Consider the following 50680-nt stretch of genomic DNA (forward strand, 5'->3'; position numbering starts at 1 on the left):
GATGGGCCACTGCATGACCCCTCTGGCAGTGCCAAACAGTTCATGGCAGGCACCTCATTACCGGGGTGGGTTTCCCAGTCAGAGCAACGGGCACCTCATTACCGGGGTGGGTTTCCTTCCCAGTCAGAGCGTCGGGCACCTCATTACCGGGGTGGGTTTCCTTCCCAGTCAGAGCGTCGGGCACCTCATTACCGGGGTGGGTTTCCTTCCCAGTCAGAGCAACGGGCACCTCATTACCGGGGTGGGTTTCCCAGTCAGAGCGTCGGGCACCTCATTACCGGGGTGGGTTTCCTTCCCAGTCAGAGCAAACGGGCACCTCATTACCGGGGTGGGTTTCCTTCCAGTCAGAGCGTCGGGCACCTCATTACGGGGTGGGTTTCCTTCCCAGTCAGAGCCGTCGGGCACCTCTTACCGGGGTGGGTTTCCTTCCCAGTCAGAGCGTCGGGCACCTCATTACCGGGGTGGGTTTCCTTCCCAGTCAGAGCGTCGGGCACCTCATTACCGGGGTGGGTTTCCCAGTCAGAGCGTCGGGCACCTCATTACCGGGGTGGGTTCCTTCCCAGTCAGAACGTTGGGCACCTCATTACTGGGGTGGGTTTCCCAGTCAGAGCGTCGGGCACCTCATTACCGGGGTGGGTTCCCAGTCAGAGCATCGGGGCACCTCATTACCGGGGTGGGTTTCCTTCCCAGTCAGAGCGTCGGGCACCTCATTACCGGGGTGGGTTTCCTTCCAAGTCAGAGCGTCGGGCACCTCATTACCGGGGTGGGTTTCCCAGTCAGAGCGTCGGGCACCTCATTACCGGGGTGGGTTTCCCAGTCAGAGCGTCGGGCACCTTCATTACCGGGGTGGGTTTCCTTCCCAGTAAGAGCGTCGGGCACCTCATTACCGGGGTGGGTTCCTTCCCAGTCAGAGCGTCGGGCACCTCATTACCGGGGTGGGTTTCCCAGTCAGAGCGTCGGGCACCTCATTACCGGGGTGGGTTCCTTCCAGTCAGAGCGTCGGGCACCTCATTACCGGGGTGGGTTCCTTCCCAGTCAAGTGTCGGCCCTCATTACCGGGTGGTTTCCTTCCAGTCAGAGCGTCGGGCACCTCATTACCGGGGTGGGTTTCCCAGTCAGAGCGTCGGGCACCTCATTACCGGGGTGGTTTCCTTCCCAGTCAGAGCGTCGGGCACCTCATTACGGGGTGGGTTTCCCAGTCAGAGCGTCGGGCACCTCATTACCGGGGTGGGTTTCCCAGTCAGAGCGTCGGGCAACCTCATTACTGGGGTGGGTTTTCCCAGTCAGAGCGTCGGGCACCTCATTACCGGGGTGGGTTTCCCAGTCAGAGCGTCGGGCACCTCATTACCGGGGTGGGTTTCCTTCCCAGTCAGAGCGCTGGGCACTATTACCGGGTGGGTTTCCCAGTCAGAGCGTCGGGCACCTCATTACCGGGGTGGGTTTTCCCAGTCAGAGCGTCGGGCACCTCATTACTGGGGTGGGTTTCCTTCCCAGTCAGAGCGTCGGGCACCTCATTACCAGGGTGGGTTTCCTTCCCAGTCAGAGCGTCGGGCACCTCATTACCGGGGTGGGTTTCCCAGTCAGAGCGTCGGGCACCTCATTACCGGGGTGGGTTTCCTTCCCAGTCAGAGCGTCGGGCACCTCATTACCGGGGTGGGTTTCCCAGTCAGAGTGTCGGGCACCTCATTACCGGGGTGGGTTTCCTTCCAAGTCAGAGCGTCGGGCACCTCATTACCGGGGTGGGTTTCCCAGTCAGAGCGTCGGGCACCTTCAATTACCGGGGTGGGTTTTCCATCCCAGTCAGAGCGTCGGGCACCTCATTACCGGGGTGGGTTTTCCCAGTCAGAGCATCGGGCACCTCATTACCGGGGTGGGTTTCCCAGTCAGAGCGTCGGGCACCTCATTACCGGGGTGGGTTTCCCAGTCAGAACGTCGGGCACCTCATTACCGGGGTGGGTTTCCAGTCAGAACGTCGGGCACCTCATTACTGGGGTGGGTTTCCCAGTCAGAACGTCGGGCACCTCATTACTGGGGTGGGTTTCCCAGTCAGAACGTCGGGCACCTCATTACTGGGGTGGGTTCCCAGTCAGAACGTCGGGCATCTCATTACCGGGGTGGGTTTCCGCAGTCAGAAACGTCGGGGCACCTCATTACCGGGGTGGGTTTCCTTCCCAGTCAGAGCGTCGGGCCACCTCATTACCGGGTGGGTTTCCCAGTCAGAGCATCGGGCACCTCATTACCGGGGTGGGTTTCCCAGTCAGAGCATCGGGCACCTCATTACCGGGGTGGGTTTCCCAGTCAGAGCGTCGGGCACCTCATTACCGGGGTGGGTTTCCCAGTCAGAGCGTCGGGCACCTCATTACCGGGGTGGGTTTCCCAGTCAGAGCGTCGGGCACCTCATTACCGGGGTGGGTTTCCCAGTCAGAGCATCGGGCACCTCATTACCGGGGTGGGTTTCCCAGTCAGAGCATCGGGCACCTCATTACCGGGGTGGGTTTCCCAGTCAGAGCATCGGGCACCTCATTACCGGGGTGGGTTTCCCAGTCAGAGCATCGGGCACCTCATTACCGGGGTGGGTTTCCCAGTCAGAGCGTCGGGCACCTCATTACCGGGGTGGGTTTCCCAGTCAGAGCGTCGGGCACCTCATTACCGGGGTGGGGTTTCCTTCCCAGTCAGAGCGTCGGGCACCTCATTACCGGGGTGGGTTTCCTTCCCAGTCAGAGTGTCGGGCACCTCATTACCGGGGTGGGTTTCCTTCCCAGTCAGAGCGTCGGGCACCCTCATTACCGGGGTGGGTTTCCCAGTCAGAGCGTCGGGCACCTCATTACCGGGGTGGGTTTCCTTCCAAGTCAGAGCGTCGGGCACCTCATTACCGGGGTGGGTTTCCCAGTCAGAGCGTCGGGCACCTCATTACCGGGGTGGGTTTCCTTCCCAGTCAGAGCGTCGGGCACCTCATTACCGGGGTGGGTTTCCCAGTCAGAGCGTCGGGCACCTCATTACCGGGGTGGGTTTCCTTCCCAGTCAGGAGCGTCGGGCACCTCATTACCGGGTGGGTTTCCCAGTCAGAGCGTCGGGCACCTCATTACTGGGGTGGGTTTCCCAGTCAGAGCGTCGGGCACCTCATTACTGGGGTGGGTTTCCCAGTCAGAGCGTCGGGCACCTCATTACCGGGGTGGGTTTCCTTCCCAGTCAGAGCGCTGGGCACCTCATTACCGGGGTGGGTTTCCCAGTCAGAGCGTCGGGCACCTCATTACCGGGGTGGGTTTCCCAGTCAGAGCGTCGGGCACCTCATTACTGGGGTGGGTTTCCTTCCCAGTCAGAGCGTCGGGCACCTCATTACCAGGGTGGGTTTCCTTCCCAGTCAGAGCGTCGGGCACCTCATTACCGGGGTGGGTTTCCCAGTCAGAGCGTCGGGCACCTCATTACCGGGTGGGTTTCCTTCCCAGTCAGAGCGTCGGGCACCTCATTACCGGGGTGGGTTTCCTTCCCAGTCAGAGCGTCGGGCACCTCATTACCAGGTGGGTTTCCTTCCCAGTCAGAGCGTCGGGCACCTCATTACCGGGGTGGGTTTCCCAGTCAGAGCGTCGGGGCACCTCATTACAGGGGTGGGTTTCCCAGTCAGAGCGTCGGGCACCTCATTACCGGGGTGGGTTTCCTTCCCAGTCAGAGCGTCGGGCACCTCATTACCGGGGTGGGTTTCCCAGTCAGAGTGTCGGGCACCCTCATTACGGGGTGGGTTTCCTTCCAAGTCAGAGCGTCGGGCACCTCATTACCGGGGTGGGTTTCCCAGTCAGAGCGTCGGGCACCTCATTACCGGGTGGGTTTCCTTCCCAGTCAGAGCGTCGGGCACCTCATTACCAGGGTGGGTTTCCTTCCCAGTCAGAGCGTCGGGCACCTCATTACCGGGGTGGGTTTCCCAGTCAGAGCATCGGGCACCTCATTACCGGGGTGGGTTTCCCAGTCAGAGCGTCGGGCAGATCATTACCGGGGTGGGTTTCCCAGTCAGAGCGTCGGGCACCTCATTACCGGGGTGGGTTTCCCAGTCAGAGCGTCGGGCACCTCATTACCGGGGTGGGTTTCCCAGTCAGAGCGTCGGGCACCTCATTACTGGGGTGGGTTTCCCAGTCAGAGCGTCGGGCACCTCATTACTGGGTGGGTTTCCAAGTCAGAGCGTCGGGCACCTCATTACCGGGGTGGGTTTCCTTCCCAGTCAGAGCGCTGGGCACCTCATTACCGGGGTGGGTTTCCCAGTCCAGAGCGTCGGGCACCTCATTACCGGGGTGGGTTTCCCAGTCAGAGCGTCGGGCACCTCATTACTGGGGTGGGTTTCCTTCCCAGTCAGAGCGTCGGGCACCTCATTACCAGGGTGGGTTTCCTTCCAGTCAGAGCGTCGGGCACCTCATTACCAGGGTGGGTTTCCTTCCCAGTCAGAGCGTCGGGCACCTCATTACCGGGTGGGTTTCCCAGTCAGAGCGTCGGGCACCTCATTACCGGGTGGGTTTCCCAGTCAGAGCGTCGGGCACCTCATTACCGGGGTGGGTTTCCCAGTCAGAGGGTCGGGCACCTCATTACCAGGGTGGGTTTCCCAGTCAGAGCGTCGGGCACCTCATTACCGGGGTGGGTTTCCCAGTCAGAGCGTCGGGCACCTCATTACCGGGGTGGGTTTCCTTCCCAGTCAGAGTGTCGGGCACCTCATTACCGGGGTGGGTTTCCTTCCCAGTCAGAGCGTCGGGCACCTCATTACCGGGGTGGGTTTCCCAGTCAGAGCGTCGGGCACCTCATTACCGGGGTGGGTTTCCCAGTCAGAGCGTCGGGCACCTCATTACCGGGGTGGGTTTCCCAGTCAGAGCGTCGGGCACCTCATTACTGGGGTGGGTTTCCCAGTCCAGAGCGTCGGGCACCTCATTACTGGGGTGGTTTCCCAGTCAGAGCGTCGGGCACCTCATTACCGGGGTGGGGTTTCCTTCCAGTCAGAGCTCTGGGCACCTCATTACCGGGGTGGGTTTCCCAGTCAGAGCGTCGGGCACCTCATTACTGGGGTGGGTTTCCTTCCCAGTCAGAGCGTCGGGCACCTCATTACCAGGGTGGGTTTCCTTCCCAGTCAGAGCGTCGGGCACCTCATTACCGGGGTGGGTTTCCCAGTCAGAGCGTCGGGCACCTCATTACCGGGGTGGGTTTTCCTTCCCAGTCAGAGCGTCGGGCACCTCATTACCGGGGTGGGTTTCCCAGTCAGAGTGTCGGGCACCTCATTACCGGGGTGGGTTTCCTTCCAAGTCAGAGCGTCGGGCACCTCATTACCGGGGTGGGGTTTCCCAGTCAGAGCGTCGGGCACCTCATTACCGGGGTGGGTTTCCTTCCCAGTCAGAGCGTCGGGCACCTCATTACCAGGGTGGGTTTCCTTCCCAGTCAGAGCGTCGGGCACCTCATTACCGGGGTGGGTTTCCCAGTCAGAGCGTCGGGCACCTCATTACCGGGGTGGGTTTCCCAGTCAGAGCGTCGGGCACCTCATTACCGGGGTGGGTTTCCCAGTCAGAGCGTCGGGCACCTCATTACTGGGGTGGGTTTCCCAGTCAGAGCGTCGGGCACCTCATTACTGGGGTGGGTTTCCAAGTCAGAGCGTCGGGCACCTCATTACCGGGGTGGGTTTCCTTCCCAGTCAGAGCGTCGGGCACCTCATTACCGGGGTGGGTTTCCCAGTCAGAGCGTCGGGCACCTCATTACCGGGGTGGGTTTCCCAGTCAGAGCGTCGGGCACCTCATTACCCGGGGTGGGTTTCCCAGTCAGAGCGTCGGGCACCTCATTACTGGGGTGGGTTTCCTTCCCAGTCAGAGCGTCGGGCACCTCATTACCGGGGTGGGTTTCCTTCCCAGTCAGAGCGCTGGGCAACCTCATTACCGGGGTGGGTTTCCCAGTCAGAGCGTCGGGCACCTCATTACCGGGGTGGGTTTCCCAGTCAGAGCGTCGGGCACCCTCATTACTGGGGTGGGTTTCCTTCCCCAGTCAGAGCGTCGGGCACCTCATTACCAGGGTGGGTTTCCTTCCCAGTCAGAGCGTCGGGCACCTCCATTACCGAGGGTGGGTTTCCTTCCCAGTCAGAGCGTCGGGCACCTTCATTACCGGGGTGGGGTTTCCTTCCAAGTCAGAGCGTCGGGCACCTCATTACCAGGGTGGGTTTCCTTCCCAGTCAGAGCGTCGGGCACCTCATTACCGGGGTGGGTTTCCTTCCCAGTCAGAGCGTCGGGCACCTCATTACCAGGGTGGGTTTCCTTCCCAGTCAGAGCGTCGGGCACCTCATTACCGGGGTGGGTTTCCAGTCAGAGCGTCGGGCACCTCATTACCAGGGTGGGTTCCCAGTCAGAGCGTCGGGCACCTCATTACCGGGGTGGGTTTCCCAGTCAGAGCGTCGGGCACCTCATTACCGAGGGTGGGTTTCCCAGTCAGAGCGTCGGGCACCTCATTACCGGGGTGGGTTTCCTTCCCGTCAGAGCGTCGGCACCTCATTACCGGGGTGGTTTCCTTCCCAGTCAGAGCGTCGGGCACTTCATTACCGGGGTGGGTTTCCTTCCAGTCAGTGCGTCGGGCACCTCATTACCGGGGTGGGTTTCCTTCCCAGTCAGAGCGTTGGGCACCTCATTACGGGGTGGGTTTCCCAGTCAGAGCATTGGGCACCTCATTACCGGGGTGGGTTTCCCAGTCAGAGCGTCGGGCACCTCATTACCGGGGTGGGTTTCCTTTCCCAGTCAGAGCGTCGGGCACCTCATTACCGGGGTGGGTTTCCTTCCCAGTCAGAGCGTCGGGCACCTCATTACCGGGGTGGGTTTCCTTCCAAGTCAGAGCGTCGGGCACCTCATTACCAGGGTGGGTTTCCTTCCCAGTCAGAGCGTCGGGCACCTCATTACTGGGGTGGGTTCCTTCCAAGTCAGAGCGTCGGGCACCTCATTACCGGGGTGGGTTTCCCAGTCAGAGCGTCGGGCACCTCATTACCAGGGTGGGTTTCCCAGTCAGAGCGTCGGGCACCTCATTACCAGGGTGGGGTTTCCCAGTCAGAGCGTCGGGCACCTCATTACCAGGGTGGGTTTCCCAGTCAGAGCGTCGGGCACCTCATTACCGGGGTGGGTTTCCTTCCCAGTCAGAGCGTCGGGCACCTCATTACCGGGGTGGGTTTCCTTCCCAGTCAGAGCGTCGGGCACCTCATTACCGGGGTGGGTTTCCTTCCCAGTCAGAGCGTCGGGCACCTCATTACCGGGGTGGGTTTCCCAGTCAGAGCGTCGGGCACCTCATTACCGGGGTGGGTTTCCTTCCCAGTCAGAGCGTCGGGCACCTCATTACCGGGGTGGGTTTCCTTCCAAGTCAGAGCGTCGGGCACCTCATTACCAGGGTGGGTTTCCTTCCCAGTCAGAGCGTCGGGCACCTCATTACCAGGGTGGGTTTCCTTCCCAGTCAGAGCGTCGGGCACCTCATTACCGGGGGTGGGTTTCCTTCCCAGTCAGAGCGTCGGGCACCTCATTACCGGGGTGGGTTTCCTTCCAAGTCAGAGCGTCGGGGCACCTCATTACCGGGGTGGGTTTCCTTCCCAGTCAGAGCGTCGGGCACCTCATTACTGGGGTGGGTTCCCAGTCAGAGCGTCGGGCACCTCATTACCGGGGTGGGTTTCCTTCCAAGTCAGAGCGTCGGGCACCTCATTACCGGGGTGGGTTTCCCAGTCAGAGCATCGGGCACCTCATCACCGGGGTGGGTTTCCCAGTCAGAGCGTCGGGCACCTCATTACTGGGGTTGGTTTCCCAGTCAGAGCGTCGGGCACCTCATTACCGGGGTGGGTTTCCCAGTCAGAGCGTCGGGCACCTCATTACCGGGGTGGGTTTCCTTCCCAGTCAGAGCGCTGGGCACCTCATTACCGGGGTGGGTTTCCCAGTCAGAGCGTCGGGCACCTCATTACCGGGGTGGGTTTCCCAGTCAGAGCGTCGGGCACCTCATTACTGGGGTGGGTTTCCTTCCCAGTCAGAGCGTCGGGCACCTCATTACCGGGGTGGGTTTCCTTCCCAGTCAGAGCGTCGGGCACCTCATTACCGGGGTGGGTTTCCTTCCCAGTCAGAGCGTCGGGCACCTCATTACCGGGGTGGGTTTCCCAGTCAGAGTGTCGGGCACCTCATTACCGGGGTGGGTTTCCTTCCAAGTCAGAGCGTCGGGCACCTCATTACCGGGGTGGGTTTCCCAGTCAGAGCGTCGGGCACCTCATTACCGGGGTGGGTTTCCTTCCCAGTCAGAGCGTCGGGCACCTCATTACTGGGGTGGGTTTCCTTCCCAGTCAGAGCGTCGGGCACCTCATTACTGGGGTGGGTTTCCTTCCCAGTCAGAGCGTCGGGCACCTCATTACCGGGGTGGGTTTCCCAGTCAGAGCGTCGGGCACCTCATTACCGGGGTGGGTTTAACAGTCAGAGCGTCGGGCACCTCATTACCGAGGTGGGTTTCCCAGTCAGAGCGTCGGGCACCTCATTACTGGGGTGGGTTTCCCAGTCAGAGCGTCGGGCACCTCATTACTGGGGTGGGTTTCCCAGTCAGAGCGTCGGGCACCTCATTACCGGGGTGGGTTTCCTTCCCAGTCAGAGCGCTGGGCACCTCATTACAAGGGTGGGTTTCCCAGTCAGAGCGTCGGGCACCTCATTACCGGGGTGGGTTTCCCAGTCAGAGCGTCGGGCACCTCATTACTGGGGTGGGTTTCCTTCCCAGTCAGAGCGTCGGGCACCTCATTACCAGGGTGGGTTTCCTTCCCAGTCAGAGCGTCGGGCACCTCATTACCGGGGTGGGTTTCCTTCCAGTCAGAGCGTCGGGCACCTCATTACCAGGGTGGGTTTCCTTCCCAGTCAGAGCGTCGGGCACCTCATTACCGGGGTGGGTTTCCTTCCCAGTCAGAGCGTCGGGCACCTCATTATCCGGGTGGGTTTCCTTCCAAGTCAGAGCGTCGGGCACCTCATTACCAGGGTGGGTTTCCTTCCCAGTCAGAGCGTCGGGCACCTCATTACCGGGGTGGGTTTCCTTCCCAGTCAGAGCGTCGGGCACCTCATTACCAGGGTGGGTTTCCTTCCAAGTCAGAGCGTCGGGCACCTCATTACCGGGGTGGGTTTCCTTCCCAGTCAGAGCGTCGGCACCTCATTACCGGGGTGGGTTTCCTTCCCAGTCAGAGCGTCGGGCACCTCATTACCAGGGTGGGTTTCCTTCCAGTCAGAGCGTCGGGCACCTCATTACTGGGGTGGGTTTCCTTCCAAGTCAGAGCGTCGGGCACCTCATTACCAGGGTGGGTTTCCTTCCCAGTCAGAGCGTCGGGCACCTCATTACCGGGGTGGGTTTCCTTCCCAGTCAGAGCGTCGGGCACCTCATTACCGGGGTGGGTTTCCTTCCAAGTCAGAGCGTCGGGCACCTCATTACCGGGGTGGGTTTCCTTCCCAGTCAGAGCGTCGGGCACCTCATTACCGGGGTGGGTTTCCTTCCCAGTCAGAGCGTCGGGCACCTCATTACCGGGGTGGGTTTCCTTCCCAGTCAGAGCGTCGGGCACCTCATTATCCGGGTGGGTTTCCTTCCAAGTCAGAGCGTCGGGCACCTCATTACCAGGGTGGGTTTCCTTCCCAGTCAGAGCGTCGGGCACCTCATTACCGGGGTGGGTTTCCTTCCCAGTCAGAGCGTCGGGGCACCTCATTACCAGGGTGGGTTTCCTTCCAAGTCAGAGCGTCGGGCACCTCATTACCGGGGTGGGTTTCCTTCCCAGTCAGAGCGTCGGGCACCTCATTACCGGGGTGGGTTTCCTTCCCAGTCAGAGCGTCGGGCACCTCATTACCAGGGTGGGTTTCCTTCCCAGTCAGAGCGTCGGGCACCTCATTACCGGGGTGGGTTTCCTTCCAAGTCAGAGCGTCGGGCACCTCATTACCAGGGTGGGTTTCCTTCCCAGTCAGAGCGTCGGGCACCTCATTACCGGGGTGGGTTTCCTTCCCAGTCAGAGCGTCGGGCACCTCATTACCGGGGTGGGTTTCCTTCCAAGTCAGAGCGTCGGGCACCTCATCACCGGGGTGGTTTCCTTCCCAGTCAGAGCGTCGGGCACCTCATTACTGGGTGGGTTTCCTTCCCAGTCAGAGCGTCGGGCACCTCATTACCGGGGTGGGTTTCCTTCCAAGTCAGAGCGTCGTGCACCTTATTACCGGGGTGGGTTTCCTTCCCAGTCAGAGCGTCGGGCACCTCATTACCGGGGTGGGTTTCCCAGTAAGAGCGTCGGGCACCTCATTACCGGGGTGGGTTTCCTTCCCAGTCAGAGCGTCGGGCACCTCATTACCGGGGTGGGTTTCCTTCCAAGTCAGAGCGTCGGGCACCTCATTACCGGGGTGGGTTTCCTTCCCAGTCAGAGCGTCGGGCACCTCATTACTGGGGTGGGTTTCCCAGTCAGAGCGTCGGGCACCTCATTACCGGGGTGGGTTTCCCAGTCAGAGCGTCGGGCACCTCATTACCGGGGTGGGTTTCCCAGTCAGAGCGTCGGGCACCTCATTACCGGGGTGGGTTTCCCAGTCAGAGCGTCGGGCACCTCATTACCGGGGTGGGTTTCCCAGTCAGAGCGTCGGGCACCTCATTACCGGGGTGGGTTTCCTTCCCAGTCAGAGCGTCGGGCACCTCATTACCGGGGTGGGTTTCCTTCCCAGTCAGAGCGTCGGGCACCTCATTACCGGGGTGGGTTTCCTTCCCAGTCAGAGGGTCGGGCACCTCATTACCGGGGTGGGTTTCCTTCCCAGTCAGAGGGTCGGGCACCTCATTACCGGGGTGGGTTTCCCAGTCAGAGCGTCGGGCACCTCATTACCGGGGTGGGTTTCCCAGTCAGAGCGTCGGGCACCTCATTACCGGGTGGGTTTCCCAGTCAGAGCGTCGGGCACCTCATTACCGGGGTGGGTTTCCTTCCCAGTCAGAGGGTCGGGCACCTCATTACCGGGGTGGGTTTCCCAGTCAGAGCGTCGGGCACCTCATTACCGGGGTGGGTTTCCCAGTCAGAGCGTCGGGCACCTCATTACCAGGGTGGGTTTCCTTCCCAGTCAGAGCGTCGGGCACCTCATTACCGGGGTGGGTTTCCTTCCCAGTCAGAGCGTCGGGCACCTCATTACCGGGTGGGTTTCCCAGTCAGAGCGTCGGGCACCTCATTACCGGGGTGGGTTTCCCAGTCAGAGCGTCGGGCACCTCATTACCGGGGTGGGTTTCCTTCCCAGTCAGAGCGTCGGGCACCTCATTACCGGGGTGGGTTTCCCAGTCAGAGCGTCGGGCACCTCATTACCGGGGTGGGTTTCCTTCCCAGTCAGAGCGTCGGGCACCTCATTACCGGGGTGGGTTTCCTTCCCAGTCAGAGCGTCGGGCACCTCATTACGCGGGGTGGGTTTCCTTCCCAGTCAGAGCGTCGGGCAACCTCATTACCGGGGTGGGTTTCCTTCCCAGCCAGAGCGTCGGGCACCTCATTACCGGGGTGGGTTTCCCAGTCAGAGCGTCGGGCACCTCATTACCGGGGTGGGTTTCCTTCCCAGTCAGAGCATCGGGCACCTCATTACCGGGGTGGGTTTCCCAGTCAGAGCGTCGGGCACCTCATTACCGGGGTGGGTTTCCTTCCCAGTCAGGAGCGTCGGGCACCTCATTACCGGGGTGGGTTTCCCAGTCAGAGCGTCGGGCACCTCATTACCGGGGTGGGTTTCCCAGTCAGAGCGTCGGGCACCTCATTACCGGGGTGGGTTTCCTTCCAGTCAGAGCGTCGGGCACCTCATTACCGGGGGTGGGTTTCCCAGTCAGAGCGTCGGGCACCTCATTACCGGGGTGGGTTTCCCAGTCAGAGCGTCGGGCACCTCATTACCGGGGTGGGTTTCCCAGTCAGAGCGTCGGGCACCTCATTACTGGGGTGGGTTTCCCAGTCAGAGCGTCGGGCACCTCATTACCGGGGTGGGTTTCCTTCCCAGTCAGAGCGTCGGGCACCTCATAACTGGGGTGGGTTTCCCAGTCAGAGCGTCGGGCACCTCATTACCGGGGTGGGTTTCCCAGTCAGAGCGTCGGGCACCTCATTACTGGGGTGGGTTTCCTTCCCAGTCAGAGCGTCGGGCACCTCATTACCGGGGTGGGTTTCCTTCCCAGTCAGAGCATCGGGCACCTCATTACCGGGGTGGGTTTCCTTCCCAGTCAGAGCGTCGGGCACCTCATTACCGGGGTGGGTTTCCCAGTCAGAGCGTCGGGCACCTCATTACCGGGGTGGGTTTCCCAGTCAGAGCGTCGGGCAGTTCATTACCGGGGTGGGTTTCCCAGTCAGAGCGTCGGGCACCTCATTACCGGGGTGGGTTTCCTTCCCAGTCAGAGCGTCGGGCAGTTCATTACCGGGTGGGTTCCAGTCAGAGCGTCGGGCACCTCATTACCGGGGTGGGTTTCCCAGTCAGAGCGTCGGGCACCTCATTACCGGGGTGGGTTTCCCAGTCAGAGCGTCGGGCACCTCATTACCGGGGTGGGTTTCCCAGTCAGAGCGTCGGGCACCTCATTACCGGGGTGGGTTTCCCAGTCAGAGCGTCGGGCACCTCATTACCGGGGTGGGTTTCCTTCCCAGTCAGAGCGTCGGGCACCTCATTACCGGGGTGGGTTTCCTTCCCAGTCAGAGCGTCGGGCACCTCATTACCGGGGTGGGTTTCCCAGTCAGAGCGTCGGGCACCTCATTACCGGGGTGGGTTTCCCAGTCAGAGCGTCGGGCAGTTCATTTCCGGAACAGGTTGTGGGGATTTATTGCCAGTTTACAGTAAGTGAATGTTTTTGTACCAAACAGCCTTTTAACCTTCACAACCTTTTCAGGTCTTTCTAGAAGTGAATGGGTTAATGTAGCTACACCCAGAACAGGTAGAGCGAGAGTCGGAGGGGAGGGAACAAAACCCGGGGTGGGGGAGAAACGGGCACTGAAATGGGACTAAAGGAAAAGGGACTTTCTGGAATAAAAAACATAAGGAATTGATGGAATAAGTGACGGGAGAGACCCCCCCCCCCAGATTCCAGGCAGTGATCCGAGCACCCCAAAACCTACAGAAGCGCAAAGTGGAAATGAACATGTGAGTCTTAATAACTTTATAGTTCTGATATTTATTGTTTTCCTGTCAGACTTGCCGGGCACAATCACCAGCTGCATTGGATCTTATAGTAGGGCACAATGGGCAGGGGAACAGGGGTTACAGTGGGGCGTTACTCACACATGCCGGGCACAATGGGCAGGGGAACAGGGGTTACAGGGGGGCGTTACTCACACATGCCGGGCACAATGGGCAGGGGAACAGGGGTTACAGTGGGGCGTTACTCACACATGCCGGGCACAATGGGCAGGGTAACAGGGGTTACAGGGGGGCGTTACTCACACATGCCGGGCACAATGGGCAGTGGAACAGGGGTTACAGGGGGGCGTTACTCACACATGCCGGGCACAATGGGCAGTGGAACAGGGGTTACAGTGGGGGTGTTACTCACACATGCCGGGCACAATGGGCAGTGGAACAGGGGTTACAGGGGGGCGTTACTCACACATGCCGGGCACAATGGGCAGGGGAACAGGGGTTACAGTGGGGGCGTTACTCACACATGCCGGGCACAATGGGCAGGGGAACAGGGGTTACAGGGGGGCGTTACTCACACATGCCGGGCACAATGGGCAGTGGAACAGGGGTTACAGGGGGGCGTTACTCACACATGCCGGGCACAATGGGCAGGGGAACAGGGGTTACAGTGGGGCGTTACTCACACATGCCGGGCACAATGGGCAGGGGAACAGGGGTTACAGGGGGGCGTTACTCACACATGCCGGGCACAATGGGCAGTGGAACAGGGGTTACAGTGGGGGTGTTACTCACAACATGCCGGGCACAATGGGCAGGGGAACAGGGGTTACAGTGGGGCGTTACTCACACATGCCGGGCACAATGGGCAGTGGAACAGGGGTTACAGGGGGGCGTTACTCACACATGCCGGGCACAATGGGCAGTGGAACAGGGGTTACAGCGGGGCGTTACTCACACATGCCGGGCACAATGGGCAGGGGAACAGGGGTTACAGTGGGGGTGTTACTCACACATGCCGGGCACAATGGGCAGGGGAACAGGGGTTACAGTGGGGGTGTTACTCACACATGCCGGGCACAATGGGCAGGGGAACAAGGGTTACAGTGGGGCGTTACTCACACATGCCGGGCACAATGGGCAGTGGAACAGGGGTTACAGGGGGGGCGTTACTCACACATGCCGGGCACAATGGGCAGTGGAACAGGGGTTACAGGGGGGCGTTACTCACACATGCCGGGCACAATGGGCAGGGGAACAGGGGTTACAGTGGGGGTGTTACTCACACATGCCGGGCACAATGGGCAGGGGAACAGGGGTTACAGTGGGGTGTTACTCACACATGCCGGGCACAATGGGCAGGGGAACAGGGGTTACAGGGGGGCGTTACTCACACATGCCGGGCACAATGGGCAGGGGAACAGGGGTTACAGTGGGGCGTTACTCACACATACCGGGCACAATGGGCAGGGGAACAGGGGTTACAGTGGGGGTGTTACTCACACATGCCAGGCACAATGGGCAGGGGAACAGGGGTTACAAGTGGGGGGTGTTACTCACACATGCCGGGCACAATGGGCAGTGGAACAGGGGTTACAGCGGGGGCGTTACTCACACATGCCGGGGCACAATGGGCAGTGGAACAGGGTTACAGGGGGGCGTTACTCACACATGCCTGGGCACAATGGGCAGTGGAACAGGGGTTACAGTGGGGCGTTACTCACACATGCCGGGCACAATGGGCAGTGGAACAGGGGTTACAGTGGGGGTGTTACTCACACATTGCCGGGCACAATGGGCAGTTGGAACAGGGGTTACAGTGGGGTGTTACGCACACATGCGGCGCACAATGGGCAGTGGAACAGGGGTTACAGCGAGGGCGTTACTCACACATGCCGGGCACAATGGCAGGGGAACAGGGGTTACAGTGGGGGTGTTACTCACACATGCCGGCACAATGGGCAGGGGATCAGGGGTTACAGTGGGGCGTTACTCACACATTGCCGGGCACAATGGGCAGTGAACAGGGGTTACAGTTGGGGGTGTTACTCACACATGCCGGGCACAATGGGCAGGGGAACAGGGGTTACAGTGGGGTGTTACTCACACATGCCGTGCACAAATGGGCAGGGGAACAGGGGTTACAGTGGGCGTTACTCACACCATGCCGGGCACAATGGGCAGTGGAAACAGGGTTACAGGGGGGCGTTACTCAACATGCCGGGCACAATGGGCAGTGGAACAGGGTTACAGTGGGGGTTGTTACTCACACATTGCCGGGCACAATGGGCAGGGGAAAAAGGGTTACAGTGGGGGTGTTACTCACACATGCCGGGCACAATGGGCAGTGGAACAGGGGTTACAGCGGGGCGTTACTCACACATGCCGGGCACAATGGGCAGGGGAACAGGGGTTACAGGTGGGGCGTTAGTCACACATGCCGGGCACAATGGGCAGGGGAAACAGGGGTTACAGCGGGGCGTTACTCACACATGCCGGGCACAATGGGGCAGTGGAAAACAGGGGTTACAGTGGGGGTGTTACTCACACATGCCGGGCACAATGGGCAGTGAACAGGGGTTTCAGTGGGGGTGTTACTCACACATGCCGGGCACAATGGGCAGCGGGAACAGGGGTTACAGTGGGGCGTTACTCACACATGCCGGGCACAATGGGCAGTGGAACAGGGGTTACAGCGGGGCGTTACTCACACATGCCGCGGCACAATGGGCAGGGGAACAGGGGTTACAGTGGGGCGTTACTCACACATGCCGGGCACAATGGGCAGGGGAACAGGGGTTACAGCGGGGCGTTACTCACACATGCCGGGCACAATGGGCAGTGGAACAGGGGTTACAGTGGGGGTGTTACTCACACATGCCGGGCACAATGGGCAGGGGAACAGGGGTTACAGCGGGGCGTTACTCACACATGCCGGGCACAATGGGCAGTGGAACAGGGGTTACAGCGGGGCGCTTACTCACACATGCCGGGCACAATGGGCAGGGGAACAGGGGTTACAGTGGGGCGTTACTCACACATACCGGGCACAATGGGCAGGGGAACAGGGGTTTCAGTGGGGGTGTTACTCACACATGCCGGGCACAATGGGCAGGGGAACAGGGGTTACAGTGGGGGTGTTACTCACACATACCGGGCACAATGGGCAGGGGAACAGGGGTTACAGTGGGGCGTTACTCACACATGCCGGGCACAATGGGCAGGGGAACAGGGGTTACAGTGGGGCGTTACTCACACATACCGGGCACAATGGGCAGGGGAACAGGGGTTACAGTGGGGGTGTTACTCACACATGCCGGGCACAATGGGCAGGGGAACAGGGGTTACAGTGGGGGTGTTACTCACACATGCCGGGCACAATGGGCAGTGGAACAGGGGTTACAGCGGGGGCGTTACTCACACATGCCGGGCACAATGGGCAGGGGAACAGGGGGTTACAGTGGGGCGTTACTCACACATGCCGGGCACAATGGGCAGGGGAACAGGGGTTACAGTGGGGCGTTACTCACACATACCGGGCACAATGGGCAGGGGAACAGGGGTTACAGTGGGGGTGTTACTCACACATGCCGGGCACAATGGGCAGGGGAACAGGGGTTACAGTGGGGCGTTACTCACACATACCGGGCACAATGGGCAGTGGAACAGGGGTTACAGCGGGGCGTTACTCACACATGCCGGGCACAATGGGCAGGGGAACAGGGGTTACAGGGGGCGTTACTCACACATGCCGGGCACAATGGGCAGTGGAACAGGGGTTACAGTGGGGCGTTACTCACACATGCCGGGCACAATGGGCAGGGGAACAGGGGTTACAGTGGGGCGTTACTCACACATGCCGGGCACAATGGGCAGGGGAACAGGGGTTACAGGGGGGCGTTACTCACACATGCCGGGCACAATGGGCAGTGGAACAGGGGTTACAGTGGGGGCGTTACTCACACATGCCGGGCACAATGGGCAGGGGAACAGGGGTTACAGTGGGGTGTTACTCACACGTGCCGGGCACAATGGGCAGGGGAACAGGGGTTACAGGGGGGCGTTACTCACACATGCCGGGCACAATGGGCAGGGGAACAGGGGTTACAGTGGGGCGTTACTCACACATGCCGGGCACAATGGGCAGGGGAACAGGGGTTACAGGGGGCGTTACTCACACATGCCGGGCACAATGGGCAGTGGAACAGGGGTTACAGTGGGGGTGTTACTCACACATGCCGGGCACAATGGGCAGGGGAACAGGGGTTACAGTGGGGCGTTACTCACACATGCCGGGCACAATGGGCAGTGGAACAGGGGTTACAGGGGGGCGTTACTCACACATGCCGGGCACAATGGGCAGTGGAACAGGGGTTTACAGCGGGGCGTTACTCACACATGCCGGGCACAATGGGCAGGGGAACAGGGGTTACAGTGGGGGTGTTACTCACACATGCCGGGCACAATGGGCAGGGGAACAGGGGTTACAGTGGGGGTGTTACTCACACATGCCGGGCACAATGGGCAGGGGAACAAGGGTTACAGTGGGGCGTTACTCACACATGCCGGGCACAATGGGCAGTGGAACAGGGGTTAACAGGGGGCGTTACTCACACATGCCGGGCACAATGGGCAGTGGAACAGGGGTTACAGGGGGGCGTTACTCACACATGCCGGGCACAATGGGCAGGGGAACAGGGGTTACAGTGGGGGGTGTTACTCACACATGCCGGGCACAATGGGCAGGGGAACAGGGGTTACAGTGGGGGTGTTACTCACACATGCCGGGCACAATGGGCAGGGGAACAGGGGTTACAGGGGGGCGTTACTCACACATGCCGGGCACAATGGGCAGGGGAACAGGGGTTACAGTGGGGCGTTACTCACAATACCGGGCACAATGGGCAGGGGGAACAGGGGTTACAGTGGGGTGTTACTCACACATGCCAGGCACAATGGGCAGGGGAACAGGGGTTACAGTGGGGGTGTTACTCACACATGCCGGGCACAATGGGCAGTGGAACAGGGGTTACAGCGGGGCGTTACTCACACATGCCGGGCACAATGGGCAGTGGAACAGGGGTTACAGGGGGGCGTTACTCACACATGCCGGCACAATGGCAGTGGAACAGGGGTTACAGTGGGGCGTTACTCACACATGCCGGGCACAATGGGCAGTGGAACAGGGGTTACAGTGGGGGTGTTACTCACACATGCCGGGCACAATGGGCAGTGGAACAGGGGTTACAGTGGGGGTGTTACTCACACATGCCGGCACAATGGGCAGTGGAACAGGGGTTACAGGGGGGCGTTACTCACACATGCCGGGCACAATGGGCAGGGGAACAGGGGTTACAGTGGGGGTGTTACTCACACATGCCGGGCACAATGGGCAGGGGATCAGGGGTTACAGTGGGGCGTTACTCACACATGCCGGGCACAATGGGCAGTGGAACAGGGGTTACAGTGGGGGTGTTACTCACACATGCCGGGCACAATGGGCAGGGGAACAGGGTTACAGTGGGGGTGTTACTCACACATGCCGGGCACAATGGGCAGGGGAACAGGGGTTACAGTGGGCGTTACTCACACATGCCGGGCACAATGGGCAGTGGAACAGGGGTTACAGGGGGGCGTTACTCACACATGCCGGGCACAATGGGCAGTGGAACAGGGGTTACAGTGGGGGTGTTACTCACACATGCCGGGCACAATGGGCAGGGGAAAAGGGGTTACAGTGGGGGGTGTTACTCACACATGCCGGGCACAATGGGCAGTGGAACAGGGGTTACAGCGGGGCGTTACTCACACATGCCGGGCACAATGGGCAGGGGAACAGGGGGTTACAGTGGGGCGTTTAGTCACACATGCCGGGCACAATGGGCAGGGGAACAGGGGTTACAGCGGGGCGTTACTCACACATGCCGGGCACAATGGGCAGTGGAACAGGGGTTACAGTGGGGGTGTTACTCACACATGCCGGGCACAATGGGCAGTGGAACAGGGGTTTCAGTGGGGGTGTTACTCACACATGCCGGGCACAATGGGCAGGGGAACAGGGGTTACAGTGGGGCGTTACTCACACATGCCGGGGCACAATGGGCAGTGGAACAGGGGTTACAGCGGGGCGTTACTCACACATGCCGGGCACAATGGGCAGGGGAACAGGGGTTTACAGTGGGGCGTTACTCACACATGCCGGGCACAATGGGCAGGGGAACAGGGGTTACAGCGGGGGCGTTACTCACACATGCCGGGCACAATGGGCAGTGGAACAGGGGTTACAGTGGGGGTGTTACTCACACATGCCGGGCACAATGGGCAGGGGAACAGGGGTTACAGCGGGGCGTTACTCACACATGCCGGGCACAATGGGCAGTGGAACAGGGGTTACAGCGGGGCGTTACTCACACATGCCGGGGCACCAATGGGCAGGGAACAGGGGTTACAGTGGGGCGTTACTCACACATACCGGGCACAATGGGCAGGGGAACAGGGGTTTCAGTGGGGGTGTTACTCACACATGCGGGCACAAGGGCAGGGGAACAGGGGTTACAGTGGGGGTGTTACTCACACATACCGGGCACAATGGGCAGGGGAACAGGGGTTACAGTGGGGCGTTACTCACACATGCCGGGCACAATGGGCAGGGGAACAGGGGTTACAGTGGGGCGTTACTCACACATACCGGGCACAATGGGCAGGGGAACAGGGGTTACAGTGGGGGGTGTTACTCACACATGCCGGGCACAATGGGCAGGGGAACAGGGGTTACAGTGGGGGTGTTACTCACACATGCCGGGCACAATGGGCAGTGGAACAGGGGTTACAGCGGGGCGTTACTCACACATGCCGGGCACAATGGGCAGGGGAACAGGGGTTACAGTGGGGCGTTACTCACACATGCCGGGCACAATGGGCAGGGGAACAGGGGTTACAGTGGGGCGTTACTCACACATACCGGGCACAATGGGCAGGGGGAACAGGGGTTACAGTGGGGGTGTTACTCACACATGCCGGGCACAATGGGCAGGGGAACAGGGGTTACAGTGGGGCGTTACTCACACATACCGGGCACAATGGGCAGTGGAACAGGGGTTACAGCGGGGCGTTACTCACACATGCCGGGCACAATGGGCAGGGGAACAGGGGTTACAGGGGGGCGTTACTCACACATGCCGGGCACAATGGGCAGTGGAACAGGGGTTACAGTGGGGCGTTACTCACACATGCCGGGCACAATGGGCAGGGGAACAGGGGTTACAGTGGGGCGTTACTCACACATGCCGGGGCACAATGGGCAGGGGAACAGGGGTTACAGGGGGGCGTTACTCACACATGCCGGGCACAATGGGCAGTGGAACAGGGGTTACAGTGGGGGCGTTACTCACACATGCCGGGCACAATGGGCAGGGGAACAGGGGTTACAGTGGGGTGTTACTCACACGTGCCGGGCACAATGGGCAGGGGAACAGGGGTTACAGGGGGGCGTTACTCACACATGCCGGGCACAATGGGCAGTGGAACAGGGGTTACAGTGGGGCGTTACTCACACATGCCGGGCACAATGGGCAGGGGAACAGGGGTTACAGTGGGGGCGTTACTCACACATGCCGGGCACAATGGGCAGGGGAACAGGGGTTACAGTGGGGCGTTACTCACACATGCCGGGCACAATGGGCAGGGGAACAGGGGTTACAGTGGGGTGTTACTCACACATGCCGGGCACAATGGGCAGGGGAACAGGGGTTACAGTGGGGCGTTACTCACACATGCCGGGCACAATGGGCAGGGGGAATAGGGGTTACAGTGGGGCGTTACTCACACATACCGGGCACAATGGGCAGGGGAACAGGGGTTACAGTGGGGCGTTACTCACACATGCCGGGCACAATGGGCAGGGGAACAGGGGTTACAGGGGGGTGTTACTCACACATGCCGGGCACAATGGGCAGTGGAACAGGGGTTACAGCGGGGCGTTACTCACACATGCCCAGGCACAATGGGCAGGGGAACAGGGGTTACAGTGGGGCGTTACTCACACATGCCGGGCACAATGGGCAGGGGAACAGGGGTTACAGTGGGGGCGTTACTCACACATGCCGGGCACAATGGGCAGGGGAACAGGGGTTACAGTGGGGTGTTACTCACACATGCCGGGCACAATGGGCAGGGGAACAGGGGTTACAGTGGGGGTGTTACTCACACATGCTGGGCACAATGGGCAGGGGAACAGGGGTTACAGTGGGGCGTTACTCACACATGCCGGGCACAATGGCAGGGTAACAGGGGTTACAGTGGGGCATTACTCACACATGCCGGGCACAATGGGCAGGGGGAACAGGGGTTACAGCGGGGCGTTACTCACACATGCCGGGCACAATGGGCAGGGGAACAGGGGTTACAGTGGGGTGTTACTCACACATGCCGGGCACAATGGGCAGGGGAACAGGGGTTACAGTGGGGGTGTTACTCACACATGCTGGGCACAATGGGCAGGGGAACAGGGGTTACAGTGGGGCGTTACTCACACATGCCGGGCACAATGGGCAGGGTAACAGGGGTTACAGTGGGGCATTACTCACACATGCCGGGCACAATGGGCAGGGGAACAGGGGTTACAGCGGGGCGTTACTCACACGTGCCGGGCACAATGGGCAGGGGAACAAGGGTTACAGCGGGGCGTTACTCACACATGCCGGGCACAATGGGCAGGGGAACAGGGGTTACAGTGGGGCGTTACTCACACATGCCGGGCACAATGGGCAGGGGAACAGGGGTTACAGTGGGGTGTTACTCACACATGCCGGGCACAATGGGCAGGGGAACAGGGGTTACAGTGGGGCGTTACTCACACATGCCGGGCACAATGGGCAGGGGAACAGGGGTTACAGCGGGGCGTTACTCACACATGCCGGGCACAATGGGCAGGGGAACAGGGGTTACAGCGGGGCATTACTCACACATGCCGGGCACAATGGGCAGGGGAACAGGGGTTACAGTGGGGCGTTACTCACACATGCCAGGCACAATGGGCAGGGGAACAGGGGTTACAGTGGGGCATTACTCACACATGCCGGGCACAATGGGCAGGGGAACAGGGGTTACAGTGGGGCGTTACTCACACGTGCGGGCACAATGGGCAGGGGAACAGGGGTTACAGCGGGGCGTTACTCACACATGCCGGGCACAATGGGAAGGGGAACAGGGGTTACAGCGGGGCATTACTCACACATGCCGGGCACAATGGGCAGGGGAACAGGGGTTACAGTGGGGCGTTACTCACACATGCCGGGCACAATGGGCAGGGGAACAGGGTTACAGTGGGGCGTTACTCACACATGCCGGGCACAATGGGCAGGGGAACAGGGGTTACAGCGGGGCGTTACTCACACATGCCGGGCACAATGGGCAGGGGAACAGGGGTTACAGCGGGGCGTTACTCACACATGCCGGGCACAATGGGCAGGGGAACAGGGGTTACAGCGGGGCGTTACTCACACATGCCGGGCACAATGGGCAGGGGAACAGGGGTTACAGTGGGGCGTTACTCACACATGCCGGGCACAATGGGCAGGGGAACAGGGGTTACAGTGGGGGTGTTACTCACACATGCCGGGCACAATGGGCAGGGGAACAGGGGTTACAGTGGGGCGTTACTCACACATGCCGGGCACAATGGGCAGGGGAACAGTGGTTACAGCGGGGCGTTACTCACACATGCCGGGCACAATGGGCAGGGGAACAGGGGTTACAGTAGAACATTAGTCAGACAGGGGACAATTACAAAGCATTAATTAATCAATATGCCAATGTCGTTTTGTTGCAGAGACCCAAGACCATGCAGTTCTTAAGATCGTGGATGTCAGGATTTCAGACTCTGGAAGAGACCAATGAGATTGTGCAGCACAGACGGTACAGGGCTGAGTATACGATTTGGGAACTGATAGATCTTCTATTGTCTGACTGCCATTTCCACCCTTGTAACTTCCCTGACCCAATAACAAAGTCTGCGATTTTATGTGCTTTGTACTTTGTACAGAGACCCCAGAAAGAACTGCATTTTTTGAGGGGTAAAACCATGAAAAAAATGTTTACCCCTTCCCCCCCCCAAAACATGTTTTTTGAAAGTACACATTTTGCTGAATCCAAAATGGGTACCCCTGTCTTTCTGCTTTCCTAAAACTGACGGTTTTCATGAAATACCTGATGAATTTTTATGTGATACCTCAAAGCTTCCACTTTTCAACATCTCCCATAATTCATTAGGTACCAGGAGATATAATTGCCATAATCATTTGAACCAAATATGATTGTCAAGGGTCCACCAAACAGATTGGTGCCCATTGTGCATAGGATTTAGTATCTGGCATAGAGACCCCAAAGTTAGTGCATACATATTTCATGGCATATATTTCTACTTCCAAATATATATATATATACATTGCCTGATTTATGTCCCAGTGGGTGGGTTTTGGGGTGCCTGGGGGTTTTACCTTGTTATTACTAACCCCCACCCCCCAGTAATTGTGCAAATCCACATGCTGAACTCTTTATTTTAGGGTCCAAGAGTTGCCGCTTCTCCTCGCAGCCAAGGAAAATAATATTGAGCGGCTGAAGGAACTCTTAGTAAATGAGGCATGTGACCCCCTCCAGCGAGGTGAGACCAGAAGCTCCTCCCCCAGAATAAAGTGCCCCTTCCGCTAATTCTGCTGATAATACTCTGGGACAGAAATTTGAGGCAAAACGACAAGGGGGCTCATTCACTCAAATGGGGCAAAATGCCCAACACATAGTTACTATACAATTATTAGTATTTATAGCACCGTCATTGCCAGTAGCGCTGTACAGAGTAACGGGATATAAATACAAGAGCAAACAGTTACAAATATGGGCAAATATTTTACCAACAATGATTCACAGTTACATTGGGATATTATTAGGAGACCATAGGAGGAGGAGCCTGCTCGCAAGAGCTTACATTCTAAAGGGAAAGAAGTATACAGTGAGAGTAACCAATTGTTTAACCATTGTTAGTTAGGGTAGTAATGGTAAGAGATACTCGTAGTTACTGTGTGTACGGGCAAAGAGTAGGGCAGCTTGTAGGGGTCATGTTTGGGTCCTAAGGGTCTTCTATGGGATAATGGTAAATCTGCTCATTATCAGGGGCCCAGGGGGAGACGGCTCTGCACGTGGCGGTGACGCACAACAACATGGAGGCAGCGCAGGTATTGATCCAAGAGGCTCCGGCGCTTGTTCACCAGCCTATGACCTCCGACCTTTATCAGGGTGAGATTATTATTTACTATTCTAAGTTATTAACCCCTTAATCTCATGTCTCTCTGTGTCCCACTGAATCCACCTCCCCAGTCATCCAAAACATGGAGTAGCCTATAGGCACGCATATACAGGTACTGGAACATTATGGACTCTATGGCCTCTCATAAACGAGCCAAAACATGGAGGAGCCTATAGATACACATATACAGGTACTGGAACATTATGGACTCTATGGCCTCTCATAAACGAGCCAAAACATGGAGGAGCCTATAGATACACATATACAGGTACTGGAACATTATGGACTCTATGGCCTCTCATAAACGAGCCAAAACATGGAGGAGCCTATAGGCACACATATACAGGTACTGGAACATTATGGACTCTATGGCCTCTCATAAACGAGCCAAAACATGGAGGAGCCTATAGATACACATATACAGGTACTGGAACATTATGGACTCTATGGTCTCTCATAAATGAGCTAAAACATGGAGAAGCCTATAGGCACACATATACAGGTACTGGAACATTATGGACTCTATGGCCTCTCATAAACGAGCCAAAACATGGAGGAGCCTATAGATACACATATACAGGTACCGGATTATTATGGACTCTATGGCCTCTCATAAACAAGCCAAAACATGGAGGAGCCTATAGATACACATATACAGGTACTGGGCCATTATGGACTCTATGGCCTCTCATAAACGAGCCAAAACATGGAGAAGCCTATAGGCACACATATACAGGTACTGGATTATTATGGACTCTATGGCCTCTCATAACCAAGCCAAAACATGGAGGAGCCTATAGGCACACATATAAAGGTACTGGAACATTTTGGACTCTATGGCCTCTCATAAACGAGCCAAAACATGGAGAAGCCTATAGGCACACATATACAGGTACTGGATTATTATGGACTCTATGGCCTCTCATAAACAACCCAAAACATGGAGGAGCCTATAGGCATGCACATACATGTACTGGAACATTATGGACTCTATGGTCTCTCATAAACGAGCCAAAACATGGAGGAGCCTATAGGCACACATATACAGGTACTGGAACATTATGGACTCTATGGCCTCTCATAAACGAGCCAAAACATGGAGGAGCCTATAGGCACACATATACAGGTACTGGCCCAGTTGCTGTAAATGCAGAGCCAGTAGGTGCCCCAGTACAGGTGGTATGTAAGGGTAATTCTGGGTACTTTTTGAACCCAAAACCTAACTCTGGTTCTTTCCTTCCCTAACAGGACAGGTGGCCCTTCATATTGCAGCCGTTAATCAGAACGTGGGTCTAGTGAAGCTTCTGATAGAAAGTGGAGCCGACGTGTCTTCCCCTAGGGCCACAGGGACATTTTTTTCATTGAACCCCAAGAACCTTTTTTACTTTGGTGAGTGAGCAGATATTTTGATAACATTTAATACAATGGGAAACTCTATCCCACCGATTTTAAATGAACAAATTCTGCAGGAAATAGTGCTCTAGCCACGCCCCTGAACCATTCCCCACCCCCCATGCAAGGTGAGGGGTTGGGCCAGAAAGCCAAAACTGTTCTTCACCTTACTGTACTATTGCCGGCTATTGCTACTGCCACCTTTATATAACGGCCAATTCTGCATAATTACTGCAAGTTATGCTAATGTTCATTGGGGCCTCATTCTCAGTTGTGTGAAATGCGTGTGTTACAGAGTGACCGGCAGTGACGCTCTAATAGAACATTTCAACAGCCAATGATACGTTTGGGGGGACAATAAATTGTATTTATCAGTTGGATGTGGGAATGGAACCCTTATGGGAAATGTCTCTCTATCTGTTACAGGGGAGCACATCTTGGCCTTCGCTGCCTGCGTGGGAAACACCCACATTGTCAAGTTACTTATCAACCGCGGCGCTGATCTCTATGCCCAGGACTGCTGGGGTGAGAGGGGTTAAGGTTTCAGGCAAGACTTGTATTATAGGATTATGTGCCGAGTGTGAGCGTGAGTGTGCATTAAACCTGTCATTGAACATAACAACTTGAAGCCCCAAATCATGTGGGGTAGACTCTGAGTGACCGTCGGGCTCAGTAACAGGAAATTCTCCAGAAATTCAAGTAAATCTGAATATTTTATTTGTTATAAACAGACACAAGTCTAAGGTGCCCTTTACTAACCGCCCTTTTTAGTGATGAACGAATCTGTCCCAAAAAATTGGCAAAACACGAAAACGAGTGGAGAAATTTTTCCACAGCAAATTTTTGCGCCCGTTTTCTGAAATTTACTAAGGGGCACATTTATTTCAAATGTGAATTTAGAATTCGCCCGTGCTCTGTTCATCCCTATGGGGTTTTAAGAAATGTATTTCTCAATGGGTGAAAGTTAGAATTCCCAATTTGATAAATACTAGTGATGAGAGAAAATTTTCGGCAGTCGCGGATTCGAGGCAAATTTTTGTGTTTCACCATTGGTGTATTTTTTTGCAAAATGGGCACAAAAATTTGCAATTTTCGCAATATTTTTGCCGTATCGTGAATTTATTCAAAGTTTCACAATTTTTTTGGCAAAGCAAAACGGACAGTTTCACGCATCGCTAATAAATCCCATAGGAATAAGCAAAACATGGGGGGGGCTTTATGGATTAAGCCTTAAGACGATGTAGAAGCCAATGGCAGACGTCCCTTCCTGGGAAGCTCCTCCTTTTGCTTCGAAGAGGTTTCGGATTAAAATTAAATTAAAAAAATGAGAAATTCTGGAAAATGGTTTCAGAGTTCCATTGTTCTATGAAAGCGGGTCAGGGGCCCGGATGTAGGAACCAAGAGCCCCACCCCCCGGGTTCCGCCACTCACAGCCAAGCGTTTCTCTTTCTCGTTCCAGGAAACACGGTTCTACACATTCTGATTCTGCAGCCCAGTGAGAACCTGTCCTGTCAAATGTTGGACTTCATTCTGTCCCAGGAACTTCAAGATGCCAAACAATCGCTTTGCCAAATACGTAACAAGCAGGGGCTCAGCCCACTAATGCTCGCCGCCGCCGAGGGGAATATGGCTGTAAGCCTCCTCCCACAAATCTCCTACTAAACTGGGGGGGCTGAGACTCTAGGGAGAATATCAGTTTGTAGGTTTCATTCCATACGGGGGGGGGTGCATTGTATAAGTCTGGTCTCTAGATATAAAGTAGAGGCATCTCTACATCTAGACATTCCAACACTCGGTACTGACTGTTCCCATTTGGGTTTCTGTTCCACCCAACAGATATTCCAACACTCGGTACTGACTGTTTCCATTTGGATTTCTGTTACACCCAACAGATATTCCAGCGCTCGGTACTGACTGTTCCCATTTGGGTTTCTGTTCCACCCAACAGATATTCCAGCACTCTGTACTGACTGTTCCCATTTGGGTTTCTGTTCCACCCAACAGATATTCCAACACTCGGTACTGACTGTTCCCTTTGGATTTCTGTTCCACCCAACAGATGTTCCAACACTCGGTACTGACTGTTCCCTTTGGATTTCTGTTACACCCAACAGATATTCCAACACTCGGTACTGACTGTTCCCATTTGGGTTTCTGTTCCACCCAACAGATATTCCAACACTCGGTACTGACTGTTCCCTTTGGATTTCTGTTCCACCCAACAGATGTTCCAACACTCGGTACTGACTGTTTCCATTTGGATTTCTGTTCCACCCAACAGATATTCCAACACTCGGTACTGACTGTTCCCATTTGGATTTCTGTTCCACCCAACAGATATTCCAGCACTCGGTACTGACTGTTCCCATTTGGGTTTCTGTTCCACCCAACAGATGTTCCAACACTCGGTACTGACTGTTTCCATTTGGATTTCTGTTCCACCCAACAGATATTCCAGCACTCGGTACTGACTGTTCCCATTTGGGTTTCTGTTCCAACCAACAGATGTTCCAACACTCGGTACTGACTGTTTCCATTTGGATTTCTGTTCCACCCAACAGATATTCCAGCACTCGGTACTGACTGTTCCCATTTGGATTTCTGTTCCACCCAACAGATATTCCAGCACTCGGTACTGACTGTTCCCATTTGGGTTTCTGTTCCACCCAACAGATGTTCCAACACTCGGTACTGACTGTTTCCATTTGGATTTCTGTTCCACCCAACAGATATTCCAGCACTCGGTACTGACTGTTCCCATTTGGGTTTCTGTTCCAACCAACAGATGTTCCAACACTCGGTACTGACTGTTTCCATTTGGATTTCTGTTCCACCCAACAGATATTCCAACACTCGGTACTGACTGTTTCTATTTGGATTTCTGTTCCACCCAACAGATGTTCCAACACTCGGTACTGACTGTTCCCATTTGGGTTTCTGTTCCACCCAACAGATATTCCAGCACTCAGTACTGACTGTTTCTATTTGGATTTCTGTTCCACCCAACAGATATTCCAGCACTCGGTACTGACTGTTTCCATTTGGATTTCTGTTCCACCCAACAGATGTTCCAACACTCGGTACTGACTGTTTCTATTTGGATTTCTGTTCCACCCAACAGATGTTCCAGCACTCGGTACTGACTGTTCCCATTTGGATTTCTGTTCCACCCAACAGATATTCCAGCACTCGGTACTGACTGTTTCTATTTGGATTTCTGTTCCACCCAACAGATATTCCAGCACTCGGTACTGACTGTTTCTATTTGGATTTCTGTTCCACCCAACAGAGGTTCCAACACTCGGTACTGACTGTTCCCATTTGGATTTCTGTTCCACCCAACAGATGTTCCAACACTCGGTACTGACTGTTCCCATTTGGATTTCTGTTCCACCCAACAGATATTCCAACACTCGGTACTGACTGTTCCCATTTGGGTTTCTGTTCCACCCAACAGATATTCCAACACTCGGTACTGACTGTTTCCATTTGGATTTCTGTTCCACCCAACAGATGTTCCAGCACTCGGTACTGACTGTTCCCATTTGGATTTCTGTTCCACCCAACAGATATTCCAGCACTCGGTACTGACTGTTTCTATTTGGATTTCTGTTCCACCCAACAGATATTCCAGCACTCGGTACTGACTGTTCCCATTTGGGTTTCTGTTCCACCCAACAGATATTCCAGCACTCGGTACTGACTGTTCCCATTTGGGTTTCTGTTCCACCTAACAGATATTCCAACACTCGGTACTGACTGTTCCCATTTGGGTTTCTGTTCCACCTAACAGATATTCCAACACTCGGTACTGACTGTTTCCATTTGGATTTCTGTTCCACCCAACAGATGTTCCAGCACTCGGTACTGACTGTTCCCATTTGGATTTCTGTTCCACCCAACAGATATTCCAGCACTCGGTACTGACTGTTCCCATTTGGATTTCTGTTCCACCCAACAGATGTTCCAGCACTCGGTACTGACTGTTCCCATTTGGATTTCTGTTCCACCCAACAGATATTCCAACACTCGGTACTGACTGTTCCCATTTGGATTTCTGTTCCACCCAACAGATATTCCAGCACTCGGTACTGACTGTTCCCATTTGGATTTCTGTTCCACCCAACAGATATTCCAGCACTCGGTACTGACTGTTCCCATTTGGGTTTCTGTTCCACCTAACAGATATTCCAACACTCGGTACTGACTGTTCCCATTTGGATTTCTGTTCCACCTAACAGATATTCCAACACTCGGTACTGACTGTTCCCATTTGGATTTCTGTTCCACCTAACAGATATTCCAACACTCGGTACTGACTGTTCCCATTTGGATTTCTGTTCCACCCAACAGATATCCCAGCACTCGGTACTGACTGTTCCCATTTGGATTTCTGTTACACCCAACAGATATTCCAACACTCGGTACTGACTGTTCCCTTTGGATTTCTGTTACACCCAACAGATATTCCAACACTCGGTACTGACTGTTCCCTTTGGATTTCTGTTACACCCAACAGATATTCCAACACTCGGTACTGACTGTTCCCATTTGGATTTCTGTTCCACCCAACAGATATTCCAGCACTCGGTACTGACTGTTCCCTTTTGATTTCTGTTACACCCAACAGATATTCCAACACTTGGTACTGACTGTTCACATTTGGATTTCTGTTCCACCCAACAGATATCCCAGCACTCGGTACTGACTGTCGCCCTTTGGATTTCTGTTACACCCAACAGATATTCCAACACTCGGTACTGACTGTTCCCATTTGGATTTCTGTTACACCCAACAGATATTCCAGCACTCAGTACTGACTGTTCCCATTTGGATTTCTGTTCCACCCAACAGATATTCCAACACTCGGTACTGACTGTTCCCATTTGGATTTCTGTTACACCCAACAGATATTCCAACACTCGGTACTGACTGTTCCCATTTGGATTTCTGTTCCACCCAACAGATATTCCAGCACTTGGTACTGACTGTTCTCATTTGGATTTCTGTTCCACCCAACAGATGTTCCAGCACTTGGTGCAGAAGCAGCGGAAGGCCCAGTGGGCTTTTGGTCCCGTTACCACCATGTTATATGACCTGTCAGAGATTGACTCCTGGGAGAAGGACCAGTCTGTGCTGGAGATTATTGCCACATCCAGGAAGAGCCAGGTGAGCGAAGGGACGGGGCCCAAGGGCCATTCTCCCAGTTACTGGGATCAGCTCCACGTATGTTACCATAGGTAACGTCTAAGCTTCTTTACATGCTGAGGGGCATCATTATCGGTTCCATGTTCCATATTGATCTTTCTTGTTGGATCCCTATCACCCCCAGGCCAGTAACATACTCAACTGTCAGCCAGTGAAAGAGCTGCTAAAGGAAAAGTGGAAGAGGCGCGGGCGCCCGTACCTGCTGTCTCTCGCTGCTCTGTATTTACTGTACATGATATGTGTGTCTCTGTGCTGCGCCAACCGCCCCCTGAAGCCCCGAGAGGGCAATATCACCAACCCCAGGGACATCACGCTGTTTGTTCAGAAAACATTGGAGGTGAGTAACATGCAAGTTTGTTGCCCCCCTTTGTACATGATACCCAGATATATGACAGTGAGCTCTGGGCAGTACACTTTCAGACACTTTCTGCTTATTCAGATATGGTGGGAGATGACTGGCAGTGGGATGGTGCGTATATGGTGGGAGATGACTGGCAGTGGGATGGTGGGAGATGACTGGCAGTGGGATGGTGGGAGATGGTGGGAGATGACTGGCAGTGGGATGGTGGGAGATGACTGGTGGTGGGATGGTGGGAGATGACTGGTGGTGGGAGATGGTGGGAGATGACTGGCAGTGGGATGGTGGGAGATGAGTGGTGGTGGGATGGTGGGAGATGGTGGGAGATGACTGGCAGTGGGATGGTGGGAGATGACTGGCAGTGGGATGGTGGGAGATGACTGGCAGTGGAATGGTGGGAGATGATGGAAGATGACTGGCAGTTGGGTGGTGGGAGATGACTGGCAGTGGGATGGTGGGAGATGGTGGGAAATGACTGGCAGTGGAATCGTGGGAGATGATGGAAGATGACTGGCAGTGGGGCGGTGGGAGATGACTGGCAGTGGGATGGTGGGAGATGATGGGAGATGACTGGCAGTGGGATGGTAGGAGACGGTGGGAGATGACTGGCAGTGGGATGGTGGGAGATGGTGGGAGATGATGGGAGATGACTGGCAGTGGGATGGTGGGAGATGACTGGCAGTGGTATGGGGGGAGATGATGGGAGATGACTGGCAGTGGGATGGTGGGAGATGACTGGCAGTGGGATGGTGGGAGATGGTGGGAGATGACTGGCAGTGGGATGGTGGGAGATGACTGGCAGTGGGATGGTGGGAGATGACTGGCAGTGGGATGGTGGGAGATTTTTCCTATGACAAATGGTTGTGGGAAAGATCGTAGTAGATGGGCGAGTATTACTGAGAGTGGGAGATGGCTAGCTACAAGGGTTTCATTGCCTACGTGGGGGCGGGGGGTGGGTACACAAAGCTAGAGAGGGTGGCTGATAAGTACCGGGAAGTAACGTAGGGAAGGCACCCACCTGCTGTTATTATACATTTAAGATACATCCATAGTAAAACATGACACATGTTCCACATTTTTACACTAAGGAATCGTATATCACTGAGGAGGACCATCTACGCCTGGTGGGAGAAATCATATCTGTCATTGGGGCCCTTATCTTGTTACTGCTGGAGGTGAGGGTTGATGGGACATTGTCGGGCTGCTGTTCCTTTGGGATAGATAAAATGTCTCTCGCTCAGACAGGGCACAGTGGATTGGGGAAAGAAGAGCAGAACAGTATGGAGAACAGCAAGAGGGGCTTGTGGGTAGTGTAAAGGTTGTTCGATTTAGGGTTTATGTTGGTGCTTCCTGGAAAGAGTTTTATTTGGGAATCTGTTGGTACCAATGGTTCAAAATGTGTAACAAAATGAGACATTAAAACAGAACCCCAGTGGGTTGGCAGTTAGTAAGCCTCTTCCTCCAAAGTCACGGAGGGAAAGGTCCCGCTTGGTCCGGTTCTTTGTTTTACCATTGATATTGCGGAGCATCAGGATATTATGGTTTCAGGGTAACAAGGAGGAGGCATGAGAAAATGAAGAAAGAAACGGCTCTTATGGTGTCTGTAGTGTGGCTATTATGGGATGTAACCGCTCTCTTTTTCAGATCTCACAGGTGTTTCGGGTCGGGATAAAGGTTTATGTCTGTCGCCAGATGTGGGAAAACCCTTTCCATTTCATGAGGTGGGAGACTAAATCCATTTACTGCACATAGTAACAACCAGAGCAGATTAAAGTCAGGCTGGGACCAAGCTGGGCAGTTCTCTGTGCCTAAATGGCGGCCTGGCAATAAAACCTGATGTCAATTGATGCTCCATGAGCGGAGCCGACACTTCTTCTCAAGGACCACTTGCTTCTCTTTGCTTCTCCCTTCCCTGTATGCTGGGCAATGTTCCCTGGTGTGTTGGATGGAAGGTTCCTGAAGGCCCAGGCTGAGGAAGCCAAGGCACTGCCACACACTGAACCCTTCACCCAACACCCTTGGGTAGATTGTGTGGCACCCAACACTGGTACAAGATTGGAGCTCTGTTCCCACATCACATACTCACTGAGTGGGGGCTTCAGGGCACAGGTTCCAAGACAAACACTTAAATGTGATTTTAAGGATTCGTTTCGGGCAGGACCATGGATTCAGACAAATCCCAATCCGGCCAAAAAAGGCAGAATCCTGGCCAAGTACCAAACAGACTTCTGGATTCAGTGCATCCCTATTGGGAAGATAGGACTTAATGGGTATTGGGAGAAAATGCAGATTATGTACAGCTCAGCCCTAGAGCAAATCTGTATCTAATATATCTATATATATCTATGTGTATCCCTGTCTATCTATCTATCTACTGTATCTTTCTATCTATCTATCTATCTATCTATCTATCTATCTATCTATCATCTATTTATCTATCTATCTATCTATCTATCTATCTATCTATCATCTATCTATCTATCTATCTATCTATCTATCTATCTATATATCTATCATCTATCTATCTATCTATCTATCTATCTATCTATCTATGTATCTATCTATGTATCTATCTATCTATCTATCTATCTATCTATCTATCTATCTATCTATCTATCTATCATTTATCTATCTATCTATCTATCATCTATCATCTATCTATCTATCTATCTATCTATCTATCTATCTATCTATCTATCTATCATCTATCTATCTATCTATCTATCTATCTATCTATCTATGTATCTATGTATCTATGTGTCTATCTATCTATCTATCCATCTATCATCTATCTATCTATCTATCTATCTATCTATCTATCTATCTATGTATGTATCTATGTATCTATCTATGTATCTATCTATCTATCTATCTATCTATCTATCTATCTATCTATCTATCTATCTATCTATCTATCTATCATCTATGTATCTATCTATCTATCTATCTATCTATCTATCTATCTATCTATAATCTATCTATCTATCTATCTATCTATCTATCTATCGATATTAATCACATTTTGTACAATCTGTAATGCGTATGTTATTATGTGATTGAGCCAATCTACGTCCCCTCAGATTTTCCTACTCCCTGATGGTCCTGGCGACCCTTTCCCTGCGCGTCTCTAGCTCCGACGGGGAGGAGATTCCCATGGCCATGGCCCTGGTGTCGGGTTGGTGCTACATGATGTATTTTGCTCAAGGATTCCAAATGCTCGGCCCCTTCACTATTATTATACAAAAGGTAAAGGTTTGATATTATTATTATCATCACATTATTATTATTATTATCACATTTATTTATAGAGCACCAACATATCCCATTGCGCAGTACATAAGGGAACGTAATGATACAGTAGGTAATGGGGGGCTTTAGGGATATATACGAGGGGAGATCAGTGAGACACAGGGCAAACAGTCATGGCGGTGTAGGAAGGGGTATGTGGGAGAACTATTGTCCAAAGTGCAAGTTCCGGGGGAGAGAAGAGAATTACGGGAACGTTTAATGATCTCAGGATAGAGGGGTGTCTGATGTTAGGGGTAATGAGTCCCACAGGCAGGGAGGGGGTTGTGGGGGTGCATGTAGGGAGGTAGTTAGGGAGGGGCAGGAGGGATACCCCGATGTGAGGGGCAGGAGGGATACCCCAATGTGAGGGGCAGGAGGGATACCCCAATGTGAGGGGCAGGAGGGATACCCCAATGTGAGGGGCAGGAGGGATACCCCAATGTGAGGGGCAGGAGGGATACCCCAATGTGAGGGGCAGGAGGGATACCCCAATGTGAGGGGCAGGAGGGATACCCCAATGTGAGGGGCAGGAGGGATACCCCAATGTGAGGGGCACGAGGGATACCCCAATGTGAGGGGCAGGAGGGATACCCCAATGTGAGGGGCAGGAGGGATACCCCAATGTGAGGGGCACGAGGGATACCCCAATGTGAGGGGCAGGAGGGATACCCCAATGTGAGGGGCAGGAGGGATACCCCAATGTGAGGGGCAGGAGGGATACCCCAATGTGAGGGGCAGGAGGGATACCCCAATGTGAGGGGCAGGAGGGATACCCCAATGTGAGGGGCAGGAGGGATACCCCGATGTGAGGGGCAGGAGGGATACCCCAATGTGACAATGTATTGGTACCCAGGGTCAGCGTGGGGGGAGAAATGAATTGAGATTTACTTCTAGTCTTTGCTGACACTTTCCCACCATCTTGGCCTGTGTGTTCCAGCTGGCAGCTAGTGACCTGCTGAAGTACTGCTGGCTGATGGCGCTGGTGATCTGGGGGTACAGCACGGGTGAGATGCTCCTCATTCCCACTCTCTTCACTCTCCCAGAATTCATTGCTCCTTCCTTGGAACTAGATATAACTGTGCCGGAGAGACAGTATCTGTAACACCATAAAAATGAATGATAATAATGCAATAATTAACTGCGATTAACTGCCATTTCCCCAAAATACCCCCCCCATAAATAAGGTTTGAAATTAATGCCACACAATCTCACCCCCCCATAAATAAGGTTTGAAATTAATGCCACACAATCTCACCCCCCCATAAATAAGGTTTGAAATTAATGCCACACAATCTGACCCCCCCCCATAAATAAGGTTTGGAATTAATGCCACACAATCTGACCCCCCCCCATAAATAAGGTTTGGAATTAATGCCACACAATCTCACCCCCCCATAAATAAGGTTTGGAATTAATGCCACACAATCTCACCCCCCCCCATAAATAAGGTTTGAAATTAATGCCACACAATCTGACCCCCCCCCCCATAAATAAGGTTTGGAAATTAATGCCACACAATCTGACCCCCCCCATAAATAAGGTTTGAAATTAATGCCACACAATCTGACCCCCCCCCATAAATAAGGTTTGAAATTAATGCCACACAATCTGACCCCCCCCCCATAAATAAGGTTTGAAATTAATGCCACACAATCTGACCCCCCCCCCATAAATAAGGTTTGAAATTAATGCCACACAATCTGACCCCCCCCCATAAATAAGGTTTGAAATTAATGCCACACAATCTGACCCCCCCCCATAAATAAGGTTTGGAATTAATGCCACACAATCTGACCCCCCCCCCATAAATAAGGTTTGAAATTAATGCCACACAATCTGACCCCCCCCCCCCATAAATAAGGTTTGGAATTAATGCCACACAATCTGACCCCCCCCCATAAATAAGGTTGAAATTAATGCCACACAATCTGACCCCCCCCATGAATAAGGTTTGAAAATTAATGCCACACAATCTGACCCCCCCCCCCATAAATAAGGTTTTGGAATTAATACCACAGAATCTCACCCCCCCATAAAATAAGGTTTGGAATTAATACCACAGAATATGACCCCCCCCCCCTCATAAATAAGGTTTGAAATTAATGCCACACAATCTGACCCCCCCCCATAAGTAAGGTTTGGAATTAATGCCACACAATCTGACCCCCCCCCCCCCATAAATAAGGTTTGGAATTAATGCCACACAATCTGACCCCCCCCCCCCCCATAAATAAGGTTTGGAATTAATGCCACACAATCTGACCCCCCCCCCCCACATAAATAAGGTTTGGAATTAATGCCACACAATCTGACCCCCCCCCCCCCCATAAATAAGGTTTGGAATTAATACCACAGAATATGACCCCCCCCCCCCCCCCAAGCTCAGCACAATGAGAGAGAGAAGATTATTGGTCAATTAGGGATCCACTTTTCCCACCATGTTGAAAGAAAACGATACATCTTTTTAGGTTACAATGTCAAATGCTATAACCCTTGGGTTGCAAGATGGCGGATGGAAGCAAAAATGTAGCAAAACACGGGAGCACTTACCGCCCATACCAGGTCCTCTCCCAATGGATCCTGGGTATATAGTTACAAATAGAAAAAATATAGCGGATAAGGATAAAAAAGTCAGTCTTTATTCCAACATCAATAAAAGGCACATAAGTATCCCCAAGGACCTACGCTCGACGCGTTTCGTGGCATCCCGCCACTTCCTCAGAAGCATCAACAGTCCCTCTCAGGGAGGGGTTTATATATCCATCTCCCCATTTATCAAAATAACATTTTAACCCTTACCCTCCCGCTTATAATAACAAAAAAGTATCACATAGCCGAAATAAAATATCAAATGGAAACCTTACAAAAAGATTGTTTTACACATATTGATTATCATTACCAGAACTGGAAATAGTTAATAGCAAGAAAATGATATTGAATAATCAAAACCAAATTATCCAATACAAACCGTGCATAAAAAGGGTTTCTCCCACATATTAATGGTTACATCAAAAAGGGGAGTATAGGTAAGAGAGGAGAAAGGAAAGGGAGAAAAGGGGAGTATAGGTAAGAGAGGAGAAAGGAAAGGGAGAAAAGGGGAGTATAGGTAAGAGAGGAGAAAGGAAAGGGAGAAAAGGGGAGTATAGGTAAGAGAGGAGAAAGGAAAGGGAGAAAAGGGGAGTATAGGTAAGAGAGGAGAAAGGAAAGGGAGAAAAGGGGAGTATAGCTAAGAGAGGAGAAAGGAAAGGGAGAAAAGGGGAGTATAGCTAAGAGAGGAGAAAGGAAAGGGAGAAAAGGGGAGTATAGGTAAGAGAGGAGAAAGGAAAGGGAGAAAAGGGGAGTAAGGTAAGAGAGGAGAAAGGAAAGGGAGAAAAGGGGAGTATAGGTAGAGAGGAGAAAGGAAAGGGAGAAAAGGGGAGTATAGGTAAGAGAGGAGAAAGGAAAGGGAGAAAAGGGGAGTATAGGTAAGAGAGGAGAAAGGAAAGGGAGAAAAGGGGAGTATAGGTAAGAGAGGAGAAAGGAAAGGGAGAAAAAGGGGAGTATAGGTAAGAGAGGAGAAAGAAAGGGAGAAAAAGGGGAGTATAGGTAAGAGAGGAGAAAGGAAAGGGGAAAAAGGGGAGTATAGGTAAGAGAGGAGAAAGGAAAGGGAGAAAAGGGGAGTATAGCTAGAGAGGAGAAAGGAAAGGAGAAAAGGGGAGTATAGCTAAGAGAGGAGAAAGGAAAAGGGAGAAAAGGGAGTATAGCTAAGAGAGGAGAAAGGAAAGGGAGAAAAGGGGAGTATAGGTAAGAGAGGAGAAAGAAAGGGAGAAAGGGGAGTATAGGTAAGAGAGGAGAAAGGAAAGGGAGAAAAGGGGAGTATAGGTAAGAGAGGAGAAAGGAAAGGGAGAAAAGGGGAGTATAGGTAAGAGAGGAGAAAGGAAAGGGAGAAAAGGGGAGTATAGGTAAGAGAGGAGAAAGGAAAGGGAGAAAGGGGAGTATAGCTAAGAGAGGAGAAAGGAAAGGGAGAAAAGGGGAGTATAGGTAAGAGAGGAGAAAGGAAAGGGAGAAAAGGGGAGTATAGGTAAGAGAGGAGAAAGGAAAGGGAGAAAAGGGGAGTATAGGTAAGAGAGGAGAAAGGAAAGGGAGAAAAGGGGAGTATAGGTAAGAGAGGAGAAAGGAAAGGGAGAAAAGGGGAGTATAGGTAAGAGAGGAGAAAGGAAAGGGAGAAAAGGGGAGTATAGGTAAAGAGAGGAGAAAGGAAAGGGGAGAAAGGGGAGTATAGGTAAGAGAGGAGAAAGGAAAGGGAGAAAAGGGGAGTATAGGTAAGAGAGGAGAAAGGAAAGGGAGAAAAGGGGAGTATAGGTAGAGAGGAGAAAGGAAGGGAGAAGGGGAGATAGGTAAGAGAGGAGAAAGGAAAGGGAGAAGGGGAGTATAGGTAAGAGAGGAGAAAGGAAAGGGAGAAAAGGGGAGTGTAGCTAAGAGAGGAGAAAGGAAAGGGAGAAAAGGGGAGTATAGCTAAGAGAGGAGAAAGGAAAGGGAGAAAAGGGGAGTATAGCTAAGAGAGGAGAAAGGAAAGGGAGAAAAGGGGAGTATAGGTAAGAGAGGAGAAAGGAGAAAGGGGAAAACAAAAAGAGGCAGAAATCAATAGAAACAAGACAATTCCCATTCCCTGTTCCCCTTTAGTATCCAAAGAATTGGCGGAACACACCAAGGATGAAGTCCCCCCTACACACCCTGCCCTGTATAGGCCCCACCAACCTACCTATCCTTCTCTTTGTATAGGCCCCACCAACCTACCTATCCTTCTCTTTGTATAGGCCCCACCAACCTACCTATCCTTCTCTTTGTATAGGCCCCACCAACCTACCTATCCTTCTCTTTGTATAGGCCCCACCAACCTACCTATCCTTCTCTTTGTATAGGCCCCAGCAACCTACCCATCCTTCTCTTTGTATAGGCCCCACCAACCTACCTATCCTTCTTTTTGTATAGGCCCCTCCAACCTACCGATCATTGTCTTTGTATAGGCCCCTCCAACCTACTGATCGTTGTCTTTGTATAGGCCCCTCCCACCTACCTATCCTTCTCTTTGTATAGGCCCCTCCAACCTACCGATCATTGTCTTTGTATAGGCCCCTCCAACCTACTGATCGTTGTCTTTGTATAGGCCCCTCCAACCTACCTATCTTTCTCTTTGTATAGGCCCCACCAACCTACCTATGCTTCTCTTTGTATAGGTCCTCCAACCTACCTATCGTTCTCTTTGTATAGGCCCCTCCAACCTACCTATCGTTCTCTTTATATAGGCCCCACCCACCTACCTGCCCTTCTCTTTGTATAGGCCCTTCAACCTACCTATCGTTCTCTTTGTATAGGCCCCACCCACCTACCTGCCCTTCTCTTTGTATAGGCCCTCCAACCTACCTATCGTTCTCTTTGTATAGGCCCCACCCACCTACCTGCCCTTCTCTTTGTATAGGCCCTTCAACCTACCTATCGTTCTCTTTGTATAGGCTCCACCCACCTACCTGCCCTTCTCTTTGTATAGGCCCTTCAACCTACCTATCGTTCTCTTTGTATAGGCCCCACCCACCTACCTGCCCTTCTCTTTGTATAGGCCCTTCAACCTACCTATCATTCTCTTTGTATAGGCCCCACCCACCTACCTGCCCTTCTCTTTGTATAGGCCCTCCAACCTACCTATCGTTCTCTTTGTATAGGCCCTATCAACCTACCCATTGTTCTCTTTGTACAGGCCCCACCCACTTACCTATCGTTCTCTTTGTATAAGCCCCACCTACCTATCGTTCTCTTTGTATATGTCACATGGTGTAACTATAGCAGTGAAGACAAAACACACCAAGGAACACTCCTACTTGTTCCAGGCCCCTCCTATTTACCCATCATTCTATTTGTGGGACATGGACACTTGGCTACAAGAAGATATAATAATCAGATCCTTTTCCCTCCTCCATACCCTTTTCCTTCCCTCCAGCTTTGTACATTGCGTATCAGACAGAGGATCCTTCCCAACTCGGTGGCTTTTTTCCTTACACCACGTGTTTGCTAAGTACCTACGAACTGTTCCTCAACATCCTCAATGGACCGGCCAACTACGCTATAGACGTGCCAGGCATGTACACCCCACTGTACGGCTCCTTCTGTGTCATCGCCTTTCTCCTCATGTTCAACCTGCTGACTGCCCTAATGGGGGACACGCAAGGAGATCTGGCAAAGCAAAAGGATGAGTTATGGAGGGCACAGGTGAGGCCCCGGGACAGAGAGGCTGTATCTAGATTTTAGATTTTGTGTGAATGTTACTTTTGGTGGGCACATGATATATTAAAGTATTTAATTTAAGGAATAATCAGAAAGAATTCTGGGAAGGAAGGATCGCTACTAAAATTTCCATTTACATGGAATACCCTAGGGCAGGGGGCCCCAACCTTTCTTACTCGGGAGCCACAGTCAAATGTAAAAAGACTTGGGGAGCAACACAAGCCCATAAAAGTTCATGGAGGTGCCAAATAAGGGCTGTGATTGGCTATTAGGGGCCTCTATGCACCCTATCAGCTTACAGGGGGCTTTATTTGGTAGGAAATCTTGTTTTTATTCAACCAAAACTTGCCCCCAAGTCAGGAATTCAACAATAACTCCCTGGTTTGGGGGCACTGAGAGCACTGGGTCACTGGTTGGGGATCACTGCCCTAAAGTGTAAACCCACTGGAATTGCTCTCACAAGAGCTTACAATCTAAAGGAATTTCATGTTAATTTAAATTTTAGGAGCAAGCCTGGACTCCCTTCCCAAAATTCCTTCTGGCTTGCATATACATGCATATACAAGAACATGGAGCCAGACTGGCACAGATCAACTGGGATTCCCATTGAGTTGGGCTGCAGGCCCTGGGGAGCTGGTGGAAAGTGTTATTGAGCAATATTACTTTATGGATATGTTGCTGGACTACATATCTCAGTAAGTTTGAACCCCTGATAATATGTAATGTATGAGATTTGTAGTTCAGCAACAACTGGAAAATGTGTAGTTAAGCAATAGTGTTCAGATCCACTTTAATACTGAAGGCCCCACATGGGCTATCAGTGAAGCAGATGCATATATTCCATCATATTCCATCATCACCCACTAGGTCTATGAAGTGGAACGGTCCTGACTAAGTAGCCACAACTAGGAGGTTTACGAATAGCCCAAGTCTGAACACCTTCATAGAGACCGTAGACAACAACAAAAATATTATTTATTCATCCCTTAATCTTTTCATGGAAAGAATCAGACTATATAGAGAAAGCCTTGGTGGCCATTCCTGAAGGGTCAGTAGCCTGAGATGATGGCTCACAATGAGATGGGTTAATCGGCCTGTTCCATCCGCTTACAGATAGCCGACACCACAGTAATGATGGAGCGCAGGATTCCGAGATGCTTCTGGTCTAGCTGTGGCCCTACAGACCGGGACATGGAAGGAAGGAGATATCTCAGGTATGAGCAGAACAAACACTTATATTCACTGGAATTCAGACCAAAAGAAGTCCCTTTAGGCAACAGGAACCCGTCCTGGTTATGAGCAAAATCAGTGGGACACAGGTATGGGACCTACTATCCAGGAACCGGGTTTTCACAATAAAGGGTTATCAGTAACTTGGATCTCCACTCCTTACAGTGTTGGACTGGGCTGGTGGGACACCAATTCACTTCAGAGTTCAGACCTTTATTGTCATCTCAACCCCACAAGAGTTTCAGACCCCAAATTAAAAGAGACAATACACAACTAATTGACCCAACCAGCCCCCCCCACCCCAAAACCCTCTATAAGCACAGGCTGTGGCATTGTGGGAAATCAAAATGGTGAGGAATGTGGTTTTGGAGTGGGATTCTCATAAAAAACAAGAAATGGGCCACAGTTCTGGGCCTTTTGGGTGGCTGTCAGAGGCTCATTTTATAGGGTACACATTTCTGCCCATTTTGATTGGGAAGACAATGGAGGCCATAATATGTTATTGTTAGTGAAATTACAATTAGGAAATGATAATTGATTGCCTTTGGTTTGTAGAAATGATAAAACTGACTAAGTATAAAATTGTTTGGATAAAAATTGAATCAACTCATCTCTTGTTTCCCAACAGTGTAGAAGAGAGAAAATGGCTTCCTCTCCCACCAACAGAGCTAAATGGGTACCAAGAGGATTCTGATGAAGAGACAGATGATGAAGACAGAAATACCAGTCCCTGGACTGAGCCACAGTGGCCCCATGGAAGCCCAGAGGCCAATGACAGCATCAGAATCATCCCCCAAGGAGAGCACCGGTTGGTTGGTGAAGAGGTCTACCACATCTAATGAGGCCGTTTCTCCCAGGACACAGCTGTCTCCACTGATTTGACTCCGTTATAGCATTAAAGAACAATTAAACCTTCCCATATCAATAAAATATTTATCTCCAGCCACCATTTTGTGGTGCTAGATTGTAAGCTCTATTAAGTGGGACCCTCTATACCACAACTGGCATTGAAGAAAATCGGGGCACCAGTCTCATTGCAGAGCAGTAGGTATCCATGAGTTGGTTCAATCTTTATCCAGATAATGCCCTAAAGTGATGGAGATGCCCCTGGGCTCCACCGAGTCATAAACATTCTATAAACAAAGAACAGTACAGGGGTAAATGTATTTTTATGTTTTTACCCCGCATAAAATGCAGCATGTGTTGATTTTTCAGTAGCTGAAGTGACTTCCGTGACAATTTGTATGCACTTACTATTTTCGTGGGTCTCTTCATGCTGTGGACCCTTGGTGTTCTTAGATACCTAATGCTATGTGGGAGATACAAACTGGCAAAGTGAAAGTTTCGAGGTGAATTTCAGAATTTTCATACATTTTTATAGAAACTGCTAAATGGTTACTCATTTTGGATTCGCCAGAATGTGTACTTCTCAAAAAGAAAAGTTTCTTGGGGGTAAAGTCTGTCGTATTCTGCTGTAGTGCTTTGAAAATTCGGTAATTTACTACTACTATTTGATGTATAGAAGTCAGAAATCTTCACAAAACTATACATATCTGGGATTGGCATGCTCGAGAGACACAGAAGCAACACTATTTATTCTTATGTGATGCTTTGCTGCTGAGTACTGTGACCTGAGACTTGTGAGGACGGGAATGTGTTGTTATAGCAAATATGCCGTGACTGTGCAATATGTGTACGTGATTATCATGGGTAAACAAAGTAACTGAATGTGCTGAGCATGGAGTTTAACTTCACTTTCCCAAATACATCAGCAAATGTGGAAAATAGAGTAAAAACATGTATAAAAATGTAGCAATTTAACCCACTGGGCCCTTTATGCTTCTTGGCCTCCACCCTCCAAATCAGGGTCGGACTGCTCCGCTGGGACACTGGGAAAATAGCCAGTGGGCCCCAGCGGCCCAGACCCGGCTCTGTTGGAGCTTCCCTTGCCACTGATGTCCTTCCCGCGCATTATGGGGAGGACGTCGGGCGGGGGCTCCTGGGGGGGGAGTTAGGGGTGCATGGCAGGGGCCCCTGCACCTTAACTGATGGGTTTTGAAAAAAACATGTTTTCCAATGACATTAGTTTTTTGTGCCAGATCTTCTCTTTATAAAATCACCTTGATCAGGTAGGATAAGTTTTAGAAGAAGTCATGCTAGATGGAGTTTTCAGAAGTAATTGGTCCATATGAGTCTTTATATCTGAGTAGGATCTTTGTCTTGTTTGATGATTGTCCATGTAAGAGAGTTCAAGCTAGAAGGTAATGGTTGTTTTTGAGAAATGATAGTATTGAGCATGTAAATCAATAAATGGGAAATTTCATTTACTAAACATTTTTAGAAGGGGCCTGTAAGGCCATCTGAGCCTCCGGCCTTGTTGGGGTTTAACGAGGGAATAAATAATCTTATTTCTTGCTCTGTAATTGGAGAGTTGAGATCTATTGAATCTTCATGTGTAAAATGTATATTCTCAAACAAGGACTGTCTCTTTTCAATATTAGGGTCAGATTGAGAGTATAACTGGTCAGAATGTTTTTTGAATGCGCCTGCTATCGCTAGAGGACTATGAGCAAGCTTACAGAGGCAGTTTTATTATCTGAGATCCTTTTAGGCCAATTTTTTGTGAGATTAGATAATAATTTGTTAGCCTTGTTACCTAAATTGAAGTATTTGGATCTAAAGAAGCTTTGATGGCCAGAACCTCTCGTAAGCCAAGGCTTCATCTCCTTTATGGAATACTCACAAGCGATACAAGATTTTTTGGTAGGTGGGGGCACCTGCAGGGCCCCTGGGGCAGGAGCCTCGGTGGGCCCTGCACCCCCCAGTCCGACCCTGATTATCTAAGCAGGAATGTTCAGGCAATCATACATTGGCCTTATAGTTTCAGGAATTTTGAGGAGGTTTCACCCCTTATGCAGGCCTTCCATAGTGGAAGTGGGTTGTTTGTATATATGGCATTAACTCTAAGAAATGTGTAACACTTATGGCTGCAAAACAGACAATGTCCAGATAGCAACCGGTTAGAGCAAGGGGTGCATTGGGCTCTCTTTCAAAGGATGGGCCTTCACTATATGAAAGGGTATGTATGGACGGTGTTGTCGAACTACACCTCCCTTAGAAATAAGGATGCCAGATGCTCTATGCAACAGAACTGAAGAACAATTTAATTTCTCCAAAGCAAATGATCCAATGCAGGGTTGTGCCTATCAATACTCACAGCAAATGTAGAGCAGGAAAGTAGCTTGGGCAGTAACAAAGTCCTAAGGGGTTCTACCTTTACTGGTCTGGATCCCATACAGCAGGTCATGGAGAAGACTGGGCGGTCCCTACAGTAGGAGAATACTACAAAGGAGAATACTCCCTGCTGTCTCTCCTGGTTGGATCCCAGGCTTCCTGTAGCACATCCACATAGATCAACTGCTGAAGGCCAAGAAGGAAGATCCACCCCTAACCAAACACGATATTAGGGTGTGGCAGGAAGTGGTCATACCTATGGGCCAATAATATAGAAATATGTAAATGGAAAAATAGATTCAAAGGTTTCTGCCTGGCAACAGTGAAATAAGGAAATGGTAGGGTTTAAAGCCATAGGGGCATATTAACCCTATGGGTCCCTACAAATGTATCCCAGTGATCCATTAACAACACGTGGAAGTTTGGTTTTGCGCATAAAAAAGATGTGAATTGAATTGATAACATTGAACTGATTGAATTTAATCCCACCCCCCACACTCACTATCTATAATCCAACCCCCCCACACTCACTATCTATAATCCAACCCCCCACAATCACTATCTATAATCCAACCCCCAAAAATCACTATCTATAATCCAACCCCCCACAATCACTATCTATAATCCAACCCCCCACAATCGCTATCTATAATCCAACCCCCCCACAATCACTATCTATAATCCAACCCCCCACAATCACTATCTATAATCCCACCCCCCACAATCACTATCTATAATCCAACCCCCCACACTCACTATCTATAATCCAACCCCCCCACAATCACTATCTATAATCCAACCCCCCCACACTCACTATCTATAATCCAACCCCCACAATCACTATCTATAATCCAACCCCCCACAATCACTATCTATAATCCAACCCCCACAATCACTATCTATAATCCAACCCCCACAATCGCTATCTATAATCCAACCCCCCACAATCACTATCTATAATCCAACCCCCCACAATCACTATCTATAATCCACCCCCCACAATCACTATCTATAATCCAACCCCCACACTCACTATCTATAATCCAACCCCCCACAATCACTATCTATAATCCAATCCCCCACAATCACTATCTATAATCCAACCCCCCCACAATCACTATCTATAATCCAACCCCCAAAAATCACAATCTATAATCCAACCCCCCACAATCACTATCTATAATCCAACCCCCAAAAATCACTATCTATAATCCAACCCCCCACAATCACTATCTATAATCCAACCCCCACAATCACTATCTATAATCCAACCCCCCCACAATCACTATCTATAATTCAACCCCCCACAATCACTATCTATAATCCAACCCCCCACAATCACTATCTATAATCCAACCCCCCGCAATCCCTATCTATAATCCCACCCCCCACAATTAACTATCTATAATCCAACCCCCCACAATCACTATCTATATCCAACCCCCCACAATCACTATCTATAATCCAACCCCCCCACACTCACTATCTATAATCCAACCCCCCACACTCACTATCTATAATCCAACCCCCCACAATCACTATCTATAATCCAACCCCCAAAAATCACTAATCTATAATCCAACCCCCCACAATCACTATCTATAATCCAACCCCCACAATCGCTATCTATAATCCAACCCCCCACAATCACTATCTATAATCCAACCCCCCACAATCACTATCTATAATCCCACCCCCCACAATCACTATCTATAATCCAAACCCCCCACACTCACTATCTATAATCCAACCCCCCACAATCACTATCTATAATCCAACCCCCCCACACTCACTATCTATAATCCCACCCCCACAATCACTATCTATAATCCAACCCCCCACAATCACTATCTATAATCCAACCCCCCACAAATCGCTATCTATAATCCAACCCCCCACAATCACTATCTATAATCCAACCCCCCACAATCACTATCTATAATCCCACCCCCCACAATCACTATCTATAATCCAACCCCCCACACTCACTATCTATAATCCAACCCCCCACAATCACTATCTATAATCCAATCCCCCACAATCACTATCTATAATCCAACCCCCCACAATCACTATCTATAATCCAACCCCCAAAAATCACAATCTATAATCCAACCCCCACAATCACTATCTATAATCCAACCCCCCAAAAATCACTATCTATAATCCAACCCCCCACAATCACTATCTATAATCCAACCCCCCACAATTACTATCTATAATCCAACCCCCCACAATCACTATCTATAATCCAACCCCCCACAATCACTATCTATAATCCCCACCCCCCACAATCACTATCTGTAATCCAACCCCCACCACAATCACTATCTATAATCCAACCCCCCCACAATCACTATCTATAATCCAAACCCCCCCCCAAAATCACTATCTATAATCCAACCCCCCCACAATAACTATCTATAATCCAACCCCCCCACAAATCAGTAATATAAATCCAACCCCCCACAAATCACTATCTATAAATCCAACCCCCCACAATCATATCTATAATCCAACCCCCCACACAATCATAATCTATAATCCAACCCCCCACAATCACTATCTATAATCCACACCCCCCACAATCACTATCTATAATCCCCACCCCCACAATCACTATCTGTAATCCCACCGCCCCACAATGACTATCTATAATCCATCCCCCCAAATCACTATCTATAATCCAATCCCCCCCGCAATCACTATCTATAATCCACCCCCCACAATCACTATTCTATAATCCAACCCCCACATCACTATCTATAATCCAACCCCCCCACAGTCACTATCTATAATCAAACCCCCCCCCACAATCACTATCTATAATCCAACCCCCCACAATCACTATCTATAATCCAACCCCACACAATCACTATCTATAATCCCACCCCCACACTATCTAAATCCACCCCCACAATCACTATCTATAATCCAACCACCCCACAATCACTATCTATATCCACCCCCCCGCATCACTCATCTATAATCAACCCCCCCAACAATCACTATCTATAATCCCACCCCCCACAATCACTATCTATATCCAAGCCCCCCCCAAAAATCACTATCTTAATCCAACCCCCCACAATCACTATCTATAATCCACCCCCCCAATCACTATTATAATCGCAACCCCCCAACAATCACTATCTATAATCCCACCCCCCACAATCACTATCTATAATCCCACCCACCACAATCACTAATCTATAACACCCAGACCCCCACAATTCACTATCTATAATCCCACCCCACCACAATCTACTATCTATCAATGCCACCCCCCCACAATCACTATCTATAATCCCACCCCCCCCACAATCACTAATCCTATAATTCCAACCCCCCACAAGTCACTATCTATAATCAACCCCCCCACAATCACTATCTATAAATCCCACCACCCCACAATTCACTATCTATATATCCCACCCCCACAATCACTATCTATATCCCACCTCCCCACATCCCTAATTCTAATAATCCAACCCCCCCCAATCACTATCTATAATCCCACCCCCCCCACAATCACTATCTATATCCAACCCCCCACAATACTATCTTAATCCAACCACCCCCACAATCTATCTTAATCCACCCCCCCAATCACTATCTATAATCCAACCCCCCACCAATCACTATCTATAATCCAACCACCCCACAATCACTATCTATAATCCAACCCCCACAATCATATCTATAATCCAACCCCCCACAATCACTATCTATAATCCAACCCCCCCAATCACTATCTATAATCCACCCCCACAATCAACTATCTTATAATCCACCCCCCACAATCACTATCTTAATCCCACCCCCCACAATCACTATCTATAATCCAACCGCCCCACAATTCCACTATCTATAATCCCACCCCCCACAATCACTATCTATAATCCCAGCCCCCACAATCACTATCTATAATCCCACCCCCCACAATCACTATCTATAATCCAACCCCCCCACAATCACTATCTAATAATCCAACCCCCCATAAATCACTATCTTTATCCCACACCCCCCACAATCACTATCTATAATCCAACCCCCTCCACAATCACTATCTATATCCAACCCCCCACAATCACTATCTATAATCCACACCCCCCACAATCACTATCTATAATCCAACCCCCCCATCACTTCTATATCCAACCCCCCAATCACTATCTATAATCCAACCCCCCCCACAATCACTATCTATATCTCACCCCCCACAATCACTATCTATAATCCCACCCCCCCCACAGATCACCTATCTATAACCACCCCCGCAATCACTATCTTAATCCAACCCCCCACAATCACTATCTATAATCCACCCCACAATCACTATCTATAACCCACCCCCCACAATCACTATCTTAACCACCCCACAATCACTATCTATAATCCCACCCCCCCACAATCACTATCTATAATCCAACCCCCCACAATCACTTCTATAATCCACCCCCCCTAAATCACTATTCTATAATCCCACCCCCCCACAATCACTATATCTCTACATCCAACTTTCCCCACAATCACTATCTATAATCCCACCCCCCACAATCACATCTATATAATCCACCCCCCACAATCACTATCTATAATCCACCCCCACAATCACTATCTATAATCCCACCCCCCCACAAATCACTATCTATAATCCACCCCCCACAATCACTATTCTATAATCCAACCCCCACAATCACTATCTGTAATCCAACCCCCACAATCACTATCTAGTAATCCCACCCCCCACAATCACTATCTATATCCACCCCCCACAATCACCATCTATAATCCAACCCCCCCCACAATCACTATCTTAATCCAACCCCCCCACAATCCATACTATAATCCCACCCCACAATCACTATCTATAATCCACCCCCCCCACAATCACATCTATAATCCAACCCCCACAATCACTATCTATAATCCAACCCCCCCACATCACTATCTATAATCCCACCCCCCACAATCACTATCTATAATCCAACCCCCCCACAATCACTATCTGTAATCCACCCCCCACAATCACTATCTATAAATCCAACCCCCCACAATCACTATCTATAATCCAACCCCCCACAATCACTATCTATAATCCAACCCCGCACAATCACTATCTTATAATCAACCCCCCACAATCACTATCTATAATCCCAACCCCCAATCACTATCTATAATCAACCCCACAATCACTATCTATAATCAACCCCCCACAATCACTATCTTAATCCAACCCCACAATCACTATCTATAATCAACCCCCCACAATCACTATCTATAATCCACCCCCCACAATCACCTCATATACCCCACTCTATCTCATCA

At 51.9% G+C, this 50680-nt stretch overlaps 1 protein-coding gene across 3 annotated transcripts; it reads left to right on the forward strand.

Moving 5' to 3' along the window:
- Positions 1 to 12906: 12906 nt before the first annotated feature.
- Positions 12907 to 43843, forward strand: trpv6 (transient receptor potential cation channel, subfamily V, member 6). 3 transcript variants are annotated; one of them, XM_031905962.1, is made up of 16 exons: positions 12908 to 13088; positions 22912 to 22997; positions 23645 to 23742; positions 24249 to 24371; positions 25630 to 25770; positions 26200 to 26298; positions 27233 to 27405; positions 30796 to 30942; positions 31106 to 31318; positions 32428 to 32514; positions 32984 to 33060; positions 34420 to 34585; positions 35565 to 35631; positions 40602 to 40870; positions 41999 to 42099; positions 42744 to 43843. In XM_031905962.1, the coding sequence occupies exons 2-16, from the start codon at positions 22924 to 22926 to the stop codon at positions 42952 to 42954; spliced, it is 2046 nt and encodes a 681-aa protein (XP_031761822.1). In that variant the 5' UTR covers positions 12908 to 13088; positions 22912 to 22923; the 3' UTR covers positions 42955 to 43843. The 3 variants fall into 3 exon arrangements, with proteins under 3 accessions (XP_031761823.1, XP_031761824.1, XP_031761822.1); XM_031905963.1 differs by lacking the exon at positions 26200 to 26298 and having other exon boundaries at positions 12907 to 13088; XM_031905964.1 differs by lacking the exon at positions 23645 to 23742 and having other exon boundaries at positions 12907 to 13088.
- Positions 43844 to 50680: the final 6837 nt, after the last annotated feature.

This window comes from Xenopus tropicalis, chromosome 7, assembly GCF_000004195.4.
Source record: "Xenopus tropicalis strain Nigerian chromosome 7, UCB_Xtro_10.0, whole genome shotgun sequence".
NCBI classification, from domain to species: domain Eukaryota; kingdom Metazoa; phylum Chordata; class Amphibia; order Anura; family Pipidae; genus Xenopus; species Xenopus tropicalis.

Excerpts from the sequence above, each read along its gene's own strand:
- trpv6 (XM_031905962.1), top strand. The coding sequence starts at position 22,924 with ATGCAGTTCTTAAGATCGTGGATGTCAGGATTTCAGACTCTGGAAGAG. Across the intron at positions 33,061-34,419 it reads AACCCTTTCCATTTCATGAG|ATTTTCCTACTCCCTGATGG; the intron begins GTGGGAGACTAA and ends ACGTCCCCTCAG. Across the intron at positions 35,632-40,601 it reads GATCTGGGGGTACAGCACGG|CTTTGTACATTGCGTATCAG; the intron begins GTGAGATGCTCC and ends CCTTCCCTCCAG.